A 72089-nucleotide genomic window follows, 5' to 3' on the forward strand; every position below is an offset into this window, starting at 1 on the left:
CCCCCCCTCCCCCCCTCCCTCCCCCTTCTCTCTGAGTGCCCGTCTCCTGGCGCTGACTAAGGTGATGGATGCCTCGGGGTCTTGGCCAAGATTGTAGTGACTGCTCTACATGCACCTCCGAGGCCTTGGATCAGTTATTCACCGTCGTCTGTCCGTGGTCCTGTCAACTGATTAACAGTATTAACAGACTGTTAACAGATTAACAGTCAACGCGGTTTCATTGCTGGGTTAAGTACTTCTATTCTATTCACATAATACGCTTACTTCATATATCTACTCCATTCACATATATGCCTACCACTTGTATCTATTGCTATGTCCGCCCACTACAATCTCATGAGCTGTCTAACGCCTGTCCCGTCTCCCTGTCCCCCTATGACTTGCTGTCCTGGAGTGTTGACCGGAGTGTTGGACGTCCCGTGATGAAGGCCGGGAGGTTGCGACCCCCTCTGCGTGCCCCCCTGTCTCCGGAGGTTTCGTAGTGGTGACCGGAGTGCCGGATGTCCCGCGATGATGTCGGGGAGTTCGTGACCCTCTCTGCGCCGCCCCCTATCTCCCTGTCTCCGGCTGTCCCTGAGCAATGACCGGAGTGTTGAATGTCCAGTGACTAAGACAGGGAGGACGTGACCCTCTTTGCGCCGCCCCTGTGCCTCAAATAGATCCGCTATCAGCTCTATCTTTAATCTTTCAAAATGTTCAGTTGCTATCGCTATTAGCTCTATCTTTAATCTTTCAAAATGTTCAGTTGCTATTGCATGCACTCATCTGTGTTTCACTACACACATGAGTGCATGCTTACCAACTGTCCGTCTGCAACACTACTATCACCAACATCTAAGAAGGGAGATCCCCCCTTGAATGGCCCTTCTAAGGTTTCTCTCCTCCACACTGCCTGTGGAGCTTTTTTCCCTATTGTTAGGTTTTAGTGAGTTTTTCCTTACCTTCGCGTGGGGTATGTCTGGGAGTGCTTGCATTCTTTCATTTATTTGCATTCATCTAAAAATGTTTGGACCTTATGGTGTTCTTGTTCTGTTCTTGACTTATTGTTATGTTTTCTTCTTGACTTGTTTAAAGAAGATCTGTACGGCCCATGGGGACATTAACGTGTGTTGTCGGGCCCTATAAATAAATTTGATTTGATTTGATTTGATTTATGTATCCTCCCCTACACCACCCGGGCGAAGATGCTGGTGAGAGAACTGTGGGACAAGGAGCAGGGCTGGGACGACCCCATACCCGAGCACCTGGCTACCACATGGAGAGAGTGGGAGGATGAACTTGTCCTACTCCGCGAGGTGGCCATCCCACAGAGTTACTTCCCCCCTACAGTGCGGCTGGAGACGTGTCAGATAGACCTGCACGTCTTCAGCGACGCCTCTGAAGTGGCGTACGGATCAGTGGCCTACCTGAGAGACCGAGAAGAGGGAGGAGAAGTCCACGTAGCCTTCGTCCTGGCCCGCTCGAGGATAGCTCCCCGCAAGCAGCGGTCGATCCCGCGACTAGAGCTCTGCGCAGCTCTGGTAGGCGCGCAACTCGCAAAAATGGTACAAAGTGAACTCACCATACCGGTGCATGAGATCATCCTATGGTCAGACTCTATGACCGTGCTCACCTGGATCCAGTCCGCCGCCTGTCGGTACAAAGTTTTCGTCGGAGTCCGAGTAACCGAAATCCAAGATCTGGTAGGAGCGGCATGTTGGAGATATGTTGACACCAAGCAGAACCCGGCGGATGTCATCACACGGGGGATGTCCTTAGCCGACCTCACCCGTCCTAACCCATACAGTGATGGTCCAGAGTTCCTCAAGCTCCCGGAGGAGAAGTGGCCTATCCCCACACCACGGGAGGCGAACCAAGATGAGTCAGAAATAAAGAGGTCTATGTTCTGCGGGCTGAGTCAAGCCCCGGCTCCAACGGACCCGGACCTAGACGACTGTCTAACCCTGGAGAGTGCTCAGAAAAGGACATTCCTATGGCACCACCCGGAACTCCCCCCCACCACAGACCTCGACGCATCTGCCTACGAGGATGCGGAACTTCTTCTGCTACAGAGAGCACAAAGAGACTCCTTCCCAGAAGAAATAGATTGTCTGAGAGGGGAAAAGCCAGTCCCCTCAGACAGCCGACTCCTCACCTTAGCCCCAGAGATCGACGCCCAGCACCTCATCAGGGTGGGTGGTCGGTTGAGATGGGCCCCGGACTTGGCTGAGGATGTTAAGCATCCCATCGTCCTAAGCAGCCGACACAAGATAACAGATCTGATCATCAAGAAGTACGACAAGGTGGTGTGCCACGCGGGGGCCGAGCGAGTCTTTGCGGAGATCCGACGGCGCTTCTGGATACTCCAAGGGAGAGAAGCTGTACGTCGATTCCAACAGACTTGCCCGACCTGTCGCAAGTGGAGGGCACAGCCTAGTATTCCGAAGATGGCAGACCTGCCTCCCTGCCGCCTCCGACTCGGTGAGCGGGCCTTCCATTCCACGGGCGTGGACTGCTTCGGCCCATTCAACGTCAAGAAGGGAAGAGGAACATAGAAGAGGTGGGGCATCGTGTACAAGTGCATGACCACCCGAGCTGTTCACATTGAGCTCCTCCAGTCGATGAGTACAGACTCGTTCCTCATGTCATTCCGGAGGTTCCAAGCGCGGAGAGGGACCCCATCAGTGCTATTGTCAGACCAAGGGACAAATTTCCGAGGAGGAGACACGGAACTGAGAGAGAGCTTCCTGACCATGGGTGAAGAACTCAAGATCCGCCTAGCTCCTGCTCAGGTCACCTTCCAGTTCAACCCCCCGAATGCCCCCCATTTCGGGGGAACGTGGGAGAGAGAGGTCCGATCCATAAAGACTGCTATGTACACCGTACTTGGAGCCCAGACCGTGGGCGATGAAGTCCTGGCTACGGTCCTCACAGAGATTGAGGGAGTTCTGAACTCCAAGCCCCTCGGCTACGTCTCAAGCGACGTAGCTGACATCGACCCCATCACCCCAAACTACCTATTGATGGGGCGGCTGGACCCTGCCCTTCCTCAGACGGTGTACAGACAGGACGAGATGAACGGACGGAGGATGTGGAGACACAGCCAAGTACTGGCCGACCAGTTTTGGGCCCGCTTCCTCCTACACTACCTACCATCCCTTCAAGCCCGTCAGAAGTGGGTTAAAGACAGGGACAACCTGACCGTGGGTACCGTCGTGATGATAATAGACCAGTCACTACCCCGAGCTACGGGGCCAGCCGGCCGTGTGAGCAGAGTGATTAATGGTTCAGATGGGAAGGTCAGAGCGGCAGAAGTCATCGTCCAAGGGCGGACTTACACCAGACCAGTAGCCAAGTTGATAGAGCTTCCTGCGTTCCCTGACCCCCCTGACGACGACGATAACCCACCGACTTTGTAGATCACTTCCAACCCCCCCCCAGCCCATTATGGGGAAGTTGACTTGACCCTTAATATTAATCTGTGCCCCACATTTATTTACTAATTAGGTTCGGACTAATTAGGGGGCGGCTGTTCTGAAGGTCCAGATTAACACTGAAAGTCTGCGTTATTATTTTGTATAACTTATATATTGTTTATATATATAAGATATATATCGTTACGTCATCTGTTTGCCTAAACAGTATTCTCCATTCGCTTATGGTAGATCCCATTCTGAACGACTAGGCGCCAGAGACGCGCCCCCTAGACATGGTTTCTAGACATGTTCAGACATGTTCAGACAAGCCCAGAGCAGGCGCATTGATTCTGTACAGGTGAACAGGCTGAGCCCAATAGGGACCAGATAGAGTATATTGTGTAGACGGTGCAAGCAGCAGCAGCGGCAGCAGCCTAACAGGAAAACTAACAGCGCAAGAGTGAAAGACGTCTGGTGCAGTTGTACACAGACCGACAGCGGTGTATCGTTATAGAGAGCTAATGGCTATTTAGATACGACTATAATATTGTCGAGCCTTTATTGGCACAGTATAGTGACTTGTGTAAGCGAAGTAACGTGGAGAGACTTATAGTTAAACCCAGCGCCGTTTGGATATAACTACTCATTGGAGACCGTCTGCGGGTTAGCTTCACGTACAAACGAAGCTAGCTAGCTACCATCTATGCCAACGGGCTTTTGGATTAATAGCTATTAACCCTGCCATCGGGCGCTAGGATTACAAGGACCGGTTCCGTACGAGACCCCTTCTTCCAGCGGCGACAGGATTATCCGACCAGTCTACAGTCTCTCTGGGGCAGGAGCTCTAGAGAGAACCCATCGTCTCCAGCCACCATCTTGCTTTCCCTGTATCGCCTCGCTTCGTCTCACTCCCTTCAGAGCTCCACCGGTTGAGTATCCGTAGTCTAGGAACTATTCGTTACTGCTGACTTTGTTGCACTGACATTCTATTATTAAAGGATAACCGTACTAAATAATATGTATGTTGCTATGACTATTAAAATGCTTATTAACTTGGTATCCCTGTCCCCGCGCAGTCAATTGAGTGTCCGCCATTTTGTCTAACTGTACTGTCTGGCTATTAATATTCTTTAGTAGTGGTTTAATCTAAACAATCTTTAATACAGTCAGGGTTGTGTAGCCCCTTAGCTACAGTCCCCATTACCCGAGTCCGAGTCCAAGTCATCGAGGTTGAGTCCACGCCACTCTAGTCAAAGCTGACATACAATAAAATAAAAAGGTCTACATTAACACTTTGACTGCCACACAATTCGGTTATCATTACCCTTAGAATGCCAGCCTTCTAGTTGTTTCCGTGGTCGTTGCACTATGTTTGCGAAGCTGTGTGTGTGTGTGTTCTGTATTATAGCTGTAGAGACACGGTGTGGCTCATTTTGACAAACATTACTTGTAGTCCAGCATGGGAATAATAGTTTGTTTCCACACGCTGTAGTTTGTAGTTTATTACACGCTAAACATTGCCATTTCCAAGATAATCCAGTCTTTTCTCATAGATTGCGAGATAAAACGCGTTCTGTTCCGTTAGGGGCTCTGCTTGGCATCACTACTGCACTCCCTCGCGTACGTGCACGCGTACTGAATAAAATTCCACAAATATACCTTTAATACCAGTATTAGTCTGACCACACCCCTCATCAGCTTACCTTCATAAGCAGGTGTGTGGTCACCTGCTCTCCTCCTTCTCGCTTTCACCACAAGGAAGTGCCTCGGTAGTACCCCACTTGACGTGTTGTTAGTTGAAAAGAGTTGTGACTGGTTTACATTGTGCTTAATCTTTTCTTCTCTCACATCTGTTGTACAAGAGAAGGTTGGGTCATAATGTATTCCGCGGAGAGTAGACCCGCTAGACCTACTCTTCACCACCGGTTCTCCATTCCCGCCTCCGTCGTGCGCCTCGGTGCTGGGCTGTTGCCACTCTCGTGGTTGCCGACCCAGCCCGGGAGACTGCCGGTGGATAGTTTTCCTCACCGAAGAGCCGAGGGTTCGGTGCCGTCGCTCCGGCGATGGCCTGATCTCGACTCTGGTTCCTCTGGTTCTGGGGAATCGCCCGTTGATGAACGGGGGATTGTTTTGGAGCCGGAGGATTTGCGACGCAAACTTTTCGCGTCTGCTCGCTCGCGTCGCAAGATGGTGGCGTGCAGACGCGAACGGCCTGGGTTTGGGGAGCTGCTGGAGACCAGCGAAGATGCGTCCGGCTCGGGATTTCCGATGGAGACTGAGGACTTCATGGACGAGGCGGACGGATTTTTGTATGAGGGCCCCGTGGAGGAGAGTATCCCTCCTCAGGAGACCCCGGGGGGGAAATGGCTCCATGGGGCGCCCTGTTCGAGGATGTCGAGGAACCACCTTGGCCTCATCGGCAGGATGCCCTACTGTCGGCCGCATCGGATTGTGGCTCCTTGACCAGTCGCAGCCTGCTGTATGTGAGGGATGCGGGGTCGGTGGAGGAAGGTTCGCAGGGGGAACTGCGGGCCTTGTTTCCCGAGCTCATGGCGGCAGCCGCCGCCGCAAACGGTGTGCCGCTGCCGCTGCCATTGCCTGCACCTGTCCCTGATGACCTCATAGGCCATCTCTGGCAGCGTTCCCCAGTGAGAGGGGTGGACGTTGTCTACCCATTTTTCCCATCGATGGGGGCCTATGTTCGTCGGGGTCAGGCGGTGTCCAACATCATGGGACTAACTCCCGCCTACGTACCAGTTACGCGGGTGTCGGGGTTAGTCAAAGGTATGGGGGAGGGCGTGCCTCGGCTTGACAGTCCGATGGCCGCGCTCCTCTGTCCGGATATGGTGTGGGAACCCCTATGCAAGCCGGTCCTCCAGGGGAAATCGGCTAGGGCGATTGGCTTATTGGGGTGACCAGTCATTCATCGCTGGTACACAACGCTGGCTGCGGCGTCTAACATCGCCCACCTGGCTAGATTTGTATCGGGGATAATGGCGGGCGGCACGGATCTGAACGAGGTGAAATGCGATCAGATCACCCAGGCTGCGGGAGCTGTCCTGCACCTTTCCCAGGTGCTGGCCATAGCCATGGGGAAAGTGCGCGCCCTGGCCAACCTGGGCCAGCGTCACCTTTGGCTGGAGCAGGCCCGTGTGCCAGAGAAGAAGAGAGCTCCTCTTCTGACGGCCGCCCTCTCCGACGCTGGCCTGTTCGGGAAGGCCCTGCAGTTGATGACCTCAACATGCAGAGAGATGGCAGAGGAGAGATCCATCCTCCAACCCCATTTTCCGCCTCCCGTCCTTGCCGGTGGAGGCAGAAGGCTTCCGCGACATCGAGCTGTCTCCGTCGCCGCTACCACTGCCTCCGCCGCCGCTGCTGGCCCTGCCAAGAGGGCCAGGGGACGAAACGGCGCTTCTGCCACCGCCGGCCCATCCCAGACCGGAGGAGACGGTAGGGAACGTCGTGTCCAGCAGACTGTAACCTACCGTCCCTCCGGGGCTCCCCGGGGTGGCAAGACTCGAGCGGCGCGAGGTGGCAGACGCCGTTAGGAGTGACTTTTTCCCCTCTGTGTCCCCTCTCCTACACCCTTCCCGGCCCCTCTATGATTTTGTGCCTTAACATTATTTAGTTATTTAATAAAAAAAAGTTCCCCGACATAAGGGGGACTGTGTTTTGGCCGAACAAACTGTGTGTTTCTTCAAACAAATCATATGGTGGGGTTGTGTATATATGAATCTGCCCTGTTTTACGTTGTGGGGTGAGTTGTGTTGTGTTACGAGGTTAAGCAAGGTCTGCAACGTACACTCGGTAATAGGTTCTATTTAGCTTGATGCTCCACATGCAGTTAGAACTGGTGTTATTCCATTGCTTTAACTAAGTATATGTGTTTTCACAATGCTGTGTTGTTTAGTTGCAGTAATACTCGTACGCACACTTTTCACGGCCTAGCCGTTTACTCTCGTTCAGCGTTTTTTCCTATGTATGACATAGGCAACGGGTATAGGATTCACGCACAGGCGACTTGTGTTTAGTTGTAAAACCTTTTACATTTCTTGTAGGTAGCAGGCATTGTATTAGCTTCGCTATGCTTTGCTTTCTACCGGAGGTTTTTCAAGATGGCTACGGTTGTTTTTCTGTGTGTAGGGATAAAGGGTGTGTTTTCGGGAGGGGGTGTCGAATAAACCCCTCCTTTCCCACTTGATTGGTTTAGGGGATTTTTTGATCTTTTCTGCTGAGCCAGTCAGGGCCAAGCCAGTGCTTGACAGGGGGGGGGGGGGGGGGGGAAGGGGTATTCTACCGACTCCTGTTACATGACAGGATCCGGTAGGTTTTTCCCCGCCCGTTGTAGCGTTGTTGCTATGGCGACGCCTTCCATGAGCTGGTGTCTTAAAGATGTCGAGGTTGGGCGCAGGGCTCACAGGCCTGCTGCGCAAGCCATCGCAGTTCAGACACGGACGATACCGCCACCTGGTGATAGTCGATCGGCATTGCAGTTCTAATGTGTGGGGATGGTCGAAAATGATGCAGATCGCTCTGGGCAAGTCTGTAGAGCAGGGATCAAAGTAAAAAGATCAAACGATCCAAAAAGCGACTTTTTACGTTTTTGGCACTCAACCGTTGTCCGCCAAACACGTCTTTTTACGTTTTTGGCACATAAAGTGTTAAACATAAATGACATAGCGGCCACCATTTCAAAGGGAGTTTAATTACTTTGTGACACAATAGCCAAACAAATGCACTAGCCATCAATATCTTATGCCCAATGATTATGGCCTATTACAATAAAAAAAATATATCAATCAATTAACAAGTGTGAGTCCTCATCTGCACCTTCCGAGTCCGAATGCAGTCAATGCTCAAGTCCAAGTCCGAGTCATCAGTGCTCAAGTCCAAGTCAAGTCCGAGTCCTGGACTCAAGTACTACAACACTGGCTGTCTCATCTGGGTGTAAAAGTTCAAGTGACAGTATCTGCCCACAGAGTCACTGCCTGCCAAGTCCTGTAGCTCCTGGCTGTCCTGGATGACGTTACAGATTAGAGTCTAGGCTCCCTTTGTTTCTGGCTTTTGGAGAGTTGTTCACACAAATAGTGCTGCTGTTGGGCAGAAACCATATCACTGCAAATCTGGCTTTATTTATTTATACTTGTAAACATGCATTGTGTGTGTTTGTTTACAGATGCCTTTGCTGCTGTCTGGAAGGCGGTGGCTAGATCTGTTACCGGGTTATGCGCACAATAATAATACTCGACCAGTAGGGGGCGTTCGGGTTATACCAACATAGCCACATCGATTTCAACTTTTGTCGACTTTTTGACTGGTTGATTCATCAACCAGAAGAGGACTTGAGGACTGTTGGTGACAAGGTACACAGCACTTACAAATGGTAAATATAAATAAATAGTATTTCTAGATCTACTGTTACTGTTTAATGTTATGATTCAGGAGAAAAAAGGTCACTTCAAGGAAATAACTTGTTGTGGTTCTTGTATTGTCATGGTTTTTGCCTTATTTCACCTTTCTGTGAGGGACAGCTGTCTATTTTTGCTTTATTTCACCTCTCTGTGAGGGATAGCTGTCAATCCCTGTTCCCTGTGGTTAATTGCCTCATGGGTCGGCAGGTGTGTGGGCTTGATTACACCTGATGCAGTGCAGCTGTGCCTATGGCCATGTGGAGTCTATTTAAGTTTGGAGATCGCAGAGTCAACTGCTTTTTCATTTCCTAATGTTGGCTGTCTTTTTGGTCACGTTCATTATATTGAAGTGTAGTCTGATTTCTGATTCAGAATTGAGCTTTATGGTAGTCATTCTTATTTTAGGCTACTCACGTGATTCTACACATAAACTCCCTTAGTGGAGGTTTATTGTTTTACTTTTTCCAATATAAACTCCTTTTATTAGGAGATGTCCTTGTGGCTTATTTACTTTTATACTATACCTCTTTATTGAGAGTAGTCCTGTTTTTTGGGACTTGATTTATTTTCTTAATTACTCACTTTGAGATTTCCACCTGTAAAGGTTGTTTTCTGTTGTTTAATTTTTCCCCTCTCCTAAAATATCTGCGTAAGCAGTCTAGTGGTTGTCCGTTTTACGGATAACTTTAAGAGTCCCTGTTATCTGCTCATGACCCACACACACACACACACAGCCCTCACATGTATAGAATAGTTAGTATAGCAAGTATAGCATAGGGACATAGAATAAAACTGTATTGTACATAGGACCCAGTGCCTTTAACCATAGCTTAACATTGTATTGCATTTATCTCAGGACTTTTACCATGTCCATTTTATTATCTTCTACTCTATTTTTTTGTCCACTTTTTCTCCTCTTTTAAATTTTTTTCGCCCATCCCAATTTTTTCCGCTGTGCCAATTCTCCCCTCCCCTGTCTTGAACGTTGCTCGCATATGCCCCCTACTGGCCGGTTGTAAGGAGGATAGAAGCCTTGCATCACGTGTCCCCTCCGATACACGAGGAGGCAGCCTGTCACATCTTTTCACCTGCCAGCACGGACTCTCATTGGCGAGGTGTAACGTGTGGGAGGCTCACACTACCCCGCCATTTCCTGTCTCTGCTGTGCAGGGCTGCAGGCGTCCCCCAACCGACCTGTAGGAGTCGCTGTCCACAACGTCCAGATTACCACCCATCGACTTCCACCTGCTAACTCTGCCAATTGAGTTAGTATGACGGACGGCCCAAGCCGGAGGCAACGCCGACAGCCGGATTCGAACCCGGTGTCTCTTGCGTTGGTGACGAGCGCAATGTCCGCTGCGCCACCCAGCCGCCCTTCTACTCTATTTGATTTACTATTGTATTCTTGCACAATCAAAGCGGGCATGGCCACCCACTTTCACTGTATGCCTTGTGTACATGTATGTGACAAATAAACCTCTTTATTCAAGCAGTGATTAAGCAGTGTTGTTCGCTATTTGGCAGTCAACCTCTATTGTACTGAAAAATGCCAGGTGCGCTCTCAGACCTGTCAACCGCATTGTACTGTAAATATCTATGCATTTCAGCGGGTCTTAGTTAGAACATGATTCTAAGTAGTGTTGTGTTTACTGTATGTGAAGTAGATGTGTAGGGGCTGTAATTTGTCAATTGTTAATGTGATTTTGGAAAGGTGACGACAGATTGAGGCGGGGTGAAAAAACGTAATGAGGCCTTAATGTAATCGTATAATTTATACAATCTTGTTTGTATATCTCTGCACATATCATATATATCAGCTCTACCTGTGATTATAAAAAAGCAGCGATTCGCCTGTGTAGGTTTCATATCTCTGGTGTCTAAAATTGTCTGTAGACCTGCACCATGTCACTTTTTTTCGTGAAAAATTGCTTCTTTAGCTAAATCTCAAGAGTTGGGCCGGGTTAGGCTGAGCAAGAACCAACCCTCCCAACAGTGATGCATGAGACACAGTGAAATTGCCTGTACATGCTGTTCAGGTTGGATACGATCAAAACCTGTAGAAGGCATATTCACATAGCGTCGGTTAAGAATAAGAACCCAATCTGAGCATGACATCAGTGCAAAATGGCTGCCATGTGAATATGGTTAATTGTCTTAGTTTGAATAAGTTCTGAAAGTTACCTTGCCGTTTTCTCTCATCCTCCACGTTTAAACAAGGTGCAGCTACCTCTCACAGCCACAGGGTGCCAATGGTCCATGGTGCAGTTTTAATGTATTTATTAACAATGAACTATTGCAACTTCCTTTTCCACTTCCCAAAAGGTTAACGTTATTGACCATATTCATTTCACACGGTGGCCAATTCGATTTTATGTCCCAACCTGAGCATGACATGGTTGTCCTGTCAGTGAAAGACGAACCATGGGGTTGGAGGGATTTTTTTCATTAATTGATTGATTGAGCTCTTGATACAAGGCTGTACGTGTGCCGACTAAACTATTAAACCTAGAAATTAAGCATTGTGACGCTTTAGAGGTTTGTTAATGTTTGTAAACATGACCTAAAAACCTCTCGGTATAAATGTAGATATTGTACATGTTAAAAAGCTCCCTACAAGTCAAATTCACCAGGATTCAATGATACTACATACTGCCAACATCCAGGTTATAATGGACAAATAAACTACAGATTGGGCCTTTAATGTGCGCTCACAACACAGGTTCCTCCAGAGACACCGGCTAGGATATACAGTGGGTTCTGCACAGGTTCACTTCTGAAGCGTATGATGCAGCGTGGCCGCACTGGTTTTGATTGATTGATTGAATACTTTATTGACACAACAGTAGATTGATTGATTGATTGATTGATTAAGTAAGTAAGTAAGTAAGTAAGTAAGTAAGTAAGTAAGTAAGTAAGTAAGTAAGTAAGTAAGTAAGTAAGTAAGTAAGTAAGTAAGTAAGTAAGTAAGACATTTGAACAATAACAATGTCATAACGCTGGTCAAATGGATAGGACACAATAAAGCCATGGCTTGTTTCCATTGTGGTCCATTTACATAGAACATAAAAAGGCACAAAAACACGAATGAACACAGACAGGACACCCTAAATGTAAGTACAAAAACATCTAACCTGAAAACTCATACAGTGAACTAATGTTAAAAAAACACTTAAAGGTCAACCTCCACGTTGTATTTTTGTTCAATAAACAATGTGGACTAGGCCAACAGTGGCTTTCATGAAGAAGTGGAAAAAAAGTATTGAAATTGACCCAGTTTTAGTGTTTTTATCAAACATTTTGTCTGCCCAACACAATCACCACGCACGTGCATATTTTAATCAATGGTTCATACCGTGCGTGTGTAATCGTCACAACAGGTGCAGGACAACAGGGGGCTCACCAGGGGGCGCTGAGAGTCACACAGCTAGTGGCAGGCAGAGAGCCTTGCTACCATAGATATATGCTTGCTACTACTAGCCGAATGGAAATGTATCTGTTTCACCTCACTATTGCTCCGTGATTATAGCCATCCATCCATCTCTAAAGCTAACCACTATTTGTAAAAGCCACAACCACGTTACCATATTTGTAATAATGTAAATCATTGTGTCGTTGTACACATATTGTGTTTATAACGTTAGTAGATAACATAGCTTAGCTTGGTAGCTATTGTGCTAACAACATATCCCGACATCCGGCTCGCTGGCCGGCATGAACGGCCGACCCAAAATGGTTCTCTCCTCTCTGTACACCCCGACCCGTCCCCACGGGTGCCCTGCCGGGGGGGCCCATGGACGCGACGGCGGCGGCAGCCGCAGGGCGCCCGAGCCCACAAAGGCTAGTGTTACACGATAGCTATGAGCTAACTAGCGCTGCGGGCTCCGGCGCCCCGCGGCCGCCGCCGCCGTCGAGTCCACAAGCTCCTCCGCGGGGACGGGGGCACACAAAGAGGAGAGAACCACCCGCAGGCGGGCTATAGGCTAACGTCAGTGAGTGTAGTGGTCCCGACTGCATGTAGCAGGGACGGCGGAGATATAGGCTAACTGTGATGCACCGAGTGAGCCACCATTGATCTAGTACTATGACCCGGACGGACATAAGGCATACGTTTCCTGAAGTGACGTCACGGCCGTGCTAGGTGCTAGCGTCTGATAAGCTTTTAGATTCGGCTCATTAATATGCACCTGTTGTCCTGTTGACCTGTTGTGACGTCGGTGTTTGATAAGCTTTTTTGATTCGCGCGTGCATGTTATTCGTGCGTGGACCTTTTTAACTCTTTCAGAGTGGCATTTCCGGTGTCAAATGGAAAAAAAAAAATAATGAAATTATATACCAATGATGTAAACTACCCATAATTGATCAGTAGGGTTTAACCTGGAGGTTGGGCTTTAAAGCAACTCATGATAAAAGAGATAAAAACCAAATTATAATAAAAGAGATAAAAACCAAATTAAGACCAATTTGAGTTGCTGCTAAGCCATGATTTTAGGGCGGATATAAATCCGAGAGGGGAGTTCAGGAGTTGGCAGGGCAGAGCATTCCACATTACAGTAGCCGAGTAAAAGAAAATTCGTCTTTCCCCATGCATGTCCTGACTTTCTGCGGGACCAGGTCCGTGGGGCTCCCTCTTGTGGCGTATTTGTGGACATCTCCTATTTTATTAAAATAATTTACTAGGTACTTTCAGTACCTTAAAAACCAGAAGCATTTTAAGCTTCACTCCTCTGTCCTCTGTTCTGAAGCGTATGATGCAGCGTGGCCGCACCACTTCACTCCTCTGTCCTCTGTTCTGAAGCGTATGATGCAGCGTGGCCGCACCACTTCACTCTATTCTCTGTTCTGAAGCGTATGATGCAGCATGGCCGCACCACTTCACTCTATTCTCTGTTCTGAAGCGTATGATGCAGCGTGGCCGCACCGCTTCACTCTGTTCTCTGTTCTGAAGCGTATGATGCAGCGTGGTCGCACCACTTCACTCTATTCTCTGTTCTGAAGCGTATGATGCAGCATGGCCGCACCACTTCACTCCTCTGTTCTGAAGCGTATGATGCAGCGTGGTTGCACCGCTTCACTCTGTTCTCTGTTCTGAAGCGTATGATGCAGCGTGGCCGCACCACTTCACTCTATTCTCTGTTCTGAAGCGTATGATGCAGCGTGGTCGCACCGCTTCACTCTGTTCTCTGTTCTGAAGCGTATGATGCAGCGTGGCCGCACCGCTTCACTCCTCTGTTCTGAAGCGTATGATGCAGCGTGGCCGCACCGCTTCACGCTATTCTCTGTTCTGAAGCGTATGATGCAGCGTGGCCGCACCGCTTCACTCCTCTGTTCTGAAGCGTATGATGCAGCGTGGCCGCACCGCTTCACTCTATTCTCTGTTCTGAAGCGTATGATGCAGCGTGGCCGCACCGCTTCACTCTATTCTCTGTTCTGAAGCGTATGATGCAGCGTGGCCGCACCGCTTCACTCTGTTCTCTGTTCTGAAGCGTATGATGCAGCGTGGCCGCACCGCTTCACTCTATTCTCTGTTCTGAAGCGTATGATGCAGCGTGGCCGCACCGCTTCACTCCTCTGTTCTGAAGCGTATGATGCAGCGTGGCCGCACCGCTTCACTCCTCTGTTCTGAAGCGTATGATGCAGCGTGGCCGCACCACTTCACTCTGTTCTGAAGCGTATGATGCAGCGTGGCCGCACCACTTCACTCTGTTCTGAAGCGTATGATGCAGCGTGGCCGCACCGCTTCACTCTGTTCTCTGTTCTGAACCGTATGATGCAGTGTGGTCGCACCGCTTCACTCAATTCTCTGTTCTGAAGCGTATGATGCAGCGTGGCCGCACCACTTCACTCCTCTGTTCTGAAGCGTATGATGCAGCGTGGTTGCACCGCTTCACTCTGTTCTCTGTTCTGAAGCGTATGATGCAGCGTGGCCGCACCACTTCACTCTATTCTCTGTTCTGAAGCGTATGATGCAGCGTGGTCGCACCGCTTCACTCTGTTCTCTGTTCTGAAGCGTATGATGCAGCGTGGCCGCACCGCTTCACTCCTCTGTTCTGAAGCGTATGATGCAGCGTGGCCGCACCGCTTCACGCTATTCTCTGTTCTGAAGCGTATGATGCAGCGTGGCCGCACCGCTTCACTCTGTTCTCTGTTCTGAAGCGTATGATGCAGCGTGGCCGCACCGCTTCACTCCTCTGTTCTGAAGCGTATGATGCAGCGTGGCCGCACCGCTTCACTCCTCTGTTCTGAAGCGTATGATGCAGCGTGGCCGCACCACTTCACTCTGTTCTGAAGCGTATGATGCAGCGTGGCCGCACCACTTCACTCTGTTCTGAAGCGTATGATGCAGCGTGGCCGCAGCGCTTCACTCTGTTCTCTGTTCTGAACCGTATGATGCAGTGTGGTCGCACCGCTTCACTCAATTCTCTGTTCTGAAGCGTATGATGCAGCGTGGCCGCACCGCTTCACTCTATTCTCTGTTCTGAAGCATTGTACTCATTTTACTGTAGACAATTATTCAAATGTCTTTATTGTCATTATATTACATACAATGAAATGTAGGCACACTGCCTGAGCGGAGCTTTCAAATATACAAAATATACTAGGACAGTAGCAAAATACACAAGAACAAATAACTAAATACCAATAGAAATGGAATCATTATGTAATTATAATCTAGGAGGAGGAACCTAATGTCCCCTCATCTAAATTGTACCGTCCATGGCTCCGCCCTCAGATCTAAGCTCAATCGTTCCCCCTTGAGTAGACACAGAGTAATACTGTAAGATGATTATGTAAAGGCTGATCACTGGAACACCTCAGAGGAAGGAAAGCAACGGCAGAGAATGCATTCATTGATGTGTGAGGTGGACAAGACCAATCGCACAAATACACTGATATATTATATATATATATATATATATAAGAATTATTTGGCACACACATATATATATAGAGAGAGAGAGAGAGAGAGAGAGAGAGAGAGCGAGAGAGAGAGAGAGAGAGAGAGAGAGAGAGAGAGAGAGAGAGAGAGAGAGAGAGGGGGTTGTATATTGGTTGTTGTTGTCTGAGAGAAGACAACGCCAACACCTGATATAAAAGCAGACTCCCAAAGGGTCCTGTATCAGGGCTAGATATAGATTTCAGTTTTGATTACCCTGGTGGGGCAATTAAACTGATCCCAAGTCAGCACGACTATGCTTGCACCTCATGGTACCAAAGCACCTCAAAGGCGCTAAAAACAAAATTACAAACATCTCAAAACAAACTGGTCAGACTACTGCTTGACCTTACTCCTAGAACCCACCTCACCCCTGCCCACTTTGACAACCTAGGATGGCTTAGAGTAGACGACAGAGTACAGCAACTTGCAATGGGCCTGGTCTACAAGATACACTACACGACCAAGGTACCCATGTACATGTCAAAATACTTCCCAAAGGTCAGTGAATACCACGATCACAACACCAGAGGGAGCTCCACAAATCATGTTAAACCCAGATTCGGCTCAAATAAGGGACTAAACACGTTTCGCAATTATGCCACATCAATGTGGACCGCCCTACCCAAAGCTGTAAAGGAATGTGGATCACTACCCACTTTCAAAACCTCTCTCAAGAGACACCTACGGGAGACTGCAATTCAACACTGGCCCCTGTAAATATCCTAACCCAACCCCCTCCAATGTACAGTCATTTACCTAGTATGGTTTTGTCAATAGTCCAATGTACAATTTTGTTTGTTTGTACAGTGTCCCCCCCCCCCCCCCCTCAATGTACAGTTTTGCTTGTATATACAGTGTGCCCCCCCCCCCCCCCAACCACCTCCAATGTAGATTACCCAGTATGGTTGTCAATATCCCAGTGTACCCAACCCCCCCCCCCACCCAACCTCCTCCAATGTACAGTTTCTACGTCAAATGTATATACTCCCTTTTCCTGACTCCTTCTGTATCACAAACAGTACTGTATTTGCAAATCTGGTATGTCATAAATGTATAGATGTAGCAGTACTGACTATCTGTACAGTATGTCATGTATGTCATATATGTCCAGATGAATTGAAAATGGGGGACCCTGATGTAAACAAGACGAAAGTCTTTCTCTGGTCTGCATCCCCTTAACAATTGTGTGTATTGAGCTGTACTGTATTGTACCCATTCTGCAATCTGTTAATAAAGTTTTCAATCAATCAATCAAAACCCAGAAGCCACTAGGCTAGGGCCTAGAGGTGTGGGACTTGTCGGTTTTGAGATGCTTTGCTACCATCTAGTGGTGCTTCTGTTTAATAATGCACCATGCATTTCCAATAGGGGGTATCTGCAGAGCCGCAGAGCCAGGCTGGACGGGTATAAGTGGTCTGGACAAGTATAAGTGGTCTGGACAAGTAGTTGCGAATGGGGGGGGGGGGGGGGGGGGGGCGGGGTTTGTCTCGTTTACATAGGTACATTATACATAGACAGTAATGTTACATCTAGACATGTAATAATAGAGTAAACTTGTACCCAGGCTGGCCGCACATGCGTCGGAGGAAAGCATGAGACAGTCTCCGGAGTTTCTTTCCAGCGATACGCGTCCGGCGTAGATGACAACATATTTAGTATGATTACAAATCCTGAAAATTAAGAAGTTGTCCTTTAGGTGGTCAGAGACTAAACCATTTAGGCGGGATGACTAACAGCTATAGTCAGAGAACACCCTGGAGTGTGTGTGTGTGTGTGTGTGTGTGTGTGTGTGTGTGTGTCCACCCATGTACATGCAGGTGAGTTAAAGGAGAAATGTAGGTGTCATGGGGGGCGGGGGGGTACAGGTATGGACAGGGTAATAGTATAAAGACATAAATACAGGCAATAAAATGTCATCTGAATATAAAAAATATGAGAAAAATAAACAGTATTATTCAGGCGAGGGTCTGTACCCTAACTGGCATGATATACATTATAGGTGCTGCAGGTTTTGGTGGTTAAGAGTCAGACACAGTTAGCAGTCAGACATTCCTAATAGTCGTGCAGCCATTAGTTCTCCAGCTGCTGGCAGCAGCATCTTTGAGGGAACAAAGTGACAACTAAACACACATCCTCCAACTGTTGACACACTGACTCTATTATTACATGTCTAGATGTAACATTACTGTCTATGTATAATGTAAACGAGACGAACCCCGCCCCCCCCCCCCCCCCCATTCGCAACTACTTGTCCAGACCACTTATACTTGTCCAGACCACTTATACCCGTCCAGCCTGGCTCTGCGGCTCTGCAGATACCCCCTACTCCCTGGATGCGTGCGCACTGCGCTTCTCTCGTACGGCAGGTCGTGCGTAAAGACGCAAGAGAGCGTGCGCTACCAAAAGAACAGACTGGAGAGACGTGGCTTCCATGTTACTTCCACATTCTGTCGTTTTTCCTTTGGCCCTGTATATCCCAGTGGATGGTTCTTTTCTTACTCCCAATATGATTGATATATAACGTCCAAGATGAGCAAGATCTCTCAGGACAACGGTACGTGCTTCCAATTCGTACATTGCTCTCTCGTTCCGGTATCGTGTGAATGAAGTTAAATATCAAATGATTGCAATAGTTTGCTTTTGTAACTATAGGAAATACATATTTAAATAATAATTGACAGCGTTTTATTTATTTCCTCAGATTCCCCGCTTCCCCTCTCGTCCCTGCGCCTGCTCGTCCCTCCTCTGCAGCTGTTCTCTGCGGCTCTGTGGGAGATAGTCACGGAGGGAGCTGTGATGTACTATGGGCTCCTAGACGAGTTTGTTACTACAGTGTTAGAGACGGTCCCGGAACTGCTCACGTACAGAGAGACAGTCCAACTTGTGATGGGGCTGCGTGCGCGGGTAAGATTGGGTCTGGTTCTGTTATGGTGAAGAAGAGGTTGAGTTGTACACTTTTAACGTGGTCAAAACAATCACCACGAGTTTTGAGGTGATGATGAAAATGGGGGACCCTGATGTAAACAAGACGAAAGTCTTTCTCTGGTCTGCATCCCCTTAACAATTGTATGTATTGAGCTGTACTGTACTGTACCCATTCTGCAATCTGTTAATAAAGTTTTCAATCAATCAATCAATCAAAGGTATGCATTATTCACCATGCAGGACTTTATTTAGTTGTTCTCCAAATACCACCACCTTATTATCCAGCAGAGTCCTTATTAGCGGTACAGCTGTACTACTTAGCTGTACAGCCAGGCATGCGTTGTTCATGGCACGGGGTACCACTCAGTGGTACCTCACTGAGTATTAAAGATTTGAGCAGAAGCGCATGCACGCGCTCGCGAGAACGCGCTGCGCTCGGCTCGGCTCGTGTTTACCTGCCGAGTCCCCGGCCCCGGCGCTACCTCGCATTATCATAACAATAGCCGCTATAGGCTGGTGTCTTCAACCAGTCTGGGACTCTTTGTGATGTAAATATGGAACGTCCCAAGTTGCCGCTGCCCACAGACCCCCACCCACCACCACTCACCCCCGGACAACAACACACTCTGCAAACAGCAGCAACCCGGGACATTCCATATCTACATCACAAACTTCGGGACTGAGTAGATAATTAATTAATCTTCTCTTTATTTTTATTATTTATATTAAAACTGAATCAAACCATAAACAAGGTTGCCTGTTGGGATGTTAGATCCTAATGTGAAAAACTGATTTTATATGTCTGCACTTTATGTGCTCATTTTATGCCTGTCTTAATTCTGTTGTGAAGCACTTTGAGCTGCAGTTTCTGTATGAAAGGCTATACAAACAAAGTGTATTATTGTGCGCGAGGGAACATATGCGCATGCGCGTGCGGCCGCGCGTGCGTGTGCGCGCGCGCGTGCGCGCGGCGTCATTATCCTGCGTGGCGGCTCAGCCCATAATAACAACGCAACACTGTGTACAGCTGTACTAGCTAAGTGTGTGCTGTTGTTGGCCAAGCTCAACTAATCAAGTGAAGCACAACCTGAGCAGATTTTGCAATGATGCAATTGGCACTCTTCTCTTGTGGCACTTGTCTGGAATGTTATACGCTTACATCGGACCACGCGCGGATTATTAATTCATGTTGCGTTCTTCTTGATGAGGTACCGTAAAACTTTACCAAGTCACCTGCCCATGGAACTTATCTCGTAACGTAATAGTGTTCGACTATGCTCACAGTCACAGATCATACCCTCTATCTGTGACATTGCGCAAGTTAAGGCAATTGTATACGATGTTGTTTAATCTAGGGCTGAACGATTAATTTAGTTTAAAATTTAATTTAGATTTTGGCTTCCCACGATCATGAAAACAAGATAATCGAGATAAAACGATTACTGCCATGTTGCTCTCATTTTGTCTTGTGTTGTAAACACAGCGCACCCTTCCTTCACAGCAGTGCGCTCCGTCTCCGTCCCCCCCCCCCCAAGCCCAAACGGTAGTTTCAGCTCGTGTTGAGAGGGAGGAGGGAGTGTTTCTCCAGCTATTTTGAAAGTCTTTGGTAACTTGTAGAAGATGGCAGAAAGGCAGCTTTTGTTCGAGACGAAAGGTAAAACAAATTCAGTCCTTGTCACATGATGTTCTCAAATCAATGAGTAATCGTATTTAACAAGATTTCAATATCGATCAAAATAATAATTTTTGCCATAATCGAGAAGCCCCATAGCAGTAAATCAATATTTTTGGTTATCGTCTATCAATGGGATCATATGATGAAATTAGTATACAGTGTGTATATCTATACATATTGTGTTACATAATTCTAGTATCTAAAATAAAATGTAATGATTATTATGATACTAATTTCTTCCATGTTATCAAGGCCTAATTTGGTAAGTTAATTTCCACTAATTAAGCAAATTTGCACTAAGTTCGTTGTATCTCTTTTTATTTCATTCATTCATTAATTTCATTTGAGCTACTATATATTCTCCTACATAGTCCTGTATATTGTGTATTGTATATTGTGCCCTATATGTTACTTTGTGTTTTATATTGTCTAGATCTTTTTATACACCATGGGAATGGGGGAACAGAATTTCAATTTGTCTTGCACAAATAGAAAACTGACAATAAAGTTGACTTTGACTCATTTGATGCTGTTTGTATGTCAACAGTTGGTGCTGGAGGTGTGTCGAACTGATGAATTAGCCAGCCCACAGACCATCCAGCCCCACCTGACCAGGATGGACACCTACATCAACAGCAGAGATGAAGAGGTAGGTGCCCTCGCTGACTTCTCAGGACTCTCTCTACATACTCAGTCATACTGTGAGTCATTTTCATTCACTTAACACTTTGATCGCCAGGGTTAAATTCATAATTTACCATCCCTCGCCAGCCCTATTTAACATGGAGAAGTTCCCCTTCTTTGCAGGGCTATAACTTTTTAAATTGTATTGCTAAATTGACATTACTATGGCCCATTCAACGTCCTATATCTATTGTTCAGGGTGTAGCAACGTTATACTTTTTCATTCACATATTCATACTAAAATACGGTCTAAAGTATAAGTATGTTTTTATCGTTTTCTGCAGCTTTCTCCAGAACTTGATTTATAGCCCCAAATGCATTATATTGATGATGAAATACAGTTTGATAGGAATCTGTGCGAGATAAAAAATTTCAACTGGACGTGCTTCTAGGAGTTACTAAGTATGATCTGATGTTGACCGGATGGGCGGGGGGTCGTTTATAATTCCGTGGCCAACGTTATATCAGTCATCTAGTGTGGGTGATATGATCATCAGAGCAGTTTATATCGAACACGTTAAAAAATAACGCAGAATCTTACCGTATCTTCCTCGCGCCGTTGGACGATGAGCGTGGAACTGAAATATTCCTATTATGGGATGTAGAAATATCCGATCCATTTCCAGGTTGTATAATAGTATATACGTCCAAATCATGTTGTTTATCGAGTTATTTGCAACGGATCGATATCCAGTGTGTCAAGATGGAGTCCCGCTAACGATAGCGAGTGCCCGGACGAAATATGGGTGAGCACCACTTCATCCGCATCACTTCCTGTTTGGGCGATCCGCCGATCGGCCACCAGATGACGCTCTTGAACCGTTGGAGAGTTGAGAGGGGCTCAACAGTACATATCATGTCTCCGGGGGAGAAATATGATTTCGATCACAGATTTTTGAAATATTGATATCAAAGACGCTGCCCAGCGTCTTCGGCAGAATAAGCATGGCGGGGAAAAGACGCTGCCCAGCGTCTTCGGCGATTAAAGTGTTAAAGGTAGAATCCTTAACACTTTGATTGCCTAAGGCTAAATTCATGATATACCATAGGTTGCCAGCTCTATTTGTCTATGGATAAGTACCCCTTCTTTGCAGGGCTATAACTTTTTTAATTCTATTGCTAAATTGCCATTATTATGGCCCATTCAAAGTCCTATATGTATTGTTCATTGTGTAGCAACGTTAAACTTTTTCATTCACATATTCATAGTAAAATATGGTCTAATGTATAAGTATGTTTTCATCTCTTTCTGCAGCTTTCTCCAGAACGTGATCTATAGCCCCAAATGCATTATATTGATGATGAAATACAGTTTGATGGCAATCGGCGCGATATAAAAAATTTCAATTGGACGTACTTCTAGAAGTTTCTATGTATCATCTGATGTTGACCGGATGGGCGGGGGATCGTTTATAATTCCGTGGGCAGCGTTATATCATTCATCTAGTGTGGGTCATATGTTCATCAGAGCAGTTTATATCGAACACGTTCAAAAATAACGCTGAATCTTACCGTATCTTCCTCGCGCCGTTGGACGATCAGCGTGGTGTAGACCGTTTTCGATTATGGGATGTTTTCAGGTTGTATAATACTATATACGTCCAAATAACGTTGTTTATTGAGTTAGGGCGAGCGATTGATCATCCAGTGTGTTGAGATGGAGTCCGGCTACCGATCGCGAGTGCCCGGAGCACATAGGATGAGCACTTCCTGTTTGGCGAGCCCCTCCCTCTTGGCCGATCTGCCGATCGGCCACCAGATGGCGCTCTCGAACCGTTAAACAGTTGATGGGAGCTCACCAGTACATCTCAGGGCTCCGAAAAGAAAATATGAATTCGATCACAGATTTTTGAAATATTGATATCAAAGACTAGTTACGGCGTCTTCGGCAACTTGAGCATGGCGGGGAAGGACGCCTAAAAACCTCTTCCGGCAGCCAAAGTGTTAATGCCATAATTTTTTGTTTTGGTGGTCTGGTGTGGGTTGGAGTTTAGTAACTTATACAGACCTCTCTTGGCAGAGCCTGAGGTGTGGCCACTGGCCAGCAATAAGCATTGAGCAACCTCATCCCCTATTACCACTCATACCACATCCTCACATCAGACCAAAACAAAACATGTAAACAAAGTGCAATACCACACAGGGCTCTTTTGCCTAGAGGTCGCTGTTTGATGGCATTAAGGATTCTACCATTAGGTGTCATGTAATTTTCTTTTGTAGATCCATGATTCTGAGGTAAAGGCGTCGGCGATGAACTTCTTTAAGCTTGTTCACACTCTAGTGGATGATCCACAGCAACGGGATGTCTTCTATCAGGTAATACACATGTAAATATTATTGCTATTTTAATTAGGCCTGTTGTTAATGTTAATCTAGCAGCTATATAAATTATCGGGTATAAATTATGACTTTTTACAGATCTCTGTCTTGAAACAAATTATTATTCTTATTTTTAAATGTATCTTACTCACTCAGGTGTTTTCTCAATCTATCATAGGCTGGAATTGCTATTATTATTATTATTATTATTATTATTATTATTATTATTATTATTATTATTATTATTATTATTATTATTATTATTATTATTATTATTATTTATTTTTCTTGTTTATTTAAACATTTTCTTTCTAGTTTTATTTTGATCTAACTCAATCAGCGCCAGAGCAATATGCGTGATGTGTAGTTAAAAGGCCAGCGTTCTAAAGTATAGGAATACGTGGCAGTGTTTGCAGGGCTATAACTATATTCTATATTATAGCTATGGATACAATACTATGGCCCATTTGACATCAAGTATATATCGTTCAATATGTGAAAAAGAACTAATTTTTTCATCCATACATTCCCGTTTTATACCGTGGTGAATATAAGTATGGTTTTAGAGCGGTCTAGGGTAATTCCTGGGAGGCTGGTAATAGCCCGCAACGTGTATTATACTAAATGCAGATGTCAGATGTTCCTTACCTTAGATCGGGCTTATTCCAAAAAGAATATTCCAATTGTTTGATCGCCATCTGGTCCATCTGATGTCCATCTGGTCCATGACATAATCCAGCACAACACATGTATCGAGTGTCCCGTACACCTTTCAATGCGACCGAGTGAACCTCTAGGCTTCCCTGTACTAAAAACTGCGCCCGGAGCAGTTTAAATGTAACACTCTGTCTGGAACAGGGTTTACTGCACTCTTGATACTGCCACCTGGGAGGATCTGGCCGGTACGGCACCCTCGGGGTCCCAGTATGCCTTTTAACGGCACTTAACACTTTGGATGCCCAACCCGAGTTTTCTCGGGTTTACCCCCCGCGGGTTGAATGCCCATAACGCGGGTTTTTTTTTTTTTATTTTTTTTTATTAGCGATCTGAATTCATATTTCATTAACCGAGTCTACCATTGGTAAATCAGCCACTCCAGGCGCTCAGATGTGAAAAAAGCGCCCACTATCGTCTTCCAGATGGTAATTCACCCTTTTGGATTGGACTCAATGAAAAGGCATGAGAAAAAAAAACCCGGACTCCACATTTTACTTCTCACGCATGTGACCGGAGTCGATCAGCTTCATTCTGGACCCTCAGAGCAGCGGGGACTATGTGTTGTACAGTATATGCGGTGGATCAATAAAAGGATCGATTTTCGGAATGGCGATCAGGAATTGGAATAATCCATTTGGATACCATCTGATCTCAGGTAAGGAATCTATTTTACCAGTATTAGGATAATCAGACCCGTTTTCACGGAGATAAGCTTTCCCCCTATATGTGATATGGCTGTTTTGACTCCAAAAGCGATCAGGAACTGAGAGAATCGATTTTCAGCGCGCGGCACCAGCGTGCACACGTACACATATACTATCGATAATCTAGCGTTTATTTGAAAACTATTCATAAATAGGCCGAAAAATGACAACGTTCTAGAATATTCCAGTACAGGGCGATTATCATGGAATCTCTTCTTTTTTCCGTGAAAACGAGGGCTTTTCAAAATGATATAAAACGGAAATGAACCGATAAAAAAACAATCCGCTTCGACAATGTTGACTGGAAATGGGTCATTGATAATGCGACGGGCAGATTAGACACATAGCCACAATTTAAAACATAGATTAGGCGATATTAATGTTAACATTGAAGTGGTGCTGGGCATTCAAGCACTAAATGTGCGCCCCCTGCTGGGCATTCAAAGTATTAACGGATGGCGAGCAAACACATATATAAACGTTGTTGGCCCTGAATGAGTTGAAAATTGTTTTATGAATTTATTTCAGTTTACTTTTGTTTTTGTGTTTTTTTTATCCGATGATTTAATGAGTTGAGGCCCTGTATAGGCCCACCTGGGTGTCTTGCCTCTACTCTGCACCTATACACTTTCTGTCATGGTCAATGTTTCGATTTTTTTACTGTTTTGCTGAAATGGTGCGAAATAAAGAAATACAAACTCACTCACTCACTCACTTACTCACTTACTCACTTACTTACTTACTTACTTATATGTATTGGACACTTCTCTTTGTTCCTTAGAAAGTTTTCCCAACCGAGTTTGGTCCCAAATATGATTCAGCCCTGCAGTCTCTTGTGAGGAAGTTTCTTTGCAGTCTACAGAAGCTGCTGCCTGTTCCAACCCTTGAACAGGTAGGTTGGGATATCTCACTGACTCTCAATGTAACATTTACATTATTTCATAATTAAGACAATATATATATATATATTTCTTTACTAAATTATTATCAGTTATGCAAGCTTGTCTCTTGACTGTAATGTCAGTAATGGAATTAATCATATAAACATGGGATGTCTTGCCTATCTTTCTGACATTCAATCTTACTGTACATTAGGGGTGTAAAGGTACACATATCCGTACCGAACCAAACAAGTTTCAGTGTGTACCATACCGTACCGAACGGCTGTGTAGTGTACCGAACTAATACAACGGTATGTTAACCACTAACGACTGCCCACCGGGGGCAGTTTTTTTCACAATCTAATATAATTATTATTATTATTATTTTTTTTACAAGTCTATTATTAATTTCAATATAGAATATTCGTTGACAGCCCTACAAGTACAATTAGTTACTGCACACTACATCACCCCTGAGTGGAACATGGAAAGCCAAACTTTCCCCCACTGTACCGAAAACCGTACCGAACCTTGACTTCAAAACCGAGGTACGTACCGTACCGTGGTTTTTGTGTACCGTTACACCCCTACTGTACATCCTGTATTTTATACACAAAACAGAAAAGTCATTGGTGTAGTAATACTATAATTATCATATTTTACTAATATGTTTTGTTATGTTATATATGATGTTATAGACATTATGCATATTGCTTTTATGTGGATGGGGGTGGGTAAATGCTCTATTAAAATGATCATTGGAAATTGACAAATGATGACACATTTTCATCATTTTAGTTGTTGTAATGATTGTGAAAACAATTGATATGTCATATCTAGGCCATGTCTTTTAATGTACCACACAGCCATTACGACTAGCTAGAAATAGCAAATGTACATTTATTTTGAGCAGCTAAACCCCACCCCCTACGAGAAGTTTGGAAAGGTTATTAAATGCATATCATATTTTGTATTGTCAAAAGAAGTCCAGAAATTCCGCATAATAATTCCACATAATAATGCCTGCATTATCCCGTTCCCAGACCGCCCACTGGCTCAGTCTCTCTCCCTCTATCCTGAAGGAGTGTGCAGCGTTTCTGAATCAACCTCAGCCATTGAATACACTCATCCACCATCATAAACGTCACAGGGTTGAGGTCCCTAAAGGTAGTATTTTGTAGAATGTTTTTACCCAATTCCTACCTCCCTTTCTTTTTTTCAGGCGTTGAAATATTTGTATTTTTTTGTTTTGTTTTTCCAATTCTTTCAGCCTTGTCGGTCTCGGGTGATGACTGCATCCTGTCCAGCCTATCCTGTCACTTGCGAGAGGTGGAACCTGAAAAAAGAGACTCAACTGTCGAATCAGGATCTGTGTCTGTCTCTGGGGATTGGCACAGACGTGTCTCATTTGGCAGCGAGTCGGATACGGACGCGATCGAGAACCTGGGTGAGATGGATTCGGGGTCCACGTGGAACGCAGTTGGAGATGGCGAGCGGCACCTGGAGGATTTGTCTGAAGATCATGTGCCCTCTGTTGAAGTGCAGCTCGCACACGATGAAAATGTGTCTCGTGATACTGAACCGGGCAAAACATGGTTTTGTTTTTCACAAACGGACAGTGGAGCAAACAGCCTCGAGTGCCGCGTCTGTGGTCAGAGTTTTGATTCGCTTGCCAAGCTGAAAAAACACCAGATATCTGACAGTGGTTGCCTGATGAGCAGATTAGGTAAAAAACAGGGACTCCCAGATCCAAACCATCCAGCCAGCCAAAGTAGCTTATTTGAGAAGATTAATTTGCATCCCAAACCAAAAAGAGATGTGAAAAGAATTGTGACATCTAGGAAAAATGAGGAAGACGGCCCCTTGTCGCCAAGCAGTACAGCCCACAACCCGTCAAAGTCGAATACTGCTACGAACTTTGAGCAATCTTTTGAAGATCACAGTCTCATTTGTCAAGTCTGTGGCAAGGCTTTCACTTACCCGAAGAGCTTTGACAAACACAGAAGGAGTTGCCTGAACAGCAGCAAAAGGAAGATGCGGACGGACTCGAAGAGTTCCGCAAGCCCAACTCAGTCCGAATCTAAACCTGCGGATGAGACCGAAGAGGCGTTGCACAGAGAAAAGGGAAACGGGTGTTCAAATGTACTACCCAAACTTTCATTACCCTCGGACTCATCCACAAAGAAGACATGTAAAAGAAGCAGCCGTGTCAAAACGTGCTCCGTTTGTGGGGAAATCTTCACCAGTGCCAGTGACCTGACGAGGCATACGAGATGCCACACAGAGGAGATCCCTTTTCTGTGTTGCTATTGTGGAAAAGACTTTGATCACTATGAAGACTGTGAAAGACACCAGGAAAAGGAATGTCATGAGTCAAAACGACATCCTCTGGCAAGAAATGAATTTACAGAGGAGAATACATCAAATGCCACATCGTTGGAGAAGAACCAGGAGATTCCATTGTCCTCAAGCTCTTTTGCCCATAGTGCATCGAAGCAGGATGAAACTGGCGACTCTGAGCAGCCTTCTAACCTCTCTCTTACATGTCAAGAGTGTGGCCAAGGTTTTACCTACTATAAGAGCTATGAGAAGCACCAGACCAGATGTACCCAGAGAACTGGCAAAAGAAAAAGGAGAGCGGACCCAAACCATTTTGTTATCTTCGCTTGCAATTTCCAATCGACTAATCAACCACCAGAGGGACAGGAGCAGAAGAAGGGAACTTCCGAGACAAATGCAAGCGAAAAGCCACCGCTCGCAGCCTCTATGGAACTCACAGAGGGCCGCCAAAACAGACCTCGCTTCATCAAGTGCACCATGTGCGAGAAGAACTTTTCGCAGATTGTCGACATGAAAAAACACTATTCCCAATCGCACAAACTCAAAGGCTCGTATCCCTGCCCTTTGTGCAAGAGGACCTTTGTGAGGTTATGCGAGTTGGTTCGGCATCAACAGAGCAAGAAATTGTACCAGTGCTCCGCCTGTAAGAAATGTTTCACGAAACTAGCTCTGCTGAACATCCACGAGAAAGCGCACGTGGCACAGGCGGCTCCACACATCTGCGAGACGTGCGGGAAGAGCTTCAAGTCGTTGGCCAATCTGATTCTCCACCAGAAGAGGCACAGAGACAGGCAGCCCTGCGTTTGCTCCTACTGTGGGAAACAGTTCAGCACAAAAGACTGCCTGAGAGCGCACATGGTGAGGCACACAGGCGGCTACCCCTGTCCAATATGCGGGAAGAAGTTCTACCAGAGGACATACCTCAAGTGGCACCAGTACAAACACACAGGGCAAAACCCATACCTCTGCGACACGTGCGGCAAGGGGTGGCCGAGCGCGGCGCAGCTCAAGCTGCACATGGTCCAGCACACGGAGGAGAGGCCCTTCAAGTGCGAGGAGTGTGGCGCGTGTTACAAGAGGGACTCGCACCTGATCGCTCACCGGCGAGCCAAGCACATCAGGGTGCGGCCGTTTGTGTGCGACATTTGCAGCAAGGCCTTCAGGTTAAACAACGAACTGAAGAAGCACATGATGGTCCACACGGGGGAGCGGCCGTTCGTGTGTCCCAGGTGCGGCAAGACGTTCACTCGGAAATCTCGCTTGAGGGAACACAGGGAAAAAGCATGTCTTTAACTTGGAATGTAACTTGGTCCATGATCTTTTGTGGAGTCGTACTGTATTTAAAGACGCTGTTCGCATAAGCACTGTCAGATTTGTACCTTTGTCCTCATGTTAATAGGTAGTACCGGTAATAGAGTGTGATCGCTTTTATAACTATGCCTTATCCGCCTTCTGACACCTTGTTGGACATGAGGAAGACTCAAGTGACACTCCCAAGAGTAAGTTAAAGGGGATTCTAATAAAGCAAAACAAATATTAGAAAACGTTTATTTATTGATTTGTTTCTAATTTCTAAACGGAAATGCACAAGGTTTCCGATTTCACATTGATGAAAATATGAATGACTACACTGTCTGGGTGAAATTGATATAGGCCTTTTTCTCTGCAGCCTCCTAGAGCCCTAGAGTCAAATCTGAATTATTTTACAACTCCGTCCTGGATTCTGAACTATGAAGTTTAGCCATGGCAAGGTTTCTACTTCAAAACATGAAAGAAGCACAAAGAATGTTCATAAGAAATGAAAAAGCAAGAGGTTGTTCGTCCAACAAGTTAAATAGTGGAGATGTGAAACAAAGAAAAGCATCATGACGTGAGTTTTGCCACTATTATCATTAGTATAGTCAAACATTAAGGGTGGTTATTATAATAAAATAATAACTTAATAATATAACGTCATAATAGTAATAATATAATAATTTAATATAGCACTTTCCATAAACAATAATGGGGGAGGGGGGCAGTGATACCGTCGGAGACAAAACAAACAATCGGATACAAATTAGTAGGCCTAATAAAAACAATGCCAGTCACAAGACTAGATGGGAACATCTAGGTTGTGGAAGTAGATGACACGGCACTCTCCCGGCCTTAACAACTACAACAGCCACAACACTCTGGATTAGAACAATGGCATTTAAAAGGATTGTTCTGATTTATTTGGAGCCCTATTATGAGGAACACCATGGGTTGTGCTGCTGAGAAAGGACTCAACCAATCAACAACATCGTTGGTAAGTAATAAATAGGGCTTTAATGCTGAACAAGCAGCTATAATTATTACCCCTCTCTACTTCTGCTCAGTGGACAATGAATGATTGTTTGTATTGGCAGCTCCCAGGTGTATGTGTGTGTGGCCAGTCACCTCTATATCTAACAGCTAAACCCAATGTAGACATGTCGGTAACACTTTATAATAACACTCAGTTATAAGACCTTTATAAGGTATTTGTAGATAATGAACTAATCATGAACAAACCATTTATATACATTCGTAAATTATTAAATCATTTATAACTATTTGTATAACATTTACAAATTAGTTCTACATTATTTATAACTCATTATCAACATTGTTTGTACTTGATTTGTTCATCATTAAATAATGTTTAATGTGTAGTAACACATTTGTAGATGCTTTGAAAAATCGATATGAAAAAACGACTACTGTACCTCAATTTTTTTGTTCATGTTCAACAAATGATTTGTTAAGACATTCATAAAACATCTATAATATAATTTGCAGATGATATTGTGTGCCCTAATCTAAAGTGAAGCCTATTCATCATCAACAAATGTCTAATAGTTTGTTTATTTGTGGACTTTTATGAATACACACGAAGCAATTACCAGACTTGTCTTTTCGTGTTTAACAAATAATTTGTTAAGACATTCATAAAACATCTATAAATCATTTGCAGATGCTATTGTGTGCCCTAATCTAAAGTGAAGCCTATTAACAAATGTCTAATACAGTTCATTATTTGTTGACTTTTTCATCACCTGTTACAAATGTTGTAGACCGCTTTCGGATACACCCTTCTTTGTGACATCAAACAGTGACAGAATTAGGACTATAGATAAATGCAATTTTATTAACATATAAAATACATGTGCACACATAACAGTGTAACGTGGGGGCACGAGGACCCAGGAGTACTAAACACCTTTTTTGTTGGTAAATCTATTCCATCATTTCCGACCTACAACTCTTATATTTGTGTAGACGTACTTGATGTGGTGGGCACTAACGTTACATTTGAATTATGTGTTTGTTCCTAATGTGTGCTCAGTATATTGCGGTATGATGATGACACAAGGGTAATAATTATTTGTATTTTCAGGCTGTATCGGCGCCTATATTATTACCCTCATGTCATCATCACATACCGCAATATACTGAGCACACATTAGGAACAAACACATAATTCGAATGTAACGTTAGCGCGCACCACATCAAGTACGTCTACACAAAATATAAGAGTTGTAGGTCGGAAATTATTAGATTTAAATAGATTTACCAACAAAAAAGGTGTTTAGCCTGCTCATACCTTAAAAACGTGGAGCAGCACGAATAACTTGGCTCTGCTAATGTATATCGTGCTTCCATTCAAACAGATGGCAACAAACGTGAAGTCTCCTCCCCACCGTATGTATATTTCTCTCCCACCCACCCACCCCCTCCTAATGTACAGTCCCCTCCCCATCATATGTATATACTCTGTCAGGATCTATGGGTAACAGTACTGTATATTTGAATACCGTTTGTCACAAATGTATCAGTACTAATTAAATACCTGTATGTCCCTATGCCATAAATGTCATGTATGTTGTGTGTATGTCATAAATGTCAATATGAATTGAAAATGGGGGACCCTGATGGAAACAAGACAAACGTCTTTCTCTGGTCTGCATCCCCTTAACAATTGTGTGTATTGAGCCATACTGTATTGTACCCATTCTGCAATCTGTTAAATAAAGTTTTCATTCATTCATTCAAGTCAAGTCTCACTCGCGTGAGACCTCTACATGCCCCCTTGTTACACTATATGTGTGCGCATGTATTTTATATGTTGATACAATTGCATTTATCTATAGTCCTAATTCTGTCACTGTTTGATGTCACAAAGAAGGGTGTATCCGAAAGCTGTCTACAACATTTGTAACAGATTAGTTTATTATCTACAAATACCTTAATGGTCTTATAATAACTGAGTGTTATTATAACGTGTTACCGGCGACATGTTTACAGAAAGGGTGTCTGTTGGGGTGAACACTCTGCTGTGTGCCCATCATCAGCCGTGTGCAACAGGGCCACTGCAGGAGACACTTTACTCCACCAGAGGGCGATGGTGCTCCAGGGACCAGTTCTTGTGACACAACGGGAGCATTTCATCCCCAGGAGCCTGCAGTTTAGTCTCTTGCGCTAATTTTAATTTTCTCTCTAAATACTTGTGAAAATAAGGGAAGGGGTTCAAACATGACCCTGTGTTGTCCTCACTGCTCATAACAGTTGTTGTGGTTGTGTAGTGTAGATTAGAGATGAGAGTTAATGCTTAGAGAACACTATGCTTTCTAGGAAAGCACTATTACAGTAAATGGTGCATTTATATAGCGCTTTTATCCATATTTCCTCACATTGACCCATCCACTCACACATTCACAGACAGCGGAGGCAACCATGCAAGGTGCCGACCTGCTCATCAGGAGCATATAGGGGTTAAGTGTGTTGCTCAAGGACACTTCGACACTGTCCGGGAGGAGAGAAAGGGAATCGAACCATGAACCTTACGATTACCAGATGAGCACTCTACCTCCTGAGCAACTGTTGCCCCTATTATGTGCACAACACCACTAACATTCAAGTTCACACTAAGGCAAGCACTGGAATAAGGAGTAGCCTTAGGGCTAGAATGATCCACAAAGAATGGATTGCACGGAGCAAGTTGCACCCTTACTTACAATTCATTATGAATTGAAAATGGGGGACCCTGATGTAAACAAGACGAAAGTCTTTCTCTGGTCTGCATCCCCTTAACAATTGTGTGTATTGAGCCGTACTGTATTGTACCCATTCTGCAATCTGTTAATAAAATGTTCATTCAATCAATCAATCTGCACGGTGATTGATTGAATGAAAATTTTATTAACAGATTGCAGAATGGATATGTACGGCTCAATACACACAATTGTTAAGGGGATGCAGACCAGAGAAAGACTTTCGTCTTGTTTACATGAATTGAAAAAAGTAAGGGTGCAACTTGCTCCGAGCAATCCATTCTTTGTGGATCTAGCCGTTAAGTGTTCCTTCTTGTACACTGTAATCATAATGGTTTTCTTTTGTATATTTTTTGTATCAAGCGTCAACTAATTTCCCCCACAACCCTTCATTTGGTTTTCTACGGGGGAACGCTGCCTCTGCAGACTCAGTCCATTGAGTTTCAGTTTGGGATTTTTCCATGTAGTGTGCTAATTGAGAAACAGTGCCGTGGGCGAGGTGATGGAGGGTGACAGACGGCAGCTTTTTGTGGGTGGGGAAGTGGGGTAAACGGGTCTAATAACTGGAGGAAGAGGGGAGGAAAGAGGAGGAGCCTTTGTGTAGATTTAGTCATCTTCAGGAAGGTGGGAAGAGCAAGGGGAAAGGGAACACTATCCCTCCCCATTGCACTGCAAAGTCTTTTAAAAAGGACCACTTAATTAACAAAGATGTACTGCGCAAAAAGGAAGCTCGAAGTATAGTGATATTGGCTGTGTTCCCACAACATCGCACTACTACCCGACAGTCGTCAAGTGGACAGGGACATATGGGAAGAGACCACACGGAATGAGAAATCACACAGAATGAGAGCTCCACTGAGTGGTGCTGCAACATTCACACAGCGCTGTGTTCATCTGGGACGGTGCATCTGCAGTGCCCGTCTTTTCTCAAGTCCCCATCTCTCTTATCTCTCTTTCTCTGTCAGTATTTCTCTACTGAGGGTGAGTGGTATCAGGAGTAGTTTAGTATCGGCAGTGGTGGAAGAAGTAAAAGTAGAAATACACAGATAAAATAGTACTCTGGTAAAACTCTTCTAAAGATTATGTTTTGATTGATTGATTGATTGATTGAAAAGTTTATTAACAGATTGCAGAATGGGTACAGTACAGTACAGCTCAATACATACAATTGTTAAGGGGATGCAGACCAGAGAAAGACTTTCGACTTGTTTACATCAGGGTCCCCCATTTTCAATTCATCATAACATATATGACATACATGACATACAGATAGACAGTACTGCTACATCTATACATTTATGACATATCAGATTTGCAAATACAGTACTGTTTGTGATACAAAAGTGTCCAGAAAAGGAGTGTATATACATTTGGCATAGAAACTGTACATTGGAGGAGGTTGGTTGGGTGGGGTGGGGTTGGGTGGGTTGGGTGAGGGCTGTACATTGGAGGTGGGGGGGGGGGGGGGGGGGGGTTGGGAAGGGGACACACACACATTTTACACTGTACATTGGAATATTGACAAAGCCTTACTTGGTCATTTACTGTACAACTAGGTTAGGACATTTGTAGGGGCCAGTTTCGAATTGCAGTCTCACGTAGGTGTTTTTTGAGAGTGTTTTTGAAGGTGGGTAGTGATTCACATTCCTTTACAGCTTTAGGCAGGGCGTTCCACATTGATGTGGCATAATTGCGAAACGTGTTTAGTCCCTTGTTTGATCCGAATCTGGGTTTTACATGATTTGTGGAGCTCCCTCTGGTGTTGTGATCGTGGTATTCACTGACCTTTGGGAAGTATTTTGACATGTACATGGGTACCTTGGTCGCGTAGTGTATCTTGTTAAAGTGGTTTGTGTAATATTCATGCTTTGAATATCTCATTTTACGACAGGCGCGCCAGGCGCACCTTCCTATTATGAATACCTGCACAAGGGGTCCTGACAGTCAGTTGGCTGCCAGCCGTGGATGGAGTTACACTCATGATTACTTAATGCTTACCTTGAATAAACATCTTAATGCAATCTCCTCGTCCTGAAGATTATTCTCTTTAAATCGAATACGACATGGTGTCAGAAGCAGGATGAACATCGATATCAACGGAGTCCCGTCGCCACGGATGAATTGGGATTCTCTGGACTTACCGGGAGAATGGAAGAAGTTCAGACAGCACGCGGAGCTAATGTTTTCGGGCCAACTCAAGAAGAAAGGAGAGGACGAGAAATGTAGCTACCTGCTACTGTGGAGCGGAGAAAAGGGGAGAGAAATTCACAACACATGGACTCTCAGTGCAGATGAAGCAAAGGTATTGAAGAGCTACTATGACAATTTCGAAGCATACGTACTTCCAAGGAGGAATACGATTTTCGCTAGGTACAAATTCCATGAAAAAACCCAGCAACCTAGCGAGTCATTTGAACAATTTGTCACTGCATTGAAACTACTCGTGAAGGACTGTGCATATGTGAACAATGATGAGATGGTTAGAGACCGCATAGTGTTTGGCATACACTGGATCAGACTTGTCGTTAGACAAAGCGGTAGATATAGCTAGAGCCCACGAGCTAGCACAATCACAGATAAAGAGCTTTACTGGCGCCACGAGCAGCGCGCAGGAGCAGCTCGTGCACGAGGTGCACAGACATGAACAGAAGTATAGCGCACAGAGGTACCGCCCCAGAACAGAGTGGACAGAGAGAGCGAACAGAGCGAGCGACACAGACACACGTAAGAACTGTGGATACTGTGGGAGTAGAGCTCACAAGGAAGGAGATAACTGTGTAGCTAGGGGGAAACAATGCACGAAGTGTGGAAAATGGAACCACTTTGCTAAAGTCTGCAGGGCCGGTAGTTTCCAGAAAAAGTCAGTACACGAGATTAGCATGCGCTCTGAGTCAGGGGAAGAGTCAGACGAACTTTATGTAGACACCGTGACAGACAGACGGTTTGATGCAACAGAACAAGCGTTCGCAGACATACAAGTAGGAAAACAGGGCACAGAGCTTAAATTTAAGCTAGACACAGGTGCACAAGTAAATGTAATTCCTTTGAGAGAGTATCACAGTTTACAAGATAAACGCAAAGTACAGCCTACTTCACGCAGACTGACAGGATATGGTGGAGAGAAACTAGTGGTAAAGGGCACATGCACGTTAAAGTGTAAATACAAAGAGCGTGACATGTTGTTAGACTTTTACATAGTAGACACTCAGGCACCCCCAGTTCTAGGCTTACAGGCATGCCTGAATATGGACCTCATTAAACTAGTGTTGTCAGTAAATGCATACACAGATAAACAGACCATCATGGAAGAATACCACAACGTGTTTAAAGGGATAGGACTATTCCCAGGAGAGTGTCACATCCATATAGACCCAGACGCCACGCCAGTAGTCTGCCCACTGAGAAGGACACCGATCGCCCTGCGTGGCCGACTAAAGAAGGAGCTACAGAGTATGGAAGACACACAGATCATCGCTAAAGTCATCGAACCAACGGAGTGGGTCAGTGCACTGGTTATTGTTGAGAAACCACGCACAGGCAAGCTCAGACTATGTTTGGACCCTAAGGAGCTAAACAAGGCTATCAAGCGCCCACACTACCCTCTGCCGACACTAGAGGACATCACACCCAGACTAACAGGCGCGCGCTATTTCAGCGTACTGGATGCAAGGTCGGGATACTGGTCCATCAAGCTCTCTACAGAATCATCGAAGCTGACGACGTTTCAACACACCGTTTGGACGATACAGATTCCTACGATTACCATTTGGGCTCGCTTCTGCCCAGGACGAGTTCCAACGGAAAATCGATGAGACATACGAGGGACTGAACGGAGTAGCAGCTATAGTAGACGACATCCTTGTATATGGCGCGACCAGAGAGGAACACGATAAGAATCTACATGCAATGTTGGTGAGATCACGGGAGAGAGGCGTTCGGCTCAACGCAGACAAGTGCACCATCGGAGCCACCGAAGTGAGCTACTTCGGGCACGTCCTTTCAGCTGACGGCATGAAGCCTGACCCAGGCAAGATAGCTGCCATCAAGGAGATGGAGGCGCCAAAGAGCCGTGCAGAACTGGAGACCGTGCTAGGTATGGTCAACTAGTTGGCGAAATTCGCCCCGAGCCTCTCCGAGATCAACGCACCCATGAGACAGCTGCTTAAACAATCGAATGAGTTCCTGTGGGACGCGCAGCACGACGCTGCATTCCAAAAGATGAAAGACATACTTACCAGTGAACCGGGGCCAGTCCTCATTTACTTTGACCCAGATAAGGAGCTCAGCTTGCAAGTGGACGCATCAAAGTATGGTCTGGGTGCTGTGCTGATGCAGGAAGGAAGGCCCATTAGCTACGCATCCAGATCACTCACGGACAGCGAGGTCAACTACGCACAAATCGAAAAGGAGATGTACGCAGTCCTTTATGGATTCAAACGCTTCCACCAATATGCCTACGGTCGCCATGTTATGGTGCAATCTGACCACAAGCCCCTGGAGTCGCCGCAGCCCCACCGCGGTTACAGAGGATGATACTACAACTACACAAGTACAACTTCACGATCGTGCACCGCCCTGGGAAAGACATCCCAGTTGCCGACACGCTGTCCAGGAAATCACTCACCTCTCACGACGACGGTCTCAGTGAAGGGATGGACCTTCAGGTACACATGGTATACAACAGCTTACCTGTGCACGACGACAGGCTACAGGAGATCAGAGAAACAACAGACAATGACACACAGCTAAAGCTGCTCAGCCAGGCTATCCTGGAGGGATGGCCTGAGGAAAGAAAACAATGCCCCCAGAACATCACTGAATACTGGAATCACTGAGATGAACTATCCAAAACGAATGGAATCATTTTCAAAGGGGAGAAAATAGTCATCCCTACCAGCCTCAGAGGAGAGATGCTGATCAAGATCCATGCAGGCCACATGGGAATGGAAAAATGCAAACTGAGAGCACGAGACATCATGTTCTGGCCTGGAATGGGTAGACACATAGAGCAAGTCATGGAGAAGTGCTCAATATGCCAAGAGCGCCGCCCATCAAACACCAAGGAGCCTATGATGCCTCATCGTATCCCAGACCGCCCCTGGCAGGTTGTAGGGACAGATCTCTTTAACTGGAACAACCAGGACTATGTCGACAACTTCAAATCGCCGGCACAGCTGTTGATGAGCCGCAGGCTACGCTCAACCCTCCCGAGCACCAACCAACAGCTGCGGCCAGGGGTAGTAAGCCCCAAAGATGGACATGACAAGCGAGTGCAGAGACAACAGCACCAGAAGAAATACTATGACAGGTCAGCTAGACCACTGCCCCCACTACATTGTGGTGAATCTGTCAGGCTCTAAGAACATGGACGCTGGAGGCCAGCAGTAGTCATACAACCAGCCGACACTGCGCGGTCATACCACGTTCGCACCCAAGATGGACGCGAATACCGCCGCAACCGCAGGCACCTGAGGGACACAAAAGAGGAACACTTCCAGGACAGCGACGGTATGCCAAGTCCAGAGAGCGTCGATCAACCGCCGGAGACCAACGACCCTGAACTGTCAGAGGACTCAGAAGAGAACTCAGCTTCATACTACACCAGATCCGGCCGAGCAGTGAAGCCTCGGGACGTTTTAGACCTATAAATGTACAGGGTGCAGGCGGATCGCTGCCCTATTATAACACTGTTTACCCCATTGAAAAAAAAAAAAAAAAAAAAAAAGAAAGGGTGGTGAAATGTAACAAAATATTAATGTATGCTGAAATGATGACTTACTATATGTGTTGAATCTATGACCTACTTACCTTGCTTACTTGTCGATATAGTCCCATTTAGTTAGCAAGCTAATTCTACAAATAAGAGCTGCATATGGTGGTGAGACACACGACCAAATAAGCCTTGAATACATACCTTATTCACAGCTTTAGTATTCGAATATTAAAGCAGACTTTCCAGAATAAGAGAGCACACAATACGAACTGTAATACCTTTGATACAAGAATCCTTATGTTTAACATATTAATCTTACCTGTTTACATTGCCTGGTCCTGACACATGTAACGCACTTGGTTATTGTTTACAAAGAAACTCTTACAGAGTATTGCACAACCTTCTTTATTTCAATTTTGTTCATAGCTTATAAAGCTTTCTTTAAAAGAAGGAGGATGTAATATTCATGCTTTGAATATCTCATTTTACGACAGGCGCGCCAGGGGCACCTTCCTATTATGAATACCTGCACAAGGGGTCCTGACAGTCAGTTGGCTGCCAGCCGTGGATGGAGTTACACTCATGATTACTTAATGCTTACCTTGAATAAACATCTTAATGCAATCTCCTCGTCCTGAAGATTATTCTCTTTAAATCGAATACGACAGTTTGTGGTCCAGTTATGCTGCTCTGATTACGTCCTCTTGTAGTTGGCAAATTTGAAAGTACATTATCTTCCATAAATGTTTGCCATGTTTTCTATGCTAAATGTTTTTTCTTCAAAGTAACTAGTAACTGATGGGTTCAAATAAATGTAGTAGAGTAAGAAGTACAATATTTATTTTGAAATGTAGCTGTGTAAAAGTACAAAGTTCCTTAAAATTAAAATACTTAAGTAAAGTTCAACTGCCTCAGAATTGTACTTAAGCACATTACTTGAGTAAAAATTCGAAGGAATAAGTTACTTTCCACCACTGAGTATCAGTGTGGGAGAGGTCAATTAGGTTGTGGTCCTGGGTGAATGGCACTGCTTTATGCTTACATCCAGGACTGTTCACAGTCTATGTGGCAACACCTCCTCGAAGTCACAACCACTACAAATCCTACAAACTCAACATATAAGAGTGATCAACATATAGTATACTAGATCAGGTTTATTCTCAAATGCCAACCAGAGCCCCCCCACCCCACCTACCCAACCCCCCCCCCCCTCCACCCCACCTACCCAACCTCCTCCAATGTACAGTTTCTTCGTCAAATGTATATACTCTCTTTTTTAGACTATTTTTGTATCACAAACAGTACTGTATTTGTAAATCTGGTATGTCATAAATGTATAGATGTAGCAGTACTGTCTATCTCGTCTCGGAGCATTTACACACACTCGCGACTGCGTGTGTGTGGGGGGAAACACGTGCGCTCTCGGAGCGATCTCTCCTCTCTCCCTCTCTCTATATGTCTCTCTCGCTCACTTGCTCTCTCTCGTATCAGCACTCGCGTCATGTCAACCTGTTGCAAAATATCATAGCGCACGCTCCCACGCGTATTCTGATCCGTGCAATAATATTCACGGTATATATTGTCATTTGAAACAAGTTACCAATGCATTGTCCCGTGGGATTATGCCCCCTGTGGTGAAATGAATTAGTCCCTCTCTATCTCTCTCTCCCCCCAAAGTTATGGGCATGGTTTTTGCTCAGGGCATCAGGGTCTGGTCCCCCTTTAATACAAATTATTCTGGGGTTAGGGTTAGCGTTACTTTTAGTTAATTACACCCATGCGCATGTGACCGATTGTATGTTACTCCTTCTGCGTTGTGTTAAATGTCGATGCCCCGAGGGAGTTTAGAACCCGGGTCTCCCACGCCGTGGGTGACAACATAGACCGCTGCACTAAGAGGTGAATTCACTCCTGGGTACCATATCTATGTGTCTTTTAACCCTGTTATGGGGAAGTGAGTTTAACTCGCAGCCCGCTTACTGCCACAGTCACTTCACAACACATGCGTTTATCGTGACTGTGGAAATTACTCACGGACCTCCGTTACACGCACATAGTTCTGCGAAGGGGGTATTGCAATCGCTCTTGTCCATGTGTGTCCACCAGCTATAGGCCTAGTTCCTACAGTTCTGATAATAGTATAATAATAATACTTTGTACTTAGTTTGACAGAATGCAAAGGACCTGAATTCTCGAATATTTTTCCAATCGGTTCTACCATTGTCGATTCAAATATATATGATATTCAGGATAAAGTTACACCTTTTGAATGCACAAGGGTGCTACTACATAGGTTCACTGCTCTGAGACTCTGGTAATCAGCTCTCTGACACCAGTTTATAACATGGAAATGCCAGAGTGAACTTTGTTACCGCCGTCAAGGTGAAGCCTGTGTGGAAGGTTATGTTATTGATTTCCTGTGTGTGTATGTGTGGGTGGATCTGTTCTCACCATATCTTGAAAAGCAATGGCCGGATTGCCATGAAATTTGCTGAGCACATTCATGATGGAAGAGGAAGAAACCTGTCGATTTTGGTGACCCCATGACCTTCCCTCTAGCGCCACCATTGGGGCTAAAATGAACGCATCTCCTGACCCATTTGTCTTACAGTCACACAATTTGCTGTTAACATTCATGACCCCTAGAGGAAAACTATTGATTTTGCTGACCCTATGGCCTTTACTCTATAGCGCCACCATCAAGCTAAACTGTCCATACTGCAGGTTAAGTGTTTAATGTTCGCTACTGCCCATTAGGCCACTGTCACCTTGTTATCAACAAGGAAATGCTCATGCGAAACTTGCATTATACATTGATACATCTAGTGATCTATGCACAAAAAATATTATTTTCTTTCAGCGAAATCTGTTAGTTACAACAATATTAGCTAAGCAGTGTTGTATTTATAGGTGAAGTGTGTTCGCTATTTGGCCAAACAAGACAGTTGGGCTGGGTAGAAAGCACATCTCACTAAACTATTCTATCTTAGAACTATACTGTTATATTATCGTACTTGGCCATCGCGTCCCGCTCTTAAGCCTATCGAGATATACCTCATCTCATGTACGCCCATCACCTGCGGGCCCCGCCCCTATAGAGGCGTACTCTATAAGATACTAGGCATGGTCACCAAACACTCTTCCTCTATTTTCGTTTCCATCATAACGGTTGCAAGGCGCTTTATGTAACTAGTTGTTATGAAAATATTAGAGAAATTGCGTAATGTTGAATGCTTACCGGAGGTTTGCTTACCCCTGGAATCTTCGGGGCATGTTTCAGCGACACGTCGGGCCTATTCTGATGTTCCTCGTCTTGTGGCAGCAGATCGAGGAGCAGCGTGCGAGGTTGGCTATCGAGCCGGCTCGCACACAGGTGAGCCCTGTGTCATCAGGCATTGTTGCTAGTGTTAGTAATGCTGGTTTGTTTTGTTACACAACCATGTTGTGTGTCGGCGCCAGGGGCGGGATGGTTTGGTGAACGTTTCACTGCAGTGGACGGGTTCCAAGCGGTCCTGGAAGCGTGCTGCTAAACAACTAATGCTAACGCTACATGCTAATGCTATATGCTAACACTACTGCTACGCTGTTCTAATGTCTCCGCCGTGGGATGTTGCCGCTTTTCCCTCCTCTTGCCCGGTTCATCAATGAAGGTCAGTCGGTAGCTAATGTGGGGGTTTTGCTGAGTCCTATTTTACCCTTTACGGGTAAATGGGTTGACAACAGGGTGTGCCGTGGCTAGGTAGCCTAGCCAGGTAGTGTTAATCCTGTGCCCCGGCGGGGTTTGAACGGTGTTCCCACCCGGAAGCCGATGCTTGAGGCTCGGCGGGTGGCAGTAGAGTTATACTACTGCAGGATGGGATTTAACGGCGGCCCATTTTGTGGCTCAGCTGACTGTTTTCTGTCCATAGTAGCGTTGAACGCTATGCTATAGTGGGCTACTGTTTTGTTCTGTCTCTCTGCTACGAGAATGTCTGTCTATGCTACAGTTTTCTCTCCTCTCAACCATTCATGCTGACGGTCAATCGGTGTCTATTGGGGGAGTAGTGCGGGGGGGCTTTGTTTACCTTATGGGTAAATGGGCTAAGGTCTGGGGCTGGTGTGCTGTTGTGAATATTATGAATGAATGCGGGACTGGTTCTTTCTGGTCCGCCTCCCCTTAACGTTGTGTACATGGGCTTGCTCATTCTACAGTATTTTCGTGGTGTTAGTTCTTTTATTCATTAAACCCCTTCATGGTGCACACCACAGTGGAGGTTGCTGTTTGCAACCACCACTGGTGCTCCGTGTTAACATCAGTCCTTTGCTTTTGACATATTGAAACAGTGCCCCGCCCGGCCGACGCCATGAGGTGGGTCGGCCTGGCGAGTGGCTGGTGGGCTGCTAAAGCCTGTACCGCCATGGTATGGAATTGGCAGCGATTAGTAACTGTGTTCGAATGTTTTTTTTTTTCTATCAAAAAAATGGTGTCTGGTGGCGGGGCCTTGAGGGCCAGCCGACGTCGACACATCGCGCGAGGTTGTTGACGTTATTAGCTTTGACCTTACTGCAAGCTATAACCGCTCAGGGTAAAATCCCTCTCCGCAGAGGATTTTGGTCTTCTGCTGGAGCGCGGGCGGTATTGTCCTAGGCCCCACACCGCCTCACACCGCGCAGCCAGAAGAAGAGAGAGCACGGCCTCGTCAGCGGCGATGACGAGGCCCTCGACAGGCGGCCATGTTTTCCCCCGCCGGAGGTATCCTGGGCATTGAGTCGACAGGTGTCCACAAGGCCGACAGCCTTGGCGGCCGAGGGATCGGCCATGTTGGATGGGCTCGGCTTGAAAAACAAGCCGTCGCCGTCCTGCCGCGAGCAGCCCGCTCTCCGATCACTCCCTCCCCCAACACCAGCGGAAAAAGGGGGTTCTGATTGTTTCCTTTGGCTGCGGGCCGCGTGCCTTCGTTGAAGCGCGGGCGGCCCCACTTTTTGCTTCTCATGGGGACAGGGGCTGACACCCAGTTGATGGCTGAGCCTGGGTCTGTCCGTGAGAATGTTGTGCTGTCAAGCGGGCTCCCACACCATAAGCTGTGTTGGTTGAGCCTGGTGTTACGTCTGTCAACTATCAGTGTTGTCAGCAGGGGTGCTCGAAACCTTTTGAGGCACACAGTGCGGGGCTTCCCCGGCCTCGCCTTCGCCAGGCCAGGTATCATGTTGGTGCCTCCCACTCCTGAAAGATTGGCAGTGGTCTCGCAGGCGTGCGTGATTTGGGTGGTAGTAATATCACTGCAGGGCTACGGTGTGTAGGAACCCATGGGGTCCTCACGCCTTGCATGTCCGGCTGCAGAACAACTCCTCAGCATGTTCTGGAGGGGTGTTCAGTGGGGGGGGGGGGGGGGCTTTTGTCACCTAGATTGATGTCAGCTTCCCCCCTATCAAACCGGCCCTTTCTGTCGGGGTCCCCCCCTTGGGTGCGATTGCCTCGTGGGTAGTGTCAGGTTCCGACCCGACTCCACGGAACGCTCTGCTCGCAAGGGTCCAGGGTTGGCTACGCACAGCGGGTGGGACCGGGCCGCCTATCGACAGTTCCTGGCGGACCTGCGCCACATGGCGGCGGGTGCGTTGGGAGTGTCATCACATATGACTACGGCAGTACCATATGTCGAGGTGGATGGAGAGAACGCTGAGGCGGGGACTTGTGTTTACACAACCCCACCCGTTTTCAGGTTTGGTACAGACCCTATTGTCAGGGTCACCAGCAGTGACAGCTCTGGTCAACGAGATCCAATCTCTGTGGACGAAGCAAGCCATCGTCGTGGCGTTCTCCTCCCGGTGTTTTCTGGTGCCTGAGAAATCGGGAGGGGGGGGGGGTGTCAGACCCATGCTGGACCTGTCCCATGGGAAGGTTCAGCATTTTTTGGATCGTCTCCTACCTGTTGAACACTGTCAGGTGGGGGTCTGGTTCTCCTCCATAGACCTGTAGGATGCGTATTCGCATCTCCGATCTTCCATCCTAGGGCTTACCTACGCTTTCTTTGCAGGGTTAGCGTATGAGTACCAGAGGCTGCTGTTCGGTTTTCTCTGGCTCCCCGCATCTTCACCAAGTGCCTGGAGGCCGCACTGGGGCCTCTGCGTCGTCAGGGGTTACGAAGTGTGTTCTGGCCTGACGACGTTCTGGTCCTTCGCGGTCAAGGTGGATCGTCGGGTCTCGTACCAGGCAGGTCCCTACCAGCCTGGGGTTTGCTGTAGACTGGAAGTAGAGTACTCCTCTTCCCAGTCAACGGTCAATGGGCATCCCTCTCAGAGCGTGTTGTCGACACGCTCGGGAGGTTCCGTCCTAGGACGGTTACGGCGCTGTCTCACGTCACGTTTTTCGCCGACGCCTCCCTCACTGGAGACGCGTCGGGCCAACGCAGTAGGGGGCAGCTGGCAAACCATGCTGCCCGGTCTGCGCTACGTTCAATGTGTTGGTATTGAAAGCGGTCCTTCTGGTCCTCAAACGGTGTTGATCATGACGGACAATACGACGTCAGTGTCGTATATCGACAGACAGGGAGGAGTACGCTCCCCCCGTCTGCACCAGGCGGCGGGCGGCTGGCTATGGGCGTCCTCCATCTGCGCGGCCTGAGGGCTCCCCACATCCCCGGCAGGGTGAATGTGGGTACAGGTGTACTGTCGCGGGGCGGTCCTCATCCTGACGGGTGGGGATTACGTCCGGACATAGCCAGGCAGGTCTGAGACCGATGCCGTGCCGCCTGGGATTCTTTCCCCATACATCTGTTAGGTCAGTTGTTGGGACGGGTACGCCACTGTCGCGCTTACGCGGGCAGATGGCGTATGTTCCAAGAGTGGTGTAAGGCGGGGGGCAGGGACCGGTGTCCTGCCCCCTGGATACTGTCCTTGTTACCTCTAGTCTCTCCTTGATAGACTGTCGGCTTCGACGGTGAGGGTATATGCAGCAGCTATATCCTCTTATCATGAGGGATTTTAGGGTGATGTTTTGTTCAGCCACCCTCTTGTGAAGCGCTTCCTGCTTGGCGCCCGACGCGTTAAGCCGGTAAAACGCTCTTTGGCTCCGAGTTGGGATCTTCAATTGGTCCTCGGTCGGTTGTCCTTGGCCCCGTTTGAGCCTCTTGAGCAAGCGCCGTTGGAACAGCTGTCGTTCATGGCCACGTTCTTGCTGGCCGTCACCTCCGCTGAACGCGTGGGTGTGCTTTGTGCTCTCTCGGTACGACCAGAGTGCCTGTCTTTCGTTCCGATTGCGGTGCCACTCTGCGGCCTAATCCTGCCTTCGTGCCTATAAATATCCGGAGTTCCTTCCGCTCCAGGGATATTGCGGTTCAGGCGTTTCATCCGCCTCCTCATGCTAGTGAGTTAGATGCGGGCCTTCACCTGTCATGTCCGGTCCGTGCTTTGGGAATTTACCTCAGCCGTACTCAGGACCTCAGGGTTACAGATCAGCTTTTTGTCTGTCACGGTGGTTCTCATGCCGGTAAGGCACTATCGAAACAGCGCCTGTCCCATTGGTTGTGCGAGGGCATTGCCCTCTGCTACACGTTGGCCGGGCTGGATCCCCCTGGGGGCGTCAGGGCGCACTCCACTCGTGGGGGACATCTGTGCTGCAGCTTCATGGTCCTCCCCGGGCCCCTTTGTAAGGTTTTACCTCATGGACATGACCGGGGGTTCTGTCTCCCAGGCGGTTCTGGGGTCTGTGGCCTTTCCTGCTTCCCATCCTTTGGTAGGGTAGCAGGAGTGTGTGGGTATGGGCCACAGTGTGTTAGGTCACACGTGGTTCCGCCTGTGCTGTGTGTTCAAGGGGTTCTAGTTCCCTCTTGCTCGCACTCGGGTGGAGTTGACTGCGCCCCCCCTTCATTAGGAAGGATGGGGTGACAGGACTCCCCAACCCCTTGATGTGGGCTTACGGGTCCTCAGGGGGTACATCTGTCGGGCCTCGCGTCCGCTCTACCCCATATCTCGATAGGCTTAAGAGCGGGACGCGATGGCCAAGTACGATAATATAACGACAGGTTATGTATATAACCTAGTTATATGAGTACTGGCTAAGCGTCCCGCTCTTAAGCGGTCCTGAGTTCCCTTGAGGAATCTTTTCCTGGAAACGGGTTTTTTGGCGAGGAAGAGTGTTTGGTGACCATGCCTAGTATCTTATAGAGTACGCCTCTATAGGGGCGGGGCCCGGCAGGTGATGGGCGTATTTGTTTTTTCGTTGATGGTGTACAATAGGTACATGAGATGAGGTATATCTCGATAGGCTTAAGAGCGGGACGCTTAGCCAGTACTCGTTCTAACTGCTACGCCCACTGGCAGCTTCCAGGGAAGGAGAAATCCAAACCAGGAGATTATTTTTAAACTTGTGAAATACAAATACTTGTGGCGATTTAAGAGAACAGTCACAGCTGTAGAATTGGATGTGGCAAATTATCAGGTGCACAATTATGGTTTATAAAGTGGGACGTCCCAGTAATTAAGTGAGTGAGTGGTTAAGTGGGTGAGTGATGAGCGCTCACACAGTGATTCCAAAGTTGAAGGTCATGTGCAGGAGGACAGTAGTACTTTTAGGCTTTGCGGGTGCAGGCGTCTCGGTGCGTTCCCATCTGTTTACATATTGTAAATGTCTTTTTAGGGCCCCCCTTTCAGCCAGGAAATCGATTGCAGCAATATCTAGTGTCAAATTCGATTTCCATTTCTCAGTCTGAAAAGGGTACTGAGGGACCCGAGACAAAAATGGCAGGGGAGCCCTGGATTGGAGCAATTTCAACCTGTCATTGTGAAATACTGTGTATTGCAATGACATAATCACTAGACCAACCCTTCCTTAATCATCTCAGTGATTCTGAAGAAGTGCTTTTGCTTAGCAAAATGTCCACTTGATTCAAATACTCAAGTGCATTCAGCTTTTTCTGTACGCACCCAATTCTCCCATAGGCTACTTCTGTTGACTAATGGAGACTTACATAACTGTCTGAATAGTAGATACATCATTTACCATAATGGTCTGTCTGTAACACACACATTAGCATTTTGCTCTACTGAAGCCACATTCTGAAACTAACGTCCAGCCATTGCTTAATATGGCTATTCATCGGACATACCGGTAGTTATACTAACCAACTATAATATTTACATATATCATGTGAAGATATTTGTCTCGTTTGGGATCTAGCTGAATTGTTATTATAAAATTTAAATAATTATTTAAAAAAATCACTTAAGTCATTGGGCGCCATACCCGAGATAAGTCGGTTATCTCGCCAACCGTTGAGTGCCAAAACCAGATCATTCTTTGATCTTTTTCCTTTGATCCCCGTACTATACACTCTGCCGGAGCTCTCTGGGCCTCCCTGGCTCATCTGCCTATGTCACAATTGCAATGACGATCGAATCCCTTTTGAACTGGAATAGCTTAGTGTGGAGACACCTTTTATTTGTTCTGCAAGGACTCCTCCTCAGAGACAGAGTGATTGCTCTGAGATTTTATCGCCTGAAGCCTATTTCCTGTATACACGAGTAGACATATACACGAGTAATCGCGATTGGCGATGGGATCACTGGGGATTATTCTTTTTGGAGTACCTTCTGGCTAAGGTAAGGTATATTCTATTTTAACAAACCTGAAACATGTTTTTGTAACGATCACAGTGTCGTATTTTACCGGACCTAAAACTTGCTTTTGGTAACGATCAGAGTTAGTTAAAACTACCCCCCCCCCCCCCTTTGATTATTTTGTGAAGACACACAGGCACGTTGGAACTTTAAATCGGTAGGGGGTGCGGCCTTTGAGCCGCCGCGGGGGGGTCGCAAGATGATAAAAAAAAAATCCAATATTCTTTTTTCTTTGCAGTCAGGCCACTGAACTTAGAAGCAGGCCAGGCCAGTGTTTCTAGTTGCACCAGCGCAATAGTTAGATAACCTAGGTGGGGAACAACCAGGAGATCACTGCAACTCACACAAGTTGGATCTCTCTCTCTCTCTCTCTCTCTCTCTCTCTCTCTCTCTCTCTCTCTCTCTCTCTCTCTCTCTCTCTCTCTCTCTCTCTCTCTCTCTCTCTCTCTCTCTCTCTCACACACACAAAGGGAGCCGCATGTGATTGGTGGAGGCGGGACCCTTACAAAAAACTGCTAATCATTGACACATGCTAGCCTGTAATAATCCCCCCCAGAAAAATCTACTTTGCATTTGATATATTGCAAATATATGCCATCACACACACTGGCATTCAAAGGGTTAGAATTATAAAATGAATATGTGGTGTTATGATCAGGGCTGAAGTTGAATAAAATATTGTATTTATCAATTACAAAAAAACTGAAAATCCATAAAAATCTGTGTTGTTGCTAATCATACATATGCTAGCTTGTTTTTTAACAATAATTTGTGATGCCATCACAAACACTGGCATTTAAAGGGTACAAATAAAAAAAATCCCTGCACCAGAATGCAGGAAATGTAGTCTTTGTAACAAAAAAAATCCTGGTGGGGGACCTCCTGCTTAAAAAGTGGCCTGACTGGGGCTATATTTTGCACTATATTTCCTGGCCTGAATGATTTCCCCAGTCCGGCCCTGGTTAAAAGCCTCCAATGCTTATTAGTGTGTGTGCGTTTGAACGTTTGCATGTTTCAACCATACATTTCCATTTATAAAAAAATTAAATGAATATTATTATTATTATTATAATATTTTTTTAACCTCCTATAATAGTGGGGGTCGCGGCTCTCTGACACAGTTTTTTTTGGGTCTCGGCCTGAAAAGTTTGGGAACCCCTGGTCTAGCCTGTATTCCCCAGACATGTTGCTGGCCCCGTCAAAACAGTATCCTATCAGCCTCTCCATGGGCTGGTCGAGGCGTAAAAGTCCTTTATACACAAAAACAGCGTCTCGACTGTTGTGTCTGGGCCGGGCATTGTAAAAACCCCAAAAGAAGTTCTGAGCTTCCAAGTTGTCATCGGCGAACTGTATATTACACGAGAATTGTTCTTTTCCAGTGAGTGACATCAGTGGTTCCGTCAGCGCTCAAGCCAAAGAATGGGCTTTTGGATGCTTTGCATCTAATTTGTTGCTGAATATCATGGGCAAACAGCTGTAAGATTTCGTTTTGGATGTTGTTGGACATCCAGTTGTCTCTCTTTTGGAGCCAATTCTTCAACTCGGGATCAGACTCGGTGCACACTCTTTCCATCATGAGCTGCCATAACACCCCATCCCTATTTGCATCACCCCTCAGTGGAAGCCCCTGGCGCCCGAGGGGGGGTATAGGGGAACAGACTCAGTTAACTCTTCAATACCTGATGCTGAGGCTGAACCTGTCGTCTCTGTCTCTCTGACGTTTATCAGATTTAGTGGGACTGTCACTGGGACCGGCGGGACGTTTAGAAAATAAATTGGATATTTTTCTTTTCTGCGAGTGAGACATTCTGTGCTAGCAAAGTCTGACTACTAGCTAAAATCGACTGACTGCGCAAGCACTGTATCACAGTAGCTCAGTGGTTCGTGGCGCGTGGGAAGGGCGGGAGACGGGAGGTGAATACAATTAGTTGTTTCACCTGTCATTCAATCAGTCTGTGACAGTCTGTCATCACTCGAAAATCTACTCTGCTGCAATCTTGTCGGTTTTGCATGTATGATTGTGTAGAACAAGTTGCAGGTTGAAAAAACCCTCAGCTCGGAACTAGGCTAAATCTGCATATGGCTCGCTGATAACAAACTATCATTACACATGGGCAAAACAGAGTCCATTCTCTTCGGTTCAAATAACAAACTCAGCAAGACCGACGGCTTCTCAGTTACAGTGGGTGACAATATTGTCACAAGGAAAGACGAAATTACCTACCTGGGTTCCATCCTAGAGGCAAATCTTTCCTGTGACAAAATGGCATCCAATGTAATAAAAAAAGTCAACCAACGAACTAGATTCTTGTACCGGATCTCCTCTCTGGTAAACAAGAATACCCTGAAGACTCTGGCAGGAGCACTCATTCAAGGGTACTACGACTATGCTTGCACCTCATGGTACCAAAGCACCTCAAAGGCGCTAAAAACAAGATTACAAACATAACAAAACAAACTGGTCAGACTACTACTTGACCTTACCCCAGAACCCACCTCACCCCTGCCCACTTTGTCAACCTAGGATGGCTTAGAATAGACGACAGAGTACAGCAACTTGCAATGAGCCTGGTCTACAAGATACACTATACGACTAAGGTACCCATGTACATGTCAAAATACTTCCCAAAGGTCAGTGAATACCACAACCACTACACCAGAGGAAGCTCAACAAATCATGTTAAACCCAGATTCGGCTCAAACAAGGGACTAAACACGTTTCGCAATTATGCCACATCAATGTGGAACGCCCTACCCAAAGCTGTAAAGGAATGTGAATCCCTACCCACATTCAAAACCGCTCTTAACACTTTGAGCGCCACGCCTGGTTTTCCTTTTTACCGGCTGAATGCCACCATCGGCGCCAAAGTTAACGTTAATATCGCCTAATCTATGTTTTAAATTATGGCTATGTGTCTAATCTGCCCATCGCATTATCAAAGACTATTTTCCAGTCAGTGCTGTCAAGGCAGATTGTTTTTTTATCGCGTCGTTTCCGTTTCAGAGCAGTTAGAAAAGCCCCCGTTTTGATATAAAAAACAGCTAATTCTGGAGCATTCTATGAAAATCGTCTTTTAGTGGAATATTCCACAACGTTGATATTCGTCGGCCTTTTTATGAATGGTTTTCAAATAAACGCTAGATGATCAATATTATACGTGCATGCAAGCACATTACGGCCGTGCACGGATAATCGCCTCGTTGATTTCCTCTCGGACTTTTACAGTGAAACCGAAAGAAGACATTTCACAAAACAGCCTATATCTTCATCAAACGTACTCTGATTATCCTAACACTGATAACATAGAGTCCTTACCTGACATCAGATGGTATCCAACTGGTATATTCCAATTCCTGATCACCATTCGAAAAAATCGATACGTGTATGGATCCAACGCGATACTGTAGAACTCCATGATCAGCGGGGATCTGAGGTTCCAGAATGAACTGTGGTAACCCCGGCTGGATCAGTGGACTGGAAAATGTGGAGTACCGGATTTTTTTCCCCATTCATTTTCATTGAGTCCATTCCAAAATCACTTATGTCATCTGGGAGACGACAGGGGGCGCTTTTTTCCACAGTGATCGCCGGCGCCGCTCGGCTATACTCGGGTAGGCTCGGGTGATGCAATAATTGTTCAGATCGCTAAAAAAAGAAAAAAAAAATCCGAGAAATCTCGTGAGTGGCATTCAACGTCACTATTAAAAACCTGAGATATCTCGTGAGTGGCACTCAAAGTGTTAAAGAGCACCTACGGGAGGCTGCAATTCGAAACTGGCCACCGTAAATGCCCAAACCCCCCACCACCTCCTAATAGACAGTCTCCTCCCCACCGCATGTATATATTCCCTCCCCGCCGTATGTATATTTCTCTCCCACCCACCCACCCCCTCCAAATGTACAGTCTCCACCCCACCGTATGTATATTTCTCTCCCACCCACCCACCACCTCCTAATGTACAGTCCCCTCCCCATCATATGTATATACTCTGTCAGGATCTATGGGTAACAGTACTGTATAATTGAATACCGTTTATGTCACAAATGTATCAGTACTAAATACCTATATGTCCCTATGCCATAAATGTCATGTATGTTGTGTATGTCATAAATGTCGATATGAATTGAAAATGGGGGACCCTGATGTAAACAAGACAAACGTATTTCTCAGGTCTGCATCCCCTTAACAATTGTGTGTATTGAGCCGTACTATATTGTACCCATTCTGCGATCTGTTAAATAAAGTTTTCATTCATTCATTTATACGTACAGTAGTGTAATGAATGAATGAAAACTTTATTTAACAGATTGGAGAATGGCTACAATACAGTACGGCTCAATACACACAATATTAAAATGGTGAAGTGCTTTGAGCAGGATAAACTTATAATATAGTGTTACAGTTATACAGTTACAGTATATAATATACAAATATATAAATACTGTCATAAACGCACCCCCCTTCCAACGTGCCTGAAGACACATATGTACATGGTATATACCTTTGGTTTTGAAGTATTTGGGGTTTCAGGCAAGCAACCAGAACGATTTGGGCATATTGCATATAACGCGCCATATCTCGCAATCTATGAAAAAAGACGATTATTTTGGAAAGGGGCGATGTTTATCGTGTAATAGTGCACAAACTACAGTATGTAGAAATACACTTTTTAGTCAGTGAAGGACTATGAACAATGCCTGTCAAATTAGCCATAGCCTACTATTGTCTCCATAGCTATAATACAGAACATACGATGGGTCTGCAAACATCACTAAAATGGTCAATAACGCTGGCGCCAGGCAGTACAGATGGGGAAAGAGGGTGGCACCCAATGAGTTAATGCATTGTCACTTGACAATAGGATCGCCCTATTGACAAACTGCAGAGTACTGCATTGCAGCTTTGATTGAATTCAGTCCAAGGTTTTGCAGCGGCATTGAAAAGATTCTGAGGCTGGAAGGCCTGTTTAGTCAGCACAACTGTCCTAAGGAGCCATTTAGCTATGGGAGCGGTATACGTGATGCTGCCACACACAACTAGTGCTGCGTCTGCTGCTGTTCTGTTGCTGTTTCACACCCAGGCTCCTTCTCACCACAGCCACCAGGCCTATGCTCACTGTGCTCTGCTGCTGAACTTAACACAGAAAGACAGTGTCACAGCAGCTTCATCCTCCTCCTCTACACAGGAATTCGGCTTTTTGGAAGCGGCAGAGTTGTTCGGCGACGTCCTTCCCCACTCTCCCTGCGCCCCATAGTTTTTTTTGCCATACTTACTATAAATATGAGCCATAAGCACATTTGTCACGCAGATTTCGTCAGCTTGGGAGGCTTTTATAAGAGGCATTATTTCTCAGCTGCGATGTAGAAAGCACATTAAGGATTGGCTGAGAGGAAATGGGGGAGGTGTGTGAGTCTATAATCAGAATAGCCTAGGGCTGCTCAATCATGGCAAAAATCATAAGCACGGTTATTTTGATTGATATTGAAATCACGATTGCTAAACACGATTACTCGTTGATTTGAGAGCATAAGATCATAATGCTTTAACCCTTTTACTACCACACTACTATACTACAGAAGGTTAACCTTTCACTGTGGTGGTGAAAGGGTTAACCCTTTGTCATGTGGCAGTGAAAGGGTTAACCTTCTGTATTGTCGCAGTGAAAGGGTTAACAATTTGGTAGTGGCAGTGAAAGGGTTAATACTGGTGTTTCTTTGTGGTGCAGCCATGACTGTTTAGCAAATATTGTACACAGTATTTTTATTGTACAGTATTTTTATCGTACACAGTACTTTTATTGTACACTGTACACAGTATTTATGTTGTACACAGTATTTAAAATTTTATTGTACAGTATTTTTTTAAAATCTTTTCCCCCCTCCTTTTTCCTCCGTTTTTCTCCATCCCAATGTTAGTCGTTATGCCAATTCCCAATCCCCTTCCTGGTCGCTGCGCACCTACCCCCTACCGTCGGTCTGGGAGTGTGAGGTTCGCCTCTTCCCTGGACCTTTAATTCCTGTTCCCTGGACCTTAATCCCCTGTCTCCTCACCTCACCAGCCCCCACCCTCGCGTTCGTTTACTCTCGTCTGCTCTTCAGCAGCCCACACCCTTGGACTACCTGTCATTATGTGTTTGATTGGTTCGTGCCGAACACACACTTCTAGTCAAGTATCAATTACCATCACGCACCTGATGTGTGTTCTAATTAGCGCTCCAGTGGGCTTTAAATACCTCGATCTCCCCCCCAGTCCTCGTCGGGTCGTTCTGCAAACTCCTACGGGAGATTCTCTATCTGTAAGCTCCTACGGGAGATTCCCTATCTGTCTGTATGCTGTTCCATCTCCGGCGTGAGACGAGGTGCAAGCCTTCGCCACCTGTCGCCGTTTGCCTGGAGTGGGACACAGTACTGCGCTCTCTAATTCTCTACGGGAGGTATTCCAGTGTTCCACTCCAGACCCCGCGCCAGATGCGCTCTCCGAACCGGCGCGTTCTCCAAGCAGACGCGCACCACTCCAGACCCCGCGCCAGATGCGCTCTCCGAACCGGCGCGTTCTCCAAGCAGACGCGCACCACTCCAGACCCCGCGCCAGATGCGCTCTCCGAACCGGCGCGTTCTCCAAGCAGACGCGCACCACTCCAGACCCCGCGCCAGATGCGCTCTCCGAACCGGCGCGTTCTCCAAGCAGACGCGCACCACTCCAGACCCCGCGCCAGATGCGCTCTCCGAACCGGCGCGTTCTCCAAGCAGACGCGCACCACTCCAGACCCCGTGCCAGATGCGCTCTCCGAACCGGCGCGTTCTCCAAGCAGACGCACACCACTCCAGACCCCGCGCCAGATGCGCTCTCCGAACCGGCGCGTTCTCCAAGCAGACGCGCACCACTCCAGACCCCGCGCCAGATGCGCTCTCCGAACCGGCGCGTTCTCCAAGCAGACGCGCACCACTCCAGACCCCGCGCCAGATGCGCTCTCCGAACCGGCGCGTTCTCCAAGCCAACGCGCCCCACTCCAGACGTCTAGCCTGCGCCCTCCTACTCCATCCCTGTAAGCAGCTCTGGCCCTAGTCTCCCCTGTTGGCTTCTTTGTTAGCTCCCCTGTTAGCTTCCCTGTTAGCTCCCCTGTTTAGCCTGTTAGTCTCCCCTGTTAGCTCCCCTGTTAGCCTTTGTTGTTTCCCCTGTTGACTCCCCTGTTTAGCTTCCCTGTTAGCTCCCCTGTTAGCCTGTTAGTCTCCCCTGTTAGCTCCCCTGTTAGCTCCCCTGTTAGCCTGTTGACTCCCCTGTTAGCTTCCCTGTTAGCCTCGTTAGCTCCCCTGCAGCTTGCTAGGCCTCTACTACCAGCATGGCCCCAGTCTTCTAGCTTAGCCCCGGCTGCTAGCACAGCCTCTATGTTAATGCAGCCCTTGCAGCTAGCATAGGTCCTGTAGCTAGCCATGCCCAGGCAGCTAACCCGGTCCCTCTGCATGGCCTCCACTTTTTGTGTAGTTTTCCCCACTGCTAGGACTGCCCCTTCAGCTAGCAAGGTCAGTTTTCTCCCACTGCTAGGACTGCCCCTTCAGCTAGCAAGGTCAGTTTTCTCCCACTGCTAGGACTGCCCCTTCAGCTAGCAAGGTCAGTTTTCTCCCACTGCTAGGACTGCCCCTTCAGCTAGCAAGGTCAGTTTCCCCACTGCTAGGACTGCCCCTTCAGCTAGCAAGGTCAGTTTTCTCCCACTGCTAGGACTGCCCCTTCAGCTAGCAAGGTCAGTTTTCTCCCACTGCTAGGACTGCCCCTTCAGCTAGCAAGGTCAGTTTTCTCCCACTGCTAGGACTGCCCCTTCAGCTAGCAAGGTCAGTTTTCTCCCACTGCTAGGACTGCCCCTTCAGCTAGCAAGGTCAGTTTTCCCCACTGCTAGGACTGCCCCTTCAGCTAGCAAGGTCAGTTTCCCCACTGCTAGGACTGCCCCTTCAGCTAGCAAGGTCAGTTTTCTCCCACTGCTAGGACTGCCCCTTCAGCTAGCAAGGTCAGTTTTCCCCACTGCTAGGACTGCCCCTTCAGCTAGCAAGGTCAGTTCCCCACAGCTAGGACTGTCCTTCCAGCTAGCTTGTTCTCTCATGCTGGTCCAGCCCTGTCTGCCAGCCTAGCTCCGGCAGCTAGCGCAGCCTCTATGTTAATGTAGCAGTACAGCTAGCATAGGCCCTGTAGCTATCAGTGCCCTGGCAGCTACCCTTTCCCTCTGCTAGCCCCTTCCCTGTTCCCCTCTCCAGTGCCCCTGTTCCAGCCCTGTCTGCTAGCCTAGCTCCGGCAGCTAGCGCAGCCTCTATGTTAATGTAGCAGTACAGCTAGCATAGGCCCTGTAGCTATCAGTGCCCTGGCAGCTACCCTTTCCCTCTGCTAGTCCCTTCCCGGTTCCCCTCTCCAGTGCCCCTGTCCCTCGCCCTGTCCAAGGCCTTAACCCTGTTTTCTCTGTCCCTGTCTCCAGCCCGCCCCCGCGGGCCTCTGTTCCTGTTCCCCTCTCCAGTGCCCCTGTTCCTGCCCTGTCCCTTGCCCTGGCCCTGTCCTTTAGCCTTAGCCCCTTAGCTTGCTCGCCTCTTAAAGGCACATTGCCCTTTTTCCCTGTTCCAGTATATTTTGTGTTCTCCCTTAAAGGGACAGTGCCGCTTTTTTGTTTGTATTCAATAAATGCCCAGTTCTTGGCTTACTCTCATACCTGTCTTGTGTTGTGCGATTGGGGTCGGTTACAAACCATAACAGTACGACCCGACCAGTCGACGACCCCAGCCAGCACAGACAGTGTATGTTGAGTTTGTCCTTTGTTAGCTCTAGCTTCCCCGCTAGCATGGCCCAATTTTGTTTGTTGCCTCGTCATGTCCCCTGCCCCTCTGTCTGTATTTTTGGGTCGCCCGGTGGCTCCCGTGGAGGGGGGAGTACTGTGAGGTTCGCCTCTTCCCTGGACCTTTAATTCCTGTTCCCTGGACCTTAATCCCCTGTCTCCTCACCTCACCAGCCCCCACCCTCGAGTTCGTTTACTCTCGTCTGCTCTTCAGCAGCCCACACCCTTGGACTACCTGTCATTATGTGTTTGATTGGTCCGTGCCGAACACACACTTCTAGTCAAGTATCAATTACCATCACGCACCTGATGTGTGTTCTAATTAGCGCTCCAGTGGGCTTTAAATACCTCGATCTCCCCCCCAGTCCTCGTCGGGTCGTTCTGCAAACTCCTACGGGAGATTCTCTATCTGTAAGCTCCTACGGGAGATTCCCTATCTGTCAGTATGCTGTTCCATCTCCGGCGTGAGACGAGGTGCAAGCCTTCGCCACCTGTCGCCGTTTGCCTGGAGTGGGACACAGTACTGCGCTCTCTAATTTTCTACGGGAGGTATTCCAGTGTTCCACTCCAGACCCCGCGCCAGATGCGCTCTCCGAACCGGCGCGTTCTCCAAGCAGACGCGCACCACTCCAGACCCCGCGCCAGATGCGCTCTCCGAACCGGCGCGTTCTCCAAGCAGACGCGCACCACTCCAGACCCCGCGCCAGATGCGCTCTCCGAACCGGCGCGTTCTCCAAGCAGACGCGCACCACTCCAGACCCCGCGCCAGATGCGCTCTCCGAACCGGCGCGTTCTCCAAGCAGACGCGCACCACTCCAGACCCCGCGCCAGATGCGCTCTCCGAACCGGCGCGTTCTCCAAGCAGACGCGCACCACTCCAGACCCCGCGCCAGATGCGCTCTCCGAACCGGCGCATTCTCCAAGCAGACGCGCACCACTCCAGACCCCGCGCCAGATGCGCTCTCCGAACCGGCGCGTTCTCCAAGCAGACGCGCACCACTCCAGACGTCTAGCCTGCGCCCTCCTACTCCATCCCTGTAAGCAGCTCTGGCCCTAGTCTCCCCTGTTGGCTTCTTTGTTAGCTCCCCTGTTAGCTCCCCTGTTTAGCCTGTTAGTCTCCCCTGTTAGCTCCCCTGTTAGCCTTTGTTGTTTCCCCTGTTGACTCCCCTGTTTAGCTTCCCTGTTAGCTCCCCTGTTAGCCTGTTAGTCTCCCCTGTTAGCTCCCCTGTTAGCTCCCCTGTTAGCCTGTTGACTCCCCTGTTAGCTTCCCTGTTAGCCTCGTTAGCTCCCCTGCAGCTTGCTAGGCCTCTACTACCAGCATGGCCCCAGTCTTCTAGCTTAGCCCCGGCTGCTAGCACAGCCTCTATGTTAATGCAGCCCTTGCAGCTAGCATAAGCCCTGTAGCTAGCCATGCCCAGGCAGCTAACCCGGTCCCTCTGCATGGCCTCCACTTTTTGTGTAGTTTTCCCCACTGCTAGGACTGCCCCTTCATCTAGCAAGGTCAGTTTTCTCCCACTGCTAGGACGGCCCCTTCAGCTAGCAAGGTCAGTTTTCTCCCACTGCTAGGACTGCCCCTTCAGCTAGCAAGGTCAGTTTTCTCCCACTGCTAGGACTGCCCCTTCAGCTAGCAAGGTCAGTTTCCCCACTGCTAGGACTGCCCCTTCAGCTAGCAAGGTCAGTTTTCTCCCACTGCTAGGACTGCCCCTTCAGCTAGCAAGGTCAGTTTTCTCCCACTGCTAGGACTGCCCCTTCAGCTAGCAAGGTCAGTTTTCTCCCACTGCTAGGACTGCCCCTTCAGCTAGCAAGGTCAGTTTTCTCCCACTGCTAGGACTGCCCCTTCAGCTAGCAAGGTCAGTTTTCCCCACTGCTAGGACTGCCCCTTCAGCTAGCAAGGTCAGTTTCCCCACTGCTAGGACTGCCCCTTCAGCTAGCAAGGTCAGTTTTCTCCCACTGCTAGGACTGCCCCTTCAGCTAGCAAGGTCAGTTTTCCCCACTGCTAGGACTGCCCCTTCAGCTAGCAAGGTCAGTTCCCCACAGCTAGGACTGTCCTTCCAGCTAGCTTGTTCTCTCATGCTGGTCCAGCCCTGTCTGCCAGCCTAGCTCCGGCAGCTAGCGCAGCCTCTATGTTAATGTAGCAGTACAGCTAGCATAGGCCCTGTAGCTATCAGTGCCCTGGCAGCTACCCTTTCCCTCTGCTAGCCCCTTCCCTGTTCCCCTCTCCAGTGCCCCTGTTCCAGCCCTGTCTGCTAGCCTAGCTCCAGCAGCTAGCGCAGCCTCTATGTTAATGTAGCAGTACAGCTAGCATAGGCCCTGTAGCTATCAGTGCCCTGGCAGCTACCCTTTCCCTCTGCTAGCCCCTTCCCGGTTCCCCTCTCCAGTGCCCCTGTCCCTCGCCCTGTCCAAGGCCTTAACCCTGTTTTCTCTGTCCCTGTCTCCAGCCCGCCCCCGCGGGCCTCTGTTCCTGTTCCCCTCTCCAGTGCCCCTGTTCCTGCCCTGTCCCTTGCCCTGGCCCTGTCCTTTAGCCTTAGCCCCTTAGCTTGCTCGCCTCTTAAAGGCACATTGCCCTTTTTCCCTGTTCCAGTATATTTTGTGTTCTCCCTTAAAGGGACAGTGCCGCTTTTTTGTTTGTATTCAATAAATGCCCAGTTCTTGGCTTACTCTCATACCTGTCTTGTGTTGTGCGATTGGGGTCGGTTACAAACCATAACAGGGAGAGTGGAGGCTATCACATGCTTCCTCCGACACATGTGTAGCCAATCAACCGCTTCTTTTCACCTGGCAGCGCGGACTCTCACTGAGAGGGTGTAACATGTGGAAGGATCACACTACCCCACTTAGATCCTTTCCTCGCTGAGCAGGCGCCCCGACCGAACTGTAGGAGTCGCTGTTTACAACGACCAGGACCACCCACCAGCTTTCCCACCCCTAACACCGCCAATTGTGTTAGTATGAACGACCAGCCAAGCTGGTAGCAATGCCGAGAGCTGGGCTCGAACCCAGCATCTCCTGCACTAGTGGCGAGCGCCTTGCCCACTGCGCCACTTAGCCGCCCATTGTACAGTATTTTTTAAGATTTTTTGTATTATCTTTTTCCCCCTCCTTTTTCCGTTTTTCTCCCATCCCAATGTTAGTCGTTATGCCAATTCCCAATCCCCTTCCTGGTTGTTGCACACTTACCCCCCCTACCGTCGGTCTGGGAGGGCGGAGACTATCACATACTTCCTCCGACACATGTGTAGCCAGCCCACGCTTCTTTTCACCTGGCAGCGCGGACTCTCAGGGAGTGTAACGTGTGGAAGGATCACACTACCTCTCCCAGATCCTTCCCTCGCTGTGCAGGCACCCCGACCAAACTGTAGGAGTCGCTGTTTACAACGACCAGGACCCACCCCACCGGCTTTTCCACCCGCTGACACTGCCAATTGTGTCAGTATGGACGGCCGACCAAGCCGGAGGCACCGCGGCAGCTGGATTCGATCCCACTGTCTCTGCGGTGGTAGACAGACGCTTAGTCCGCTGCGCTACCCGGCCGCCCTACTGTACACAGTATTTTATTGTACACAGTACTTTTATTGTACACTGTACACAGTATTTTTATTGTACACAGTTTTTTTTTTTAATTGTACAGTCTTTTTATTGTACACAGTATTTTATTGTACACAGTATTTTATTGTACACAGTATTTTTATTGTACACAGTATTTTTGCTTGTTCCATGTCCAACTCCTCGAAAACCAAAGTGCAAAGACTGAATTTTGTTTGACCTTTCTTCTCGATCAAAGTTACCAAAGACGTACCAAAATACCTGGAGAAGCACTCTGTGGCTCACTCCTCCCACTCAACACGAGCTGAAACTGCTGTTTGGGCTTGGGGAGGGGGGGGGGGGGGGGGGGGGGGGGGGGCGGAGTGCACCGCTGTGAAGGAAGGGTGCACTGCATTTACAACACAAGACAAAATGAGAGCAACGCAGCATGCGGCACAATAATCCTTATATCTAGATTATCTTGTTTTCATGATCGTAGTTAAAATCATCATTTAAATTGAAACTTGATTGAATGCCCAGCGCTAGAGTAGGCATTCTTGTACATTCTCTCATTGGGCTGAACACACCAGTCTTTCTCTTTTCACACTCATGGTAGGAGTCAGGTATAGGTCTTCCCAACACGTGACACGTGTCCTACACAACAGCAGCCTTAGAGCCCTGGATGCAACGTGGCTATTTTGGAGATCTGTTATGTTTTATTCAGACAGGGACGGTTCAGTACAACCTGCGCTGGAAAACGGCCTGAGTGCAACCATGCGGTAAAGAGGAGATGCCTCACTGTGTGTGTGTGTGTGGGGGGGGGTTCCGTCCATCTGATGTGAGACAACTCTGAGTCATGCCATGCTAAGGTGGGTGCGCGTGCATATGTGTATGTGTGAGAAAGAGAGGGGGGGAGAGAGAGAGAGCAGGTGATATCTACCTAATACCTCTGTGTTGAATGTGCTCACACAGCCATCTGCATTTTTACCAAACAGCTACAAACAGAGTCCACCCTGCGATTTAACCGGAACAAGAATCCCCTAAACTGAAGCTACTGTTTACGGAATATAACTTTATTATTTAGCTTCGCTTTTTACAACTAGTTAACATTTGAACAACAATACACTATTGTCAAATTAACTTCGATAGCTTAGGTACCACCAAAACAATATAGTGCTTATACACAACTAACTCTCGGCAGGTGAGGCGGCAGAGGAGATGGATAAAACTTTGTACAACCTTAAATGAAAATCTAAATAAATTAGACAATGGTATATTAACACATTCAGAGCCGGCCGGATATGACCAAATTAGGGCTTGTAGGCTAGCGCTTTAATCAATGGGAGGACGGGGATATTTGCGAACGCTTAAACTATATCTTAAATTATGGCTATGGGTCTAATACACCTGTCGCTTATCAATGACTTGCTTGCAGTCAACATGTATGAAACTGATTGTTTTTTCATCAGTACATTTCCGTTTTATACCATTTTGAATACGAGTATAGTTTTGGAGATTTCTAGTAATTCCAGAGAAAGACGCGATAATAGCCCTTTAGTGGAATACACAAAACACTTTGTCATTTTTCGGCTGATTTATGAATCGTTTTCAAATAAACACTAGATTATCGATAGTATATGTGTCCTTATGCACGCTAGAGAAGCGGGCTGAAAAATCGCTTATCCGTGTCTTGCTCCGTGCCAACGGCACGCACACACACACACGCTCAGATGGCGGTGAAAGGAACATCTGATTAACCCAAGACTGGTAACATAGAGTCCTTACCTCACATCAGATGTTCTGCAAAAAGATTAATCCAATTCCTTTTTTTTTTATCCACTTTTTCTCCTTATTTTTCAATTTTTCTCCCATCCCAATTTCGCCTCACCAATTCTCCCTTCAATTCCCCCCTCCCCTGTCTCGAACGTTTCTAGACTATGCCTCCCACTGGTCGGCTGCAGTGAGGACCAAGCCTTGCATCACGTGTCCCCTCCGGTACACGAGGAGGCAGCTGTCACATATTTTCACCTGTACAGCGCGATCTCTCAGTGGTGAGGAGTAACGCGTGGGAGGCTCACGCTGCCCCCGCTTCCTGATTCTGCTGTACAGGCGCACCAACCGACCTGTAGGAGTCGCTGTCCACAACGTCCAATGCCCACCCACCAGCTTTCCCACCCCTAACACTGCCAATTGTGTTAGTATGAACGACCAGCCAAGCTGGTAGCAACGCCGAGAGCTGGGCTCGAACCCAGCATCTCCTGCGTCAGTGGCGAGCGCCTTGCCCACTGCGCCACTTAGCCGCCCGATTAATCCAATTCCTGATCGCCATTCCAAATATCGGATTGCATCCATTGATCCAACGTTATAGTCCAAAACACATAATTCAAGCTGCTCCCAGCCTCCCCAGTCAATGTGGTAACACGATACACGATGCCCGAGAAGGGAAACCCGGACTGGAGTTTTTTTTCTGATGCACATCTCCAGCCAATCCAATCCAATGATGTGCAATACCATCCGGGAGACGATAGGCGGCGGTATTTGCCCTTTTGCAAGCGCAGACCCATTCCCAACGATAACATCAGGTTGGATGGATGAAAATGAATGGATATCGCTAATAAAAGAAATAACGATTAAAACCCGACTATACTCGTGATTGGCACGCAAGCGATGGCGAGTTAACCCGACTATCATCGTGATTGGCACGGAATGGGTTAATGATACAATTATACTCATAGCTGCCTTGATGACTGCAAATCCCCCTTGGCCTCTTGACCATGTGGTTATGTTCAGTTGCTTGACTGAACTCCAACTAGAGCTGTAAACAATTTTTTCAGGGTAAATACAATTCCTTAATCCTCCCACTAGTGGCAAACCAACAGCATCTCCTCTAAGGGTCTCATTACCTCTTAGCATGCAACAGCCCTACACTGGCTCCCGGTAAAACAATGAATACATTTCAAAATCCTCATGTTCACATACAAAGCCATAAACGGTCTCGCCCCAGCCTACATAAAAGAACTCCTGGTCCAATCAACCAGCTCCAGATCCCGCCGATCAAACAACCAAATCTGCCTAGAAATCCCCTACACAAGACTGGTGACGAAGGGAAACTGGGCTTTTGCAGTTGCAGCACCGACCCTCTGGAACAAGCTCCCAATCAACTTGAAATCTGCAAGCACTCTACGGACCTTTAAGGCCATGCTCAAAACCCACCTTTTCGCCATAAACAATCCATGAGCTAGTTTTTGTATTGTTGTACGTGTGGTGTATTTTGTCTGTCTGTTCTCTATCTGCTTGGTTGGACTGCATGTATTTTTTTTCTGTTTTCGTATTGTTCCTGTCTTCTTTGTTTCTCTTTCTTTCCCGGGATGCGCCCCGGGCCGATGTAACTATTGGTTGAGGGGCGCAATATAAATAAATGTATCATATCATGTGGGCCCACTTGAGGACGATTTGCCTACAGGCACTTTGGCGACCTCTAGTGGCTCGGGTGTGCATATTTGTATTTGTACTATTACTATTTGTTGCCTGTCGATAGCCATTTCAGGCGACAAAATCCGTTCAGCGGTTTTCGAGTGACATGCCGATATGCGAGGCGTGTGCCGAAGTAGACGGCATACTTTTAATTTTTTCAAATACCACTCCCGACTCTCGAGCCTCTACCTCCGTCAATCATTTGGCGATCTCGGAAATGTTTGGACAGCGTTGTAACTAGGGTTGGGTACCTTTCACATTTTAACCGGTACAGGTCTGTGAATCGATACCGGTACCCAACGGTACCTTTTTTCAGTACTTTAGTCTCTAAAAATGTAATCTACCTACCTCAGTTAAAAAAAAGAATTATCCAAACTTCAAATAATTTATCATTATTATTTATTTAGAACAATTTGCTAATATATACTGTATATAATATTGCAGCGAGCGTTGTCTCCATCTAGCTTTGTAATTAAGCATTACATCACGCGCTAGTCGTGTGTTATGAGAATTAGAGCATGCCTAGGGGTGGTCGTTAGGCCCGAGGCGCAGCCGAGGGTAGTTAGACCCCCCTAGGCATGCTCTAATTCTCATAACACACAACTACAAGTGGTGTAATGTCTTTTATACAATTGCCGAATTCATCCAACCTTATTGCTATACAATAAACACACATTAATTGAAGATTTATTCACAAAACCATCCGCAGAAAAAGTAGGTCCAAAAAGAAAAGAAGTTGCCTCCGTGTGTAGAAGCAGCTCGGAGGTGCGCTGTTTAAAAGCATGCCATCTAAGAATGAAGTGAGCGGTTGTTATTGGATTGATTGATTGAAAATTGTATTACAGATAGACAGTGCTGCATCTTTATACAATTGCCGAATTCATCCAACCTTATTGCTATACAATAAACACACATTAATTGAAGCATAATGGAGATTTATTCACAAAACCATCCGCAGAAAAAGTAGGTAAAAAAAAAAGGAGAAGTTGCCTCCCCATCCCTTTTTTTAACCTACTTTCTATAGAAGCAGCTCGGAGGTGCGCAGTTTCAAAGCATGCCATCTAAGAATGAAGTGAGCGGTTGTTATTGGATTGATTGAAAATTTTATTAATGTCCGCCTTATGCTTCGAAATGGTTATGCTTTGGCCCTCTTTCGAAGTGGGTTATGCTTAGAGTTTGGAATCAGGGCTGGTGGTATATCGCCCTGCTCTAAAGATAAACTCTAAGCATAACCCACTTCGAAAGAGGGCCAAAGCATAACCACTTCGAAGCAATAGGTTGCTTCAAAGCATGCCGTCTAACAGTGAAGTGAGCGGTTGTTATTGGTTTGATTGATTGAACATTTTATTAACAGTGAAATGAAAGTGTCCTTTTGAAGGAGAGGCAGGTTCTATAACGAATGGCATCTAACAACACACTTTGCGCGATTTATATTTTGTTTCACAATGAGTCATGACCAATCAATTACATAATCCAACATTGTGTAAGCAACTAACACATTCCACGTGACAATCGTTTTTGAATGAGTCGTTTGACGCTATCAATACATTCATTCATAAAGATTATTGTCCGCCATCTTGGTTTCATTCCTAAAACCACGAACGGCGGAGTGATTGTAATTCGGTTGTGGGCAGGATTCTGGGATCACGTGGAGTGTGTTATGAGAAATAACAACGTCTAACTTGACTGTTTCAGCCAATCAGAATCAAGACATTTGCATGCCATTGTATAAAGTGTAACAACACTTGCGACTGTTTTCGGCTTGCCATTGCCCCGACTGCTTTGTTGTTGAATCAAGTCAAATCCTAGGTAAGCATGTATTGTGCGTGTGAACGTGCGGCACGTTTGTGGTAAACGAAACGTTGACGTCATCGGACTTAAAAAAAAGAAAATAATAATAAATCTTTCTTTTTTACAGTACCGAAATGTGGCACCGGCGGATCTCACGTGAATCGGTACTCGGTAGTACCGACGTGATTCGGTCGGTACCCTTAATTCAGTTCGGTTCGGTGCCCATCCCTAGTTGTAACCAATGAGTAGGGCTTTCCAATGGTACCCCATGTGGGAATGAGCGAATCAGGGATCTAGGTGAAAAGTCACGAGCCAAAACAGGAAGAGAATTCTCCGTTGAATGCATTGAATGGCACACCATGAGGAAATAGTTTTCTGAGCTCTCTCACTCCGCTTCTAATCACTCATTTCTGAACGGATTCTTATGAAATTTGGACATGTACTAGACAAGACGATTTCTTTGGAAATACTAGTTCTACTACAGAAAAACGTGAGTAACAAGTTTTTCTACAACTTAAGTTCAGACCTATGTTACTCTATTTCATTAGCACTAAAGGTGAATTGTCTTTAATGTATCAGATACTTCAGAATGTCATCTTTCAAAAGAGACCAGGCTCATGCATGTGCTATAAGTATAAAGTATAGTATTTTGGTTTGCAAAAAAGTATGCAGTCCTCAAAAACTAAAATGGCCACTTTTGGGGGCGAGGTATAAAAGCCATGCCCATTATTGGATGCAGATAGTACTACAGGATCAACCACACTGTAAAGGCAACAGTGAAATCATCAGTTACTGTACCAGTCAGTAATCATCAGTCACAGTTTGTCAGTTAGCAAGGTATTGTTCAGTATCTGCTGTTACTGGTAGCTGCTCAGTTAGCAAGGTATTGTTCAGTATCTGCTGTTACTGGTAGCTGCTCAGTTAGCAAGGTATTGTTCAGGATCTGCTGTTACTGGTAGCTGCTCAGTTAGCAAGGTATTGTTCAGGATCTGCTGTTACTGGTAGCTGCTCAATATGGAGGAGACGCTGCTTTTTATATCCATTAAGTGTCTTTTGTCTGTTACCTTTCACCTGCTACTGTTATTTTCATCATGTGTGTTATTATCCTGTTTATATGCAACAATGTGGTTCAGCCAATCTGTCACTTTTGTAACTAACTGTCTCTCAATATCTGATTGCATTATTAGTGTTTATGTCCTTGACAGACTAGTATTTATGTGGACATAAATAAATCATTCAAATGTGTGCGTGTGTGTCGCTCTCTCTCTAGTGTACTGTATGTGGTGCTTCTCTCTGTTGTAATTCCCCAGGAAGGACTCCAGCGAGCAGATTGGGCTCTGCGGCACTATGTGTTCAGTCCCGCTGCCCGTCTGGCTGTATTGATTGTGCTCTCTGGGACAGTAGTGATTACACAAGGAGTGCGGGAGGGAGGGAGAGAGGGAGTGAACGAGGAGAGCCCAGATTTCTTTTTTGCGTAATGTTACCGCAACATGGTTGAAGGATCATACATTAATTTTTAAGCTTACATTTTCTTTCGATATTTATGTACAGTGCATATTTGTGTAAGCTCATGGTAATACTCGGTCGGGGCGAGTGCCATCTGAAAATGACCACATCTTGTGTCCACCCCTCTACCCCCTGCAATGCAGCCGTATTTGGGCTCCATCTTGGTGCATTATTTGCATTCTGGCCAGGTCCTCTGGTGGAGCCCCAGCTGTCAGCCTCCCCATCACCTTGGCAAAGCATGCAGCTGCTCAGGGTAAGTAGCTTGTGTACAGTGTTCCACCTGGCAGAACAGGCTGGCTCTGTCCCACACTCCACTTTGATAGTATGATTTAGTTATAATAAAATACAAATAATACAATGATAGAATATAATAGTATACTATATAGAATAATACATTATATAATAGAACAGTGCACTATAAATATAGAGATAAATGTGTGTGTATGTGTATAAATGAATGAACCTCAGTAAATATGCAATTTAACTGATAGATACACAACATTTATTTATTTATGTTAATCAATTGTGTTGATGTTTTCATTTCTGCAAAATAACTTCAGTATCAGTGTACTGTATGTGTGTAGGGGCAGGTACAATAAATCAAATAAAATCAAATAAATTTGTAAGGCCCAACAACACACGTGTCCCCATGGGCCAGACATGTCTTCTTTAACACATTGACCGCCAGCACCAGGGGGCGCTGATACCCCATTCATCGCCAGGTCTTTATTCAATGGATATAGTTTTAGACTGTGACATTTGCGAGTGCTTAAAATATATGCTTACAGAAGCCGAGACCCTGACACTGGTAACGTTGAACCGTCCGACTACATGCCAGCTGGACCAGCTACCCTCCCCACTCCTCCAGACCATAGCACCGGACATCCTCCCATTCCTAACTGCAACCATCAACTCCTCACTCAACTCGGGGGTGGTCCCCACCTCCCTAAAACAAGCCAGTCACGCCTCTCATTAAAAAAAAACCTGAACCCCACCGTCATATGCAACTATCGTCCTGTCTTTCTTCTCTCCTTCCTTTCTAAAACACTTGAACGTGCTGTATCCAACCAACTTACTGACCTCCTAGACCCTAATCAGTCTGGCTTCCGGACTGGCCACTCCACAGAAAAGGCCATCATTGCGGTCACAGAGGCACTTAACTTAGCAAAAGCGAAGGGCCTCTCCTCTGTCCTGATTCTCCTAGATCTATCGGCAGCCTTCGACACAGTCAACCATCAGATCCTCCTCGCGGCCCACGCAGGAATGGGAGTGGTTGGCTCTGCGCTGACATGGCTGACATCATACCTCAATGACGCTCCTACCAAGTGTCATGTAGAGGGACCCTGTCGGCCGCCCGCCCCCTGCGGACGGGTGTCCCCCAGGGCTCGGTCCTAGGACCCCTTCTCTTCTCCCTCTACACTAAATCACTGGGTAGCATTATCACGTCTCATGGCTTCTCGTATCATTGTTATGCCGATGATACTCAACTCTTCCTCTCCTTACCTCCCTCAGATATCCACGTCTCTGAACGGATCTCTGCCTGTCTGTCCGACATCTCCGCCTGGATGACGACCAACCACCTCAAACTGAACCTAAGAAAAACAGAAAATCTCCACCTGCCAGCCAAATCCTCCCCCCTGATCGACCTTTCCGTCACAGTCGAGAATGCAGCTGTGACCACGTCCCCGACCGCCAAGAACTTTGGTGTTGTCCTCGACGACCAGTTGAACTTCTCTGCTCACATCGCAGCGACAACCAGAACCTGCAGATTCCTCCTGAGCAACATCAGAAGGATCCGCCCCTTCCTGACAAAAGAAGCCACCCAACTCCTCGTCCAACTCCTCGTCCAATCAACAGTCATCTCCCGCCTCGACTACTGCAACGCACTGCTCGCTGGCCTCCCGGCCACTGCCACCAAGCCTCTTCAACTCATTCAGAACGCAGCGGCCCGCCTGATCTCAAACCTAACAAAGTCAGCCCATGTCACCCCACTTCTTAGGGACCTGCACTGGCTCCCCATTGCTGCACGAATCCGCTTCAAGGCCCTCGACCTAGCATACCGTGCGGCAAAGGGAACCGCTCCCGCCTACCTCCGGTCAATGGTCTCTAACTACACACCCTCAAGACCCCTACGCTCTGCATCTTCTGGCCGCCTCAGACCTACTACTATCCAAGCTCCGGGATGGTCATCAAAGAGAAGTCGCCTATTCTCAGTCCTTGCCCCACAATGGTGGAATGAACTACCCACCCCAGTTAGGACAGCCGAAACCCGTCCAATCTTTCGCCATCGACTAAAGACGCACTTCTTCAACCATTATCTGAAATAAAAAATTTAAATTAAAAAAGAACTAACCCTAACTAACCTTACTGTCATGCACTTGTCCTAATAAACTAACCTACACTGTAACACGCAACACTTTGATGAACATTGTTACTCAGCTGATAGAGTTGTACCCTTCCTGATGACTTGTCGTACAGAACTTGTAAGTCGCTTTGGATAAAAGTGTCAGCTAAATTACTAAATGTAAATGTAAATGTATATATCTTATATATTATATCTATGGGTCTAATAACGCTGTCGGGTCTCAGTGAGTTGCTTCTAGTCAACATGCCTGAGACAGATTGTTTTTTCATCTGTACATTTCCATTTTATATACCGTTTTGAATAGAGTATGGTTTGGGTGTTTTTCAGTAATTCCAGGAAAAAGGCGAGAAAAAGGCGTTTACTGTAATCCAGTCATCACGTTGTAATTTTTCGGCTGATTAACTAATCATCCTGAAATCAACGCTAGATTATCATTAGTATGTCTCCTCTTCCATACATGAAATTACCGTCCTAGCTGATGGCGGATCTATTTGAGGCAAAGGGGCGGCGCAGAGAGGGTCGCATCCTCCCGGTCATCCTCACAGGATGTCCAACACTCTGGTCATCACTCCGAGACAGCCACTCACAGGGAGACAGGGAGACGGGACAGGCGTTAGACAGTTTGCGCGATTGTGATGGGCGGACATAGCAATAGATACAACTGGTAAGCATATATGTGAATAGAATAGATATATGTAGTAAGCATATTATGTGAATAGAATAGAAGTACTTAACCCAGCAATGAACTCCACGTCTAAACCACGTTGACAGACCACGGACAGAAGATGGTAAGAAGCTGATCCATGGCCTCGGTGGTGCACGTAGAACAGTCACTGCAATCTTGGCCAAGACCCTGAGACATCCACCACCTTGGTCAGCACTATGACACAACAACTCAGAGAGATGTTGGCGACAGGGGTTAGAGAGTTCCCATGTTTGTAGTGGGCGGAGATGGAGCAATACATACATGTAGTGAGCATATGCATACATGGTGACAGTAGAATCATAGTATATAAGAAAATTGTGAAATTGAGTAATAGATAGAACTACTGCAAGCGTATGGATACAGGATGAGATACAAGACAATAGCGCAGGGCCGTATGCAGGAGAAACCACTCAGAATTGGTCAGGGCGGAGCAGGTAAGGTTCAGCACTGCAGGCCAGAAAGAAGGCGGTATGAAGCTGTTCCATGGGACCGGTTGAGACAGAGACAGAGGTTAAAAAGGTTCAAATAGACATCCTAACTAAACTAGACAGATTAATCTAAGGGTCAGTCCCCGACCAGGTGAGATCAGGGTAGGTTGAAGGAGAGAGAGAAAAATTGGGTCTTAACCCTTTCACTGCCACACGACAGAAGGTTAACCCTTTACTATCACACAACCGACGGTCGCTGTCGTGTGGCAGTGAAAGAGTTAACCTTCTGTGTATTGTCGCAGTGAAAGGGTTAACCGTTTGGTAGTGCGGCGGTGAAAGGGTTAAGCAGGGATTTAAAAGCTTCGACAGAGTAGGCGCTCCTGACGACAGCAGGTAATTTGTTCCACAGGTAGGGAGCGCGGTAGACAAAGGCTCTGTGGCCGGCGGATTTCTTTTTAACCCTAGGAATCGATAGAATAAGAGTTTTCTTCTTCCTGTTCCTTTCGGCCATGGAATTTTGTGGATCATATTAACACATTCTGCACCAAGAACGAGTTAACTCGTTATTGCCCGCCAATCGAATAACGGCAACAACGAGTTAAATTGTTTTTATGATCGTTATTTCTTTTATTCGCTATATCTAGGGGTGTAACGGTACGTGTATTCGTCCTACGGATTTACGGTACGGCCGTCACGGTGAGGTACGCGCACCCATGCGACGAATACGCCCCACAGCTCAAACACACCCACATGCAGGCACTCGCGAGGTCCGTGCGAGACAGCGTGCGTGGCCGGGCACACAGAGTCAGACTTCAGAGCGGCGAAAGTGCACGGAGAACATTTACATTGGAACAGCTGCAGGGTCATTACAGTTTTCTTTCGTTTTCTTGTTCGCCCAATAACGTTAACCAAATGAAACCAATGGAAAGAAACACACACGCGTCACAGGCACAATCAAATAAAAAGAAGAAACATACTTTTCCGGACAGATCATCTGAGCTCCACTGTGTTTAAATCCAAATAATCCTCTGCCATTGTTGTAATATGTCATCTGTTCTCTAGTATTCAGTCTGGTCGTGAAGTAAAATTCTCTCTGGAAGTGAAACTGAAACTTAGCAAGGATAAGTTTAAAGGGGC

The 72089-nt window shown here is 46.7% G+C and overlaps 1 protein-coding gene across 1 annotated transcript; it reads left to right on the forward strand.

The window, feature by feature from the left end:
* The first annotated feature begins 18192 nt into the window (after positions 1 to 18192).
* LOC311239052 (uncharacterized protein) lies at positions 18193 to 29491 on the forward strand. The gene is made up of 7 exons (XM_084327279.1): positions 18193 to 18297; positions 18445 to 18647; positions 20891 to 20992; positions 23248 to 23343; positions 25549 to 25659; positions 26692 to 26815; positions 26919 to 29491. The coding sequence occupies exons 1-7, from the start codon at positions 18273 to 18275 to the stop codon at positions 29279 to 29281; spliced, it is 3024 nt and encodes a 1007-aa protein (XP_084183405.1). The 5' UTR covers positions 18193 to 18272; the 3' UTR covers positions 29282 to 29491.
* Positions 29492 to 72089: the final 42598 nt, after the last annotated feature.

Source organism: Notolepis coatsorum (genome assembly GCF_963971535.1).
Source record: "Notolepis coatsorum genome assembly, chromosome: 13".
Classification (NCBI taxonomy): Eukaryota; Metazoa; Chordata; class Actinopteri; order Aulopiformes; family Paralepididae; genus Notolepis; species Notolepis coatsorum.

Excerpts from the sequence above, each read along its gene's own strand:
- LOC311239052 (XM_084327279.1), top strand. The coding sequence starts at position 18,273 with ATGAGCAAGATCTCTCAGGACAACG. Across the intron at positions 18,298-18,444 it reads CAAGATCTCTCAGGACAACG|ATTCCCCGCTTCCCCTCTCG; the intron begins GTACGTGCTTCC and ends TTATTTCCTCAG. Across the intron at positions 20,993-23,247 it reads TCAACAGCAGAGATGAAGAG|ATCCATGATTCTGAGGTAAA; the intron begins GTAGGTGCCCTC and ends TTTCTTTTGTAG.